At 35.3% G+C, this 72,089-nt stretch overlaps 3 protein-coding genes across 5 annotated transcripts in view; all 3 read right to left on the reverse strand.

The window, feature by feature from the left end:
- Window positions 1–5,140, reverse strand: part of LOC101955362 (natural killer cells antigen CD94) — an 8,614-nt gene extending 3,474 nt beyond the window's left edge. The window contains exons 1-5 of the mRNA XM_040281954.2: window positions 5,053–5,140; window positions 2,331–2,441; window positions 982–1,074; window positions 761–823; window positions 1–24 (exon numbers count right to left, since the gene is read on the reverse strand). The exon at window positions 1–24 is cut by the window's left edge and continues 128 nt beyond it. Of these exons, the coding sequence (XP_040137888.1) occupies window positions 1–24; window positions 761–823; window positions 982–1,074; window positions 2,331–2,337 (187 nt within the window). The 5' untranslated portion in view covers window positions 2,338–2,441; window positions 5,053–5,140. The remainder of the gene's footprint in view (window positions 25–760; window positions 824–981; window positions 1,075–2,330; window positions 2,442–5,052) is intronic.
- A 17,184-nt stretch (window positions 5,141–22,324) lies between these two features.
- On the reverse strand, window positions 22,325–42,712 carry LOC110597197 (killer cell lectin-like receptor subfamily E member 1). Of its 3 annotated transcripts, none has more exons than XM_078015248.1 (8): window positions 36,197–42,712; window positions 33,197–33,266; window positions 31,620–31,708; window positions 25,828–25,932; window positions 25,456–25,494; window positions 24,783–24,931; window positions 23,858–23,958; window positions 22,325–22,577 (listed from the first exon to the last, which is right to left on the reverse strand). In XM_078015248.1, exons 3-8 carry the CDS (start codon window positions 31,693–31,695, stop codon window positions 22,433–22,435), a joined length of 615 nt encoding a protein of 204 aa, XP_077871374.1. In that variant the 5' UTR covers window positions 31,696–31,708; window positions 33,197–33,266; window positions 36,197–42,712; the 3' UTR covers window positions 22,325–22,432. The 3 variants fall into 3 exon arrangements, with proteins under 3 accessions (XP_077871374.1, XP_077871375.1, XP_077871373.1); XM_078015249.1 differs by lacking the exon at window positions 36,197–42,712 and adding an exon at window positions 29,345–29,422 and having other exon boundaries at window positions 33,197–33,980; XM_078015247.1 differs by lacking the exons at window positions 31,620–31,708; window positions 33,197–33,266; window positions 36,197–42,712 and having other exon boundaries at window positions 25,828–29,338.
- A 15,337-nt stretch (window positions 42,713–58,049) lies between these two features.
- Gabarapl1 (GABA type A receptor associated protein like 1) lies at window positions 58,050–66,779 on the reverse strand. Its single transcript, XM_005341804.5, has 4 exons — window positions 66,423–66,779; window positions 61,775–61,853; window positions 60,670–60,788; window positions 58,050–59,410 (listed from the first exon to the last, which is right to left on the reverse strand). Exons 1-4 carry the CDS (start codon window positions 66,510–66,512, stop codon window positions 59,345–59,347), a joined length of 354 nt encoding a protein of 117 aa, XP_005341861.1. The 5' UTR covers window positions 66,513–66,779; the 3' UTR covers window positions 58,050–59,344.
- Between the last annotated feature and the right edge of the window lie 5,310 nt (window positions 66,780–72,089).

Raw genomic sequence — 72,089 nt, forward strand, 5'->3', positions numbered from 1 at the left:
CTGGGCAAGAGCAGCAGTCAGACACTAAGAAAAAAAAAATGAGATGACTCAGAAGATATAAATTTTTTTCAATGCTACTTATTCATTTAAAAATTGTGTGCCATTTATTATTGTTTTTCTACAAATATTCTTTGGGAATCTCCTATATAAACTATGGTTCAGAGAATATTAACACAAACTAACGAAACATTTTTTTTTCTATTTATAAGATATATAATGGTGCACTGCTAGGTTTGACCTGGAATGTCCCCAAAGACCCAGGGGCGAGAAACTTGGTTCCCTGCTTAGTGTCATCAGGAGGTGATACAGGTCCTAGTGGGAAGTTTTAGGTCACTGGGGGCATGCCACTGAAGGAGATAGTGGGCCCTGGCCTCTTCCCACTGTCTTGCCATGATGTGAATAGTTCCATTCCGCCACGTGACTCCACCATGATGTGGTAACCTGCTATAGGCCAAAAACAGCAGGGTCAACCAATTAGGTACTAACACCTCCAAAACTAGAAGCCAAAATAAGTTTTTCCTTTGTAGAAGTTGATTATTTTAGATATTTGTCACAGTTCTAGAAAGCCAACTGACTCATACACATTCAATGTAATTTAATCATTTTTACATTAGAGAACTATGAAATGTGACTATCCTACAGTCAACAGGCAAACTTGTGTCACTAACTGCAATATTTTTTCATGCATCTGTGTGTGAAAACAAGATACTGTCTCTTTAATTCTTTATCAGTCATAGAATTTGCAAAGAATGGAACCTACCTTCTTGGAGTTCTATCATAGATCCTGGAGAGAATGTTGTTTGGATAGTTTGTTTAGTATATGCTGTTAAAAAAACATTAAGGATTTACATAATCAGGTTTTTGGAATAATAATAGGTTTATGGAATAATCAAATATTACAAAGTAGTAAAATGAAGTATTTACTATTAAATGATGTAATTGCAATTTTGATCTTTATATAGACTTTCTAGAAAAACTTACAAATTTTCAGCAAAATTCCCAAAGTAGCCATCAACAAAAGGCATATTACTCCCAAGGCCCCAGAAATGAGTCTCCACAGAGTGATCTGAGAAACTGTAGAGAAAAAAATGTATATGATGATGATTTAAAGAACAAACACAGAAGCTGAGGTTCATAAGAGGAGAAGCCAATGAGATTGAATCCAAAGAGTTCTTCATTTGGTAACAGAGATATCTTGCCAATTGAAGATTAGAAAACGAAGACATTTTGTTCAAAATGCCACCAATACCAACATTTTTATGTATGTTATTCTTCAGTGAGATAATTCATGCATGTTCTTTTCTATGAGTTCTATCTCAGTAAAGTAGATTTCTCACTTACCTTTTACCTTGGCAAAGAAGTCAAAATATCTGCTGTAAGAAGAGATCAATAGGCAGCAAACTGATTGATGAGCTTATATAACAGACATTTACTGTTTTTCTTTCAACAAAATCACAAGATATATAATATAATTCCCATTAGATGGTGAGGAAAAAAAGTATTAAGGCTAGTAAGTACCCACCTTAAAAATCAAATCAAATTTTGTCTAGGTTCAAAGTCTTTTATTTGACATATTCTGTCATTGTCACAAGAATACTACTAGGGACTGTGCCCCTCCTTAATTTCAATGCAAGATCTTCTCTAATAAACAGGTTTCTGAAGGTACTATAGGTGAGATGACATGGGAGCATTCTGAAACTGTGTGATGAGAGATGGCACAACCATCTCTCATCACACAACTTGGGTTGGAGGCCCAAGTTCAACACAGCACACTGAATTATGACACATAAGTGACTTTTTTCTTTATGCTTTTAAAAAAATCTCATTCAAATTTTCTTTCTTTTGCTCTAAAACATTTCAACATTAGTAGATTCTGAATTAAATTAGTACACTCTCAAAGAGTGATATTGTCTATAACAACAGTACAATGTGTCAGTCTGTCTCATTTTTGAATGTCACAAGACAAATATTAAATTAAAAACTTTGAAGTACCATGTCATTAAAATCTGACATTCTCTATTTCAGTGCTATAAATTTGTTGTTTACCATTGAACCACTTACGTTCATGTTTTATTACAAATTTAGAGGTACCCTATCAGAAGCCACTTGAACTGTTGGAAAAGTTTACAAAAGATTTTGCTTCATAAAATCACACTTAACTTACAAAATGAAGAATCAGGAAAGTAAAGTGAATGCAAAACGACTAATAGATAGAAAGCCTAAACATCCTTTTTAAATTTTAAAGCACTGTTCTGAAATTAGCTAATCTATGAGATGCATTTTTCTGGTTGTTTTTTATGTTTTCAATTTTATGACAAGGCTGCGCATACCTGCCATTTGAAAAGATGTTCCCGGCTTGATGGAGAGAAGACACAATGTGTCTGCCTTAGCAGGAATGGTGTTGGATCATGAAGCTGAGCAGGAGGCTAAGGCTGGAGAAACTAAATATAAAAGAGAAAGAAAATTTATGTATTAAAATAATGTTCTTGAATCATCTATTGATGAGAAGCATAGGTATAGATAGTGATATGAATAAGAAGTGGTAAAAATCACAAGCTTCTAAGATGCTCTAGGCACCACAATACAGGAAATTCTCACTATGCTTTTGTAATGGAAACACTTGAACCAGAACACAAGAAGGTGAGAGAGAGTTTTTTTTTTCCAATGTTTGTGTCTTAAAAATTATTTGGAAAGTAGGGAAAAGTATGTGCAAACCAGTGATAAATTTATTTAGCATAATAAAGTTCCACACTGATCTTTCTCTTAATAATAATCTTTATTATTTACCTTATACTGTGCACAGTTTAAAGCATATAGTTTTAAACTTGATGTCTAAAAATTCTTCAAAATTAACTTCTAAAAAATGGCTAAATAATTAAGATACAAAATACAGCCAAATTTTAGTAATGGTTAATATGAGACCTAGTAGAGCTGAGTGACTTTTATTTATTTATTTATTTATTTTTGATTGGTTGTTCAAAACATGAGTGACTTGATCAAGGTCTCTGAAACTTGAAAGCCGGGCAGTCTTTCTCCAGAGCACACATGTGATATATTTTAAACCAAGCCCATCTCTTCGTATGTATGTATTTTGGAGACATTAATTTCATTTCTTTAGCACAGACTGGATAGTACTTCCATGTTTTATTCTGTTTCTGCCTCATTAACCCAGCCCAAAAGGTGGAACCAGAGTGGCTTCCCACTACTGCTTTATAAACACACAGGTATGTGCACGCATGCACACAAAAGCCCATGCCTGTGCTCCAACACTGCCTCAAGGTATTCTAAATCCACATGTCATCGCCTCATTCACATTAGGCTTAGATATTTCTTTCAACATGACTTGACCATTGTATATGACTAGTTGCTCTATAATTCTTATTTTTACTAACATGGATTATTATAATTATTTTTGTTATTCACATGATATATATACTTTAGTTCACTTTTTTGTCCTCAGAAGAGTAACCTTATTGGGTGCCGTAACATGTGCCTGTAATCCCAGTGGCTCCAGAGGCTGAGGCAGGAGGATTTCAAGTTCAAAACCAGGCTCAGCAATGGCGAGTTGCTAAGCAACTCAGTGAGACCCTGTCTCTAAATAAAATATAAAATAGGGCTGGGGATGTGGCTCGGTGGTCGAGTGCTCCTGAGTTCAATCCCTGGTACTCCACCCCCAAAAGAGTAACCTTATTCATGAGTAACCAATTATGAAACAGGTGTGGCAGAATAAGAGTCTCGCTCGAGAGCAGGGATTTGGGTCTAGGGAAACACCCACTACCATTCATCCCCACACAAAATAAGACTCCCACGTCAGCTTTTTGTGCTTTATATATATTTTTAAGCAATATAATTTGCTATACATTCATTTTATTATAAGAGATTTTCAACCCCAAAAGAAAAACAATACGAATGCCAAAATAAAGGCTGTGATTTGATTTCCATTTCCATGAAGTCAGAAGTTTAGCCATGAAGTTAAAAGTTTCATCTGTTTAATTTGCATTGTGTGCATATAGCTGATTTCACAGAACCACTAAAATTGCTAAAATATAAATCATTACCAGAGAACATAGTCACGAAAATTCCTCCATTCAGATTTTATGCACATCCTAATGGAAAGAAGTGATTTATAAATGATCCTTTAATCACTTGATCTCTAGTCTTTTTCAGAATGGGAGCAAGACAAAGCTGAACTAGCATAAAGTTGTCTGATTTTGCTCAATTTTTTTAATCTCATGTAAAATTGCCTTAACTACAAAATAGTTTAGAATTTTGCTTTCAGATTTTGATTTGAATGGTACCAATTTGTAACAGGACTGAAGTAGAGATCACACTAACCTTCAACACTAACAGAACCACCTTCAGAAAAGTTTCAGACCAATTGGTGATACTGTCTTTGTGAGACTCGTACTAGTGACTTTTTTTTTTTTTCCTTTTCATCTTAGTTCACTGACTCAGAAGTAAAAATCCGGTAAAGACCTGTTTGATTCAAGAACAATAGGCCCAAGACACAAATAAGACAACTGAGTACATACCAGTAAGCACACAGTTAATTCTTCCTAAATTGTCAGTCTTGGTTGATCCTTTGATTCCTTTTTGTATCTAGACAGTAAATTATTTCATGCCATGGGATCCCTACCACACATCTCTATTTGCAGCAGAATTTTTCATTGTCCTGCCCATATCCCTTGGAATATTTGGGGAACTCTGGAACAATAGGATCAGCATCTCTTTTTCTATGAAATGTTCTTTTCCCCTCCTAAGCCCACTGAAAGCCTTGCTGCTCTCACACATGGTAGTCTACAAGTGCTGAATAGTTATCACCAGGGTGAACCTCAATCAGTCAATCTCCAGATTTGTTATAGTCCAGACAACACTAGCCCTAAGCAAAGAAGTTTTGAACACTTTCTTTATCCCATTTCCCAGAATCCCTCAACAGTGTCAATTCCAGTTTCCTCCAAGTAGCTAGATGGAGAGTAAGAGAACATTTATTTTGTTCTGCCTTCCCCTTCCTGTACTAACAGTCTGTTTCCTACCTTTACTTGATATACATACCAAATAAACCTTGCACTCAAAACGTTTGTGAGTCGGTTGCAGAAAGATCCCAAACTGAAACTTCACAGAAAGTTCAGCTGCTCTAGAGCTAAATTTATTTTTGAAAAGTTATGTCTTCTTTTCAAAGATGCCTCTCCCTTTGCAGCTCCTCCCCTCCTCTGGTGTCCACTGCAAGTAACCACACCCTTCCTCCCCATAATTTCCAGTGCCCTTGTTTAAAGCAAAGGATGACTTCAATAACTCAAACATCTTTCAAACTCGAGCAAAGACCTGGCGAAAAGAAAGCAATGTCCATTTAATATATGATTGGTGAAATCTTTTCTCAACATTTTATAACTAAAATGTTGCACAACAGTCTAGCAGTCCATGTTTCAATAGATCCAAATGGGAATTTATTTTGGTCTTACTACTTCTAACAAATATGTGCATGCTCTCAGTGGAAAGAAAATTGCTGTCACCAGGCTGCTGTCTACTCTCCTTTTCAGAGGTAGGAAGGTCTTCCTGAGAAATAAAGAAAGGATCTTGACCTGGTAACAGCTTTTTGTAAACTTGCTAATGATAAGTTTGTTATCAAAAACTAGTAGATTTTTTCTTGGCAAAATCCTTATCTGTGACATATTTTTAGCAACATGTATTGCCTGTCTAAATTGTTTATTTTTTTAAAAAAAGTTAGTATTATAATCTATGAATTGATGGAACAAGGTTTCCTAGAAAATGACATAAAAGCTACAGAACCATCTGAGTGACCAAAGAGGATGTGTCATGACCAAAGCATCTATTTTCGTGTAAATAATAAAGCCATCCATTATGTTGTGATCTCATGTTATCTGTTAGTCTGGTCAGAGTGTTTCCTAAAGTGAAAAGCAAGGGCCAAAGTTAGCCCATTGGCAGACCAGACAACTTACTGCTCTGTCCTTACCTGACAATTACTGTATCCCTGAAATTATTAATAAAGTTGGACATTGGGTGAAATCTGTGGTGACTCTCATGAGTCTAATTTGACAATTCAGTCCTTTGTGTTATATTCTTGAGAACTGGTAAGTTGTAGCCATGTGGTTAGTGAGAAGTAATGCATACAATTGTGCATGTAAAATCAAACACCTCTGCCACTCATATGAACTCAAAGCAAAAGTTATCATTGCCCCTTCTCAAATCCATAGGAAATTTGTACTCTGGCACCTCTTAGTCTGGGTCTTTCTTTTCCCTCTCCTGTGCTGACATCTTTCCTGCGCTTGCACAAAGGAATTCTCCAGACCTGACATATAAATACTCAGCATTTTTTTTTTTTTTGCTTCTCTAAAATGCAGGAACTATGTGGGGTTGCATGTTTGAAAGGAGGAAATGTGTGACAACAGTGTTTCCCACCCTTAAGACTAAGAAAAACTCCCTGAAAATAAGGGAAAGAAGAATAAGCATAATGGTGTAACCGTGGAGGGGTGAGGAAGATAAAAGAGATCAGAGATGCAGGACTGTGTGCCACTGACATGAGGAAACCAGGCTGTGAGAAGAGAGGCCACGCTGGGAGATGCTCGTGTGCCACTCAAGCCAGTGCTTCCATTCGTGTAGTCATTATGGGAGTTGGGTAAATGTCTGAAAAAAAAAAATTCACCCTCTTTGCAGAGGACTACTAACACATTTCCTGCTTCCAGGGGATATTCTAATTGGGATTCTTTTTTTTTTTTATTCTGGAGATAATTTCTTTTCAAAAGAAATAACATTCATATAATTTAACATCTAGACACCCCTGTTTCTTGACATATTCAAGAATTGTTGTAAGCCTTAAGCAACCAAAACTGAAATAAGATAAATAAAAATTAAAAATTCAGGGGCTGAGGATGTGGCTCAAGCGGTAGCGCGCTTGCCTGGCATGCGTGCGGCCCGGGTTCGATCCTCAGCACCACATACCAACAAAGATGTTGTGTCCGCCGAGAAATAAAAAAATAAATATTAAAAATTCTCTCTCTCTCTCTCTCTCCTCTCTCCTCTCTCACTCTCTCTAAAAAAAAAATTAAAAAAAATAAAAATTCAGAATGAAGTATCCATTGTTTTGTTTAGACAAAAGAAGTATGAGATTCATCCTTGGATGCAAAAGTAATAAAATATCTTTATATACCTTCCCAGAGAAAGTGATTAGAACTAGAAAACAGAAAAGGAGTGCTACACCTGGGGGAAGGATCCAGGTGAGCACAAGTGGAAAACAGAACTGTTAATTTTCATCATAAGTCTTCTGTACTATGGGCTTCTAAAACATATGTATATGTTTACTTTATAAAAAAAAATAGACAAGCAGGACACAGTAGTGCATGCTTGAAATCCCAGTGACTCAGGAGACTGAGGCAGTTGGATTGCAAGTTCAAGGCCAGACCTAGCAATTTAGTGAGACCCTATCTTAAAATAAAAAATACAAAGGGCTGGGGATGTAATTCAGTGATAGAGTGTTGTACAATCCAATCCCCAGTATATTAAAAGACAGAGAGAGAGAGAGAGAGAGAGAGAGAGAGAGAGAGAGAGAGAGAGAGAGAGAATACAATTAAGCAAAAAATAAATCTTCAAGATGTCAAGATACATAGTTTTGAAATCACTTTAATGCTTTAAATGCTTTGAGAGATGGTATTTTCTAATCTACGCCTATCACCATGAAGTTGTTTTTTTTTTTTTTTCTGATTTGCACCTTGAATAATTCAAGGGCAAAAATGATTCTGGTTTAATAATTCCATTCCTTGGAATTCAAGAAAAAAAATGGAGATTTTCTAGTCTTGGCATATTGTGTAATGAGATGGCTAGATCAAATCATCTATGCCCTCAAATATATTATTAATGCTTTCTAAACTATTGTAGAATAGAGGACGGGAACTGAGAGAGAGGGAGGAGGGGAGGGCTCTGGGAAGTACTGGAGAATGAAGTCTACTAAAATATGTCCATGTATGAATATATCACATATATAATTATAATGCACTAATTAAAAAATAATAATAGGTGGGAGATTAGAGTAGAGCAAGCAGATTGGGAAGGGAGGAGAGAAAAGGAAAAATACTGGGGAATGAGTTTGATCAAATATGTCACGTACATGCACAAGTATGGCATAATGAATCCCACTATTATATGTAATTACAGTGAAGTACTAAAAATATACTATTACATGCAAAATAAAAATATTAGTCCAAATTTCTTAAGATATTTCTGTACCATTACCATTAACAGTGAGTTGTACAATATTCAGCATATAATATTTAGAGACAGAGCTTTCTGGTTTAATTGGAAGGAAAAAAGGGCAAGTTAGAATTGTGTTACAAAGCTGCTTTCCTAAGTTATTAATATTTCTCTGCCTGACATGCTTGGCAGTCAATACAATAGCACTAGGCTTTGCAAAAAGAAAATGCTTTTTCGTATGGTCATTAAAAAGACCAGAAGCTAGAAACTCAAATTTGCTTCCTCCTTTGTTTAGTAATGGGTGGGATTTATAGGAAGGGAGAGGGGAGAAGTTGCTTGTTAATTGGCTGGCAAGTTTTAGGGTTATTTTGTGCAGGCATAGATGGTCATCATGCCTCTTCACAGGTTGCATAATTGGAGGGCAGTTATGTTCTCTACAAGGGATTTTGTGTTTGTAACCTCAAAACGTCTTTGACCAGATGAGCTGGCTTCTTCAGTACCTGTCCATCCTTAAAAAGCTGTTTCCAAACAGTGCTTGAGTGGATTCTGAACTCTTTTCCTGAAAAGAAAACTTAAGAACTTTGTTATTTAAGGAACTTATTTCCAGATGTGTCCAGGCCTCAGCTGATTTAAGTACTTCAGGACATCACAATTTAAGGCAACTGTAGATTAGACCTTAATGTGTTCTGTTGTTTACGTGGTCGAAACAGCACAGATTCTGAGTGCAGCCCTAGCAAAACACCTTTCTTAAAAGGATGGACCAATTTCAATGTTTGTGTCTTTCATATTAATCCACATCTTCTATCAGTAATGTCAAAAGATACATCATTTTTAACAAAACATAAATTTTAATTATTATACAGCAAGATATTTTAATTGCCTGTTAAATAATACAATAAGATTGAAATCTTGTTTTACATTGAAACCAGGTTTTAAAATTATAATCGCCTATTTCATCTCTAATCACCTAAAGGCCAAAGCATTAACCTAATGTAATTTTAAGTGACACATCTCAAGGTATGAAAATTAATACACATGCTTCATTCATGATTAGGATAATTTCATTTTCATGTAAGCATAGGTGTCTATATTCTAATGTAAAAGTAGATCAGGTTTAGTAATTGTAAATTTCCTGAATTTCATTCACATTTATAAAAATCTGATTTTTATGATATTTATGCAATATGTTAAGGTTTATGAAGTCAGTTTTATAGTGAGTGATTTAAGTAAAAGTAATAATCAGATAACCTGTTAAAAAGTCCATTCAGTGTCCTCTATTTTGTACCATTGGTCTACCAGTATGTTTTGATGCCAATACCATGCTGTTTTTGTTGCTATTGCTCTGTAGTATCGTTTAAGGTCTGGTATAGTGATGCCACCTGCTTCAGTCTTCCTGATAAAGGATTGATTTAGCTACTCTGGTTCTCTTATTTTTCCAGATGAATTTCATGACTGCTTTTTCTATTTTTATAAGGAATGTCATTGGGATTTTGATCAAAATTGCATTGAATCTGTATAGTGCTTTTGGTAGTTTGGTCATTTTGATAATATCAATTCTGCTGCCCCAAGAACAAGGTAGATCTTTCATCTTCTAAGGTCCTCTTTGACTTCTTTCTTTAGGGTTCTGTAATTTTCATTATATAGATATTTCACCTCTTTTGTTAAGTTGATTTCCAAGTATTTTTTTAACGCTATTGTAAGTGGGGTTTTTTTCCCTTTATTTCCCTTTCTGAGGATTTGCCACTGATATATAAAAATGCATTTGATTTATGGGTGTTGATTTTTTATCCTGCTACTTTGCTGAATTCATTTACTAGTTCTAGAAGTTTTCTGGTGGAATTTTTAGGGTGTTCTAGTATAGAATCCACAAAATTACTATTATCTTATATTAGATAAAAGTGCTAAAACATTCATTGAAGAAAAAATAGCCTGTTAAAATGGTGCTGGGAAAACTGGAAATTCATATGCAATAAAACAAAATTAAACCCCGATCACTCACCATGCACAAAACTCAATTCAAAATGGATTAAGGACCTAGGAATAAAACCAGAGACTCTGCATCTAATAGAAGAAAAACTAGGTCCTAATCTCCATTATGTGGTATTAGGCCCAACTTTCTTAATAAGACTCCTTTGGTGCAAGAATTAAAATCAAGAATCAATAAATGGGATGGATTCAAACTAAAAAGTTTCTTCTCAGCAAAAGAAACAATCTGTGAGGTGAATAGAGAGCCTACATCTTGGGAGCAAATCTTTATCCCTCACACATCAGATAGAGCACTAATCTCTAGGGTATATAAAAAACTCAAAAAGCTAAGCACCAAAAAAACCTCCCAAAACCCAATCAATAAATGGGCCAAGGACCTGAACAGACACTTCTCAGAAGATGATATACAATCAATCAACAAATATATTAAAAAAAGTTTATCATTGCTAGCAACTAGAGAAATGCAAATCAAAACTACTCTAAGATTTTATCTCACTTCAGTCAGAATGGCAGCTATTATGAAGACAAACAACAAAAAGTGTTGGTGAAGATGTGGGGGAAAAAGTACATTCATAGACTGCTGGTGGGACTGCAAATTGGTGCTGCCAATATGGAAAGCAGTATGGAGATTTCTTGGAAAATTGGGAATGGAACCACCATTTGACCCAGCTATCCCTCTCCTGGGTCTATACCCAAAGGACTTAAAAACATCATACTATAGGGACACAGCCACATCAATGTTTATAGCAGCACAATTCACAATAGCTAAACTGTGGAACCAACCTAGATGCCCTTCAATAGATGAATGGATTTAAAAAGTGGCATATATACACAATGAAATATTACCCAGCAATAAAAGAGAATAAAATCATGGCAGTTGCAGGTAAATGAATGGAATTAGAGAAGATAATGCTAAGTGAAGTTAGCCAGTCCCCCAAAAAACAAATGCCAAATGTTTTCTCTGATACAAGGAGGCTGATTCATAGTAAGGTAGGGAGTGGGGGGCGTGGGAGGAATAGACAAAATCTAGATAGGGCAGAGGGGTGGGAGGGGAAGTGAGGGGTTATGGAGTTAGAAATGATGATGGAATGTGACGAATATTATTATCTAAAGTACATGGATGAAGACACAAATTAGTATTAATATACTTTGTATAGAACCAGAGATATAAAAGATTGTGCTATATTTGTGTAATAAGAATTGTAATGCATCCCGCTGTCATACACAAATAAAAAAATTAAGAAAAAGAAAAAAAGTCCATTCAGTGACTAAATAATCAAATTCAAAGTGTTTATCTTAATTTTGAAGTATTTTTCATGAATTCCCAAAGAAGATTGTGGTACACTTAGTTTGAGAACATACTGACTCATATCTACTCTCTAGCTGAAATAGACTAGAATGTGGAGAATCACAGAGGGTTTAGTTCTCAATCAAAAGTTTTGTTTTAGTAATTAGGAGGTAACCCATGGATCTGTTCCCCATGTACTCTTTACCAGAACAGGGTCACAGAGAGGGGGAGACAACATCAGATTGGAATGAAGAAAGAACTCATGTGGAATTGAACTTTGATCATGATCTTAGAGAATAAATAAGACTTGGAAATACAGATGTGATTATTATGAAATGAATTACAGGTAACTGTCCCGTCTGATTTGAAGACCTAAGAGAGAGAAAAAATTCAACAAACTACAATCTTTCTTTTTACCATTTTGAAGGACAGATATATATGTTATATACATATTCATATATATAAACACATAAATCAATCATTTAACTGTCATAATTTCAGAAACAGAACACTTTAAGAGCTCCCCAGAAATCTCATTTAACCTTTCAATGACTACCCTCTTTGTATTTCCAGACATCAGCACCATCTTAGCCTCTAGTGCTGCAGTTTAGTTTGCCTGCTTTTGAAATGTATGGAACTAGAACAATATAATGTGAACTCCTTTGTGGCTAGATTATTTTGCTTTGGTTCTTGTGATTCATCCAAGAACTCCATTCTGTCACATTGATCTTGTGTAAGAATAGATAGAAACCACTTTAGTCAATGGATAGTAAAAACTGATTAGCTTAAATCATGTGGGCCCCTGTTTGTGCACTGGAGTGAGGCCAACTTCATGCAAAACAAAATGGGTTAGCAAGATTATCTAAAGAAAATTTTGAAGCACTGAACTTCTGTGAGGCTAAACTTCAGCAAATTGGTAATGACTGTTCATACATTTTTGTGTCTGTTTTGTTTTGTTTTTCTTTAGTATTTTTTTTTCTAAGAATTAGTCTTTCTGAATAAGTCTTTCACTGATCTACATGTACAGTTACTATGAAGCATAGTAACTGGGAAAAGATGAGAATGAGGAGTACACGTGTGAGTATATTGTGTTGAGAAGTCTTCGCATCTAGATTCAGCAAGTAGAAGTTATATAACAATGACCTCCATGAGCTTTGATCCAGAAATAGCATCCACCATCTCTGATGTAGAGTAAATCTTATATTAAATAATATAACAGAATTTGACCTCAGTGAGAAAACTAGCCAGGAAATTCTAACATAAGAAGCAAAGGAAAATGAGGATAGCTATTGCTAATACCAAGGAAATAACAGTACATCTGTTAACTGGTTTTTTTGTTTTTTGTTTTTTGTTTTTTTTTTACTTCTATGTTGAAATGAATATAGAGTGAGAAAAAGTTGTGACAAAGTCTAGGGTGCTGTCTGTACTATGTACATGTGTAAATGGGGTGAAAAATTGTTACCGATTATTTTGTCACTTTGAATTATGTTTAGTATAGAAAAGAGGATAAATATTAAAACTCTTATTTACCAATTTTCATATTAATGATTTGGTGCAATAGGGGAGAAATTATAAACACTTGTTTGGTTCAGTATAGGATGATTTTTAACATATTACATTCCACTTCCAGTGCTTGTGTTACATTTTATTTCAATATATTTGTGTGTGTATGCAGATGTGTACATATGTACACATACATATATAAACACATGTATGTGTCTCTTAATGAAATATTTGATGTTCATATAATTTACTGATAAAGAAATTAATACATGAGGAATTTCATGTTTAATACTTTCTTTTTTAAACTAGATTTTTATGTTTATACAAAGCAGTTGGGTTCATCCTTACAAACTCAGACACGCATGGAAATTGATATCAATTTCCAATACTTTCTTAAATGAAAAAAAGATCATACAAATATACCTAGAAATCGGGCTGGGGATGTGGCTCAAGTGGTGGCGCGCTTGCCTGGCATGCGTGTGGCCCAGGTTCGATCCTCAGCACCACATACAAACAAAGATGTTGTGTCCGCCCAAAACCAAAAAATAAATATTAAAAATTCTCTCTCTCTCTCTCTCTCTCTCTTAAAAAAAAACAAATATACCTAGAAATAGGAAATTATTTATACGCCTTTTAATATTATTCTTAGAGTTAAATATTTTGACATCATTTTAAATTAAATAGTCCATTTCATATTGGTCATTCAGTTTCAGCCCCAAACATTTAGAGAATCAGCTAGGAGCATGCTGCATGTATGGGTCTTTCTCTGGCTTCTCTAGGAATAGAAATGACCACTGTAGCCCCAGTTTAAGTAAAGAGATATTTATCAGGGTAGAAATGCTGATTTTCTGTTCTTAGGCAACGCCATGTTTTAATTCAGTCTCTGATATGTTCACCAATGGCTTTGCAGTTATACTTTGGGTTTGGATACTACCTTGTCTTTATGATTATGTTATCATTTTACAGTTTCAATATTAACTAATAGTTATGAATTCACTCAAAGATATTGACCAGAGACATTACAAAAGGAATAATTTCCCTTCTGCGACTATGTTAAGTTAAAAGTACCAAGAGACCCACTTCCCACCAGAGAAAATAAACAGATTAAAACAAACAAACAAAAAAAACAAGTGAAACCAAAGCAGCAACCAAATTTGCATCTATCTCTGGAATAGCTTTCTCAGAGTCAAATGAAAGAAATAACAAGGTGCAAGTTTGTATACATGTAGATCTCTCTGAGCACTAGATGCTGCCTAATATCTTTTTTACAAAGTAGTGATGTCTACACATAAGTGTCCAAATAATGGTGACACAATTGGCCAGATATATTTTGAAAACATATTGGTTCCTTGATTGCTCAGGAAATTACTAGGAAGGGATTTATAAAGCTGAGTGGAGAAAACATCACTTTTTTCAACAGCTCTTACTTTCAGGGCTAACATACATCTTTTTTTTCTAAATAACAGGTTAGCGGGCCACATGGGACTCAGCAAAGTTTAAGAACCCCAGGAAAAAGCTGCAGAGTTCAGCTGTGGCTGAGGCTTGTCACCTCCTGTGTAGTTGCTGATAGCTTCTCTGTGGTGAGCCTGTGGGTAGGCCTTTGGGTTCTCAAACTGAAATAGCACACCAAAGTTGTCAGATTGGTCTGTTCTTGAACTCTAGAGTTCAAGCACTGTGACTAAGTATCTGTGAAATGAATGACACTGAGCCCCTTTCTTGGCTTTTAGGAAAAAATGTGTGCATTGCAGAGCTCCATAGTCATCTGCTGATGAAATGGGCAAGAAACAGCGACATAAGAAGTAAAAAAGATTCCGTAAGAATAATAAGACACACCAGCACCCAAATAGGAAATTCAGTATCCGATCAGTGAAAACCTGTCATCTAAAGAGAACACCTTTTAACTTTTTGCAATGTCAATGAGTGTTAAAAATTTTGCACATTTCCAAGCTTCAGTAGCCTGAAGCAAAAATGAGAAAAATTTTATATGAAAGACTGTTGTTAAGATTTTAAAATTTACCTTCTAATGCTTTAATAGTGAAATGTTCTACACTTGTTACTGTTAACAACTTTTGTGTTTACTCTCTGCTGGGCTTAGTGTTAGATTATTTTGCAAGACTTATATAATGTTTAGAAACCCTAGAATATTGATAGTTTTATTTCTTGAATTTCATAGTTGAAGATAGGAGATAAACTCAAAGTCAACTGAGCTGGGAATGGCTGAGCTGAGTCTCACTAAATTTTGTCTTCCTCTTCTAAATCAAAAAGTAGAGACTCATTTACATAATTGTAAGAAAATTATATTTTATTTTTCCTTAATAATCCTGGACATTTTTGATCTTCATTTAAATTTAAACATGTAAATAACTATAGATATGTGGAATATGTTTATTATGATATTTGCACATATATGTGCATATATAAGCATCTACATAAACTGAAGTATGTTGTCTAGTTTTTCTCACTGAAGAAAAATCAAGATTTAAGCAGATAAACTAATTAGTGACAAAAATTTGCATAACCTAGTAGTGGTATTTAAAGTCCTAGTAAGCTTTAAGATATATGCTTTATTTTCTGTTTTCCAGTTTCATGCCTCTGTCTCCTAAGAAATATAATTTAATTTTAAAAAGGATCTGTCTAAATATGCCAGTGTCTATTACTGAAATTTACGATACTTCAGGATATAAAAATTCACTGAGGAAGATATCAGCCACAGGAGTGTATGATTCTTTTTTTTTTTTCCTTGAACACAGACACTTGGGTATTTTTCTTTCTTTCTTTCTTTCTTTCTTTCTTTCTTTCTTTCTTTCTTTCTTTCTATCACACCTTTCTATTTTAGTTTTGAAAATTAAATTTTTTATTCTAATTTGTTATGTATGACAGCAGAGTGCATTATAATTCATATTACATATGGTCCTTTATAGAATTTATTTAGACTTATTTGAAGTTAGGTTTCATGGTTAGAGAAAAAATTCTATCTTGTTCCTTCTTTTTTTAAAGTATTTTTTGGTGTGTGAGTGTGTGTGTGCATGTATATGTGCCAGGAGAGATAAGAACTCTAACCAGAAAGATATAAATGTGAGAAATAAGCATTATAACTGATTGTAGCAGCTAAAGTTTATTTACTATTCACTATATGTGGCTATCTTCTTTACAATGGTCCAAGCAGACACTAAGGGAAAAATGATGTGAATACATATTATTTTTTGGTTAAATATCTCTAATATTAGTTTTATATAATTACAGCACAATTTTATTAAGAACCTAATAAAGCTGCATACAACATGCTCAAGTTCAGAGATAAAAGATGTAGTTTAAGTCAGCTTCTTGAGAGGAAGTGGGAAATATTAGTCATGTCTTGGTTGAGAAAACCTTTCCTGATGGTATTAAGACACTTGCTATTTTTACCTTGCTATTTTAGAATAGTCAAAAAATTTTTCTCATATATGCTAAATTTTATAGCACATTTTAATAAAATTTTTTCCCTATTATAAAACCCTTCAGAGTCCTGAAAACTGAAAGAGAAAGAAATAGCCTGCACCTTGTTTACTTTATCCAAGTGCTTGAAATGAGGGTTAATTCTCTTACTATTTCCAGTGGTTGACGTGAAGTGAAAGTAATGTTGGGTGTTGTTATTCACTATGGAAAATTGTATGAATATTAATTAACATGTGGAGGCATCTCCGAAGAGTGTTACATTTTTGCAATTTACTAGTCATATCTTTAAAATGATATGCTAAATGTTTTGAAACCACCTTTAGAGATCATTTGAATGATTTTCTCTTTTCTTCAATACTGTATTAACAGAATAATATTTTCCCTTACAATAAAATGATAAGATTTTCATTGATATAAAGCAGAAGCATATTTAATGGGAAAATAAAGGGCTGATATTAGAATCATTTAACTCAACATTTTTAAAATCAAGTTTTAAGAAATATTGTATAATTAGATTATTAAAATGTTTAGCATTAACACTTGTTCTAAAAATATTTCAGGCTATTATAGATTTCTTTAGTTAGAAAAAATTACTGGGTATTTGCTAAGTGACTGACATTCTTCTGGATACTACAGATACAAAAGAAAGAAATATATTTATTTTATTACATGGACAATAAAAACATACAAAAAAAAGTTTAAAAAGTTTATTGGATAGAAAGAAAGCACTGGAAATGTAAAACAAAAGTGATCCAGGGGTGAGGTGTGACAGACAATAAAATTTTAAATCATGAATGAGGAAAAAATAACTGAGCAAAGCACATGCGAATAGACAAATGGGCAAGCCATAGAGGTTGGGGAGAAACACTAAATCTTCCATGGAACCCACATTAAGGTGCAAGTATTCATTTAGCTCATGTTTTCTGGAATATACCTAAAATTGTTACTAAGAAATTTATAATCTAATCCCAGAAGTGCTTCCTTATAAAATATGGCTATATACCAAGAATGACCAAGATTTTACCAAGAATCCTAAATTAGATGTATCTATCATACTTATATTATTCTTAAAGTTTATGTGCCTTTATAAGAAAACAGTTCTTTGGACCTTATAAATTTCTTATGAATATAAACCAAAGGAATAAAAACTTTATTGTCAGCTCCTGTCTATGGTGATGCTGGTGACAAAAATTTACATCTGACATTAAGATATGGAAAATCACATCTTTCTGTGGAAAGATATTTGTACATAAAATGCCAATTTGGCCTCTATTTGCTAAAGAGACTATTGGAATAAATACTTCTGATATTTTGTGTGCTTATTGTGTCACAAAACACTTACTGCCACATCGATGTTCATAGCGGCACAATTCACAATTGCTAGACTGTGGAACCAACCCAGATGCCCTTCAATAGATGAATGGATTAAAAAAATGTGGCATTTGTACACCATGGAATATTACGCAGCACTAAAAAATGACAAAATCATGGATTTTGCAGGGAAATGGATGGCACTAGAGCAGATTATGCTTAGTGAAGCTAGCCAATCCCTAAAAAACAAATACCAAATGTCTTCTTTGATATAATGAGAATAACCAGGATCAGAGCAGGGAGGAAGAGCAGGAAGGAAAGATCAACATTAAACAGATACAATAGGTGGGAGGGAAAGAGAGAAAAAAGGGAAATTGCATGGGAATGGAGGGAGACGTTCATTGTTATACTAAATCACACATAAGAGGTTGCGAGGGGAATGGGTAAATAAACAAGGAGAGAAGTGAAATACAGTAGATGGGGTAGAGAGACAAGATGGGAGGGGAGGGGAGGGGGGATAGTAGATGATAGGAAAGGGAGCAGAATACAACAGTTACTAATAGGGCATTATGTAAAAATGTGGATATGTAACAGATGTGATTCTGCAATCTGTATTTGGGGTAAAAATGGGAGTTCATAACCAACTTGAATCTAATGTATGAAACATGATATGTCAAAAGCTTTGTAATGTTTTGAACAACCAATAAAAAAAAATAAAAAAAAAAAACAAAAAAAACTATCTATAGGTATTACTGTGGAGTGACATCTAGAAGATATTGGAAATAAAGAAAACAAGAAGAAGGAAAAAAAACACACTGAGGGCAAATTCTCTCATGATTTGCATAATATTTTTGCAATTTATCAGTAAGAAGTATGAACATAGAGTGAGGAAATTGAGTGATTTGCATTTATGCATGTTACTTATTTAATGAACACCAATAAATACATATTGTCTACCATGCATGCAATTATAAAGAATTCTCTTTTAATAGCTACTAATCTTATCCTATCCATCTAAACCAATGGCTCTCTAATCTAACTTCAAACACGTGCCCTGTACTGGACATTCATTACTTTAGGTGTAAGTCTTTCCAAGGCTTTTTTTAAAGTTTTTTTTTAATTTGTTTTAATTAGTTACCCATGACAGTACAATGACCTTGACATATCATACATTTGAAATAGATGGGATATAATACCTCATTTTTCTGATTATACAGGTTGCAGAATCACATTGGTCATGCATTCACATATATACACACAGTATTAATAATGTCTGTTTCATTCTACTATCCTTCCTATCCCCCAACCTCTCCCCTCCCCTCCCTTCACTTCTCTTTATCTAATCTAGGGTAACACTATTCTTTTTTTTTCCCCTCACATCTGCACTCATGTATTTTGTGTAACAATGAGGGTCTCCTTCCACCATCCATGCAATTCCCTTTCTCCCTTCCTTTCCCTCCCTCCCTTCTTTCCCATGTAGAGGTAATCTTCCTTCCATGCTCTTCCTCCCTATCCCATTTTGAGACACTCCCCCTTATATCAGAGAAGACATTTGGCATTTGTTTTTTTTGGGATTGGCTAACTTCACTTAGCATAATCTGCTCTAATGCCATCCATTTCCCTGCAAATGCCATGATCTTATTATTTTTTAGTGCTAATATTCCATTGTGTATATATGCCACATTTTTTAATCCATTCATCCATTGAAGGGAATCTAGGTTGGCTTCACAGTCTAGCTATTGTGAATTGTGCTGCTATAAACATTGATGTGCTTGTGTCCCTGTAATATGCTGTTTTTAGGTCTTTTGGGTATAGTCCAAGAAGAGGAATAGCTGGGTCAAATGGTGGTTCCATTCCCAGCTTTCCAAGGAATCTCCATACTGCTTTCCAAATTGACTGCACCAATTTGCAGTCCCACCAGAAGTGTATGAGTGTATCTTTTCCCCCCACAACTACCTTATATTAGACAAAGATGCTACAAGCATACCATGGAGAAAGGATAGCATCTTCAACAAATGGTGCTGGGAGAACTGGAAATCCATATACAACAAAATGAAATTGAATCCCTTTCTCTCACCATGCACAAAAGTCAACTCAAAATGGATCAAGGACCTAGGAATCAAACCAGAGATTCTGTGTCTAACAGAAGAAAAAGTTGGCCCTAATCTTCATCACGTGGGGTTAGGCTCCAAGTTCCTTAATAAGACACCTATAGCACAAGAATTAAAACCAAGAATCAACAAGTGGGATGAATTCAAACTAAAAAGTTTTTTCTCAGCAAGAGAAATAATATCTGAGGTGAATAGGGAGCCTACATCCTGGGAACAAATTTTTACCCCTCACACATCAGATAGAGCACTAATCTCTAGGGTATACAAAGAACTCAAAAAGCTAAACACCAAAATAATAATAATAATAATAATAATAATAATAATAATAATAACCCAATCAACAAATGGGCCAAGGACCTGAACAGACACTTCTCAGAAGAGGATATACAATCAATCAACAAATATACAAAAAAATGCTCATCATCTCTAGCAATCAGAGAAATACAAATTAAAACTACTCTAAGATACCATCTCACTCCAAGGCTTTTAATCATTACAAAACCTAGCTATATTTATTATAAAGCAAAACTTTACACAGTTATGGTAGGCCTAGCATCTAAAACAAGCATACTCAAATTAAGAAATTGCTGCAACCTCTTTTGTGCAACAAAATTGAATTTCTATCACTAAAGCTCCATGTGTCTAGAAAAGGGGAAGACAAAAGGAAAATATACATACATACTATTGAACACTGACTCTGCCACAGTGCTTGTCTGGTGGTTATCTATCTCTGTTAGGCCTGCCAGAAAAAGTATCATGATAGCCAGGATTTGATCCTTCTTATTTTCTCTTATATTCATAATCTTCAAATTGTGTCTAAGCTCCAGTGACTTTCAAAGTAATTATTTTTTAAAGAATGAATATATGAATGTATTAAATGAAGGGATAAATTAATAAATGAGCATACATATGTAGATATACACATATATACATACTTATGGAACAGAGACCATTGTTTATTAGTTACAGTAAGTGGAGAGATTAGGGGAAATCTCTGGATTCTGATATGATCCTGGCCTACTGTTCCTGTGAGACCACAGTCACCAGCTCAGTATACTCCACGTGTATAATAGGTGTGGCTGACACATCACCCTGTACACAACAGAATATTTCCAAACACAGAGTCACTGCCACTTGAAGTAAAAGTTCACACTACACTAGCTTTGATGTGACTGTATAATCTTGGGGACAAAGTAGAGGGTAGTGGGCAGAAGGAATATCATGTTTGACAAACAAGGTGCCACTGCAAATGATATTGGGCATCAAAGCATTGTACCTGACCAAGGAGCAGAGGATGTAGCTCAGAGAGAAAAGAAGGGGACCAAAAGTAAAGTTCACAAGTATGGATGTGGCCAATCACTATGGCTTTAGCTGTAATATTTGTGTTACCATTCCAGCAAGTGTGACCACAGGAGACACCACCAAAAATCATAACCATGATGATATTTATCCACCAAAAGAATAAGAAAGAAGAAGAAAAGTCAAAGAAAAATAACATGAGGGCCATAAAGCATTGATTGGATGGTAAATACTAGAATTATTTTCCATGAGATCCTTTTTACCTGGGATTTTCTTGAGTGCTGCCATATCTAGTAAATTAGGTATGGTGAAGGGGAAATAGCTAATACTTTGCACTAAGCCTAGCTACAGTATCTGATTCTTGTGTCTTGATCACATTATTTCTATTGAAGTAGAATAGATGCACTAGTAAAATACATATTTTTCCTGTTAATATCATTTTACCAGTCTTATGGATTAACAAAGAAGGATGGTTACTATGTCAGTATGTATAGAAGCCACAGAAGTTTAGAGAAATGAAGAAAATATAAGTGCCAAATTGTTATCCTTATTATTTTAGTAACTCTAAAACCATCAAAATGATTAAATTGAAGTAAATAATTGTTTATTTCATATCTTTTAAAGATGCTTATCTAACAGAACAATTTAAAGAAATAGAAATTTTACAACTGGGATTTTAACCAAAGCCTTCTGTATCACTCAAATTTGTGCTTGTGTCTCTAGTTATCTCCATGTGCCTAGAGATATCTAAAAAGATTGTTGTTCTAATTGGACATTTATATTGTAATAAGATGAAAAACGAATCTGCAAACTTTATGAAACCATTCTATTTCTTTTGTAATCATACAGTTTTTCTTTCCATATAAAATCTTTGCTATTGCTTAACACTAAATTTTAATAATTTTATAGGCCATGCATCATGCATGTATGTACACACACACACACACACACACACACGATGTACAATGATAGTGACAATCATATAACTATATATAACATAGGATCTTTACTATTCAACATTCTAAGCTTATCTCAGGGGCCTTATCTCACTGTTTAATTCAGAAATCATTTATTATAAGTTTCATAAAATGAATATTCTCCTAAATATTATCAGTGTTATTTCATGAAAAGTCATGTAAATAAAAGTATCTGCTCAAAAAAATTATAGTATACTTTAGCCACACTGGAATGTATTTGTATAGATATCATTTTTATTATATCAAAGATATAAATTTACATTATTTTATCTATAAAGCTTGGCAGTGCTGTCAGGACATGGGATTAAAAAAAGTAACTTTCATCTCTCCGATGACATTGTAGGATAAATAAGGTGCTTCTTACAAATGTAGCCTTGTTTCTCTTTACATCGTTCAGAAATATAAGTTTCTTTTGATTTGTAAGATAGACAGGTTTGTTGCAATTGAGGTCCAGGAAGCCGAAACCTAAAACAGAAGAAATATCACAGTTACAATGGAATTCTATACAATCTCAAAAGGAATATACAACTTTTGTTTTATGCAAATTTTAAAATTATGATTTTTTATGTAATTTAACAAAATTTAATTTCTGTCAGTGGCATAAACAAGTAAAATTTTAGTAAATTGAAAAGTTGATAGATTATAGAGGAACAGGCCCAGGAGTGGGCTATCTCCTCCCTGGCTCCAGAGAAAGGGAAACTACCTCAGTTTAGAAGGGAAGGGCCATCTCCTCAACTACATCAGTCTAGGATACCACCATGGAGGGTCAAGGGTTCACGGCCACCATTCTGGTGGGGCCAAGGGATAGAATACTGCTCTGAACCAAAAAGAATTATTCTTGAATCTTAAAATTTAATGGACTTTTCCCTAATAAATTTCAGAATTACTTGGGATTCATTATGGCCCCTTTATTCTATCTGATTTTTCCTTTTGGAATGGAAATATTTGTCCTATTTTTGTCCCACCCTTATGTCCTAAGATACAATAAATTATTTGGTTTCTTAAATTCTCAGCAGGAGAGGAATTTTGCCACAGAATGAGTCATGTATCAGCTCTGATTTTGATGAGAGTTAGATGAGATTGTAGACTTAAAGTTGATGCTGAAATGATTTAAGACCTTTGGAGTTGTTGAGAATGTATTTTGCATATGAGAAAGATGGAAAGTTTGGGGAGTCAGAGGGCAATATATTATGGATTGAACTGCATTTCCCCAAAACTCAAATGTTCAGATCCTCAGAAAGTTTGGAGATAGGGTCTTTGAATGGGTGATGTAAAATGAAATAATTATGATGAGCCCAAATTCAATATGACTGGTGTCATAAGAGAAGGAAACCTGGGCATAGTGCAAAGATATAGGGAGAAGATGGCTATCTGAAAGTCAAGGAAGAGAGACCTCAGAAGAAATCAACCTGCTGACATCTTGATGTCAGCCTCTGAGAGAATATGTGTCCTCGTTTATACCACCCAGTCTATGGTACTTGGTTATGGAAGCACTAGAAAACGAATGTGGTTTATAAGAAAGATTCTCAGGGAGAGCAGATTAAGGAATTAAATGTTAGTTACTTCTAGAATATACAATTCTGTATATAAGATTGGTTTCAAATCACTATTTCTTTCCTCTGTTCCTCAAATGTCCTTGAAATTAAGGCCCAAGTATCCTTCATTAATGTTCTTTTTGATAAATGCAGTTCCTTGAGGCAAACATTATACTTAAAGTAAGCCCTTTATGTCAGGTAGATACTTACAAATAAGGGGGCAGAGCTGAATCATTTTCCCATACCCACTGATGGAAATTTTCATTATAGTAGGCTCCAATCCAAAAGAAAGAGTTCAAAGAGAAGAAATTCTGGTGGTAAAAAAAAAAATACATAAATTATTATTTTTTCATCAACTGCATGAAAGAACCTTTTAAAAAATTCACCATCATATGTATATTTATTCAATTCCTCCAGCCCACAAAATCATTAATGTATCCTGTGGTACAAGACTATTTTAGATGCTGATGAGTAGCAGTGAAAAACACAACATCCTCATTTTATGGGAGATACAGAGAATAAATAAAATTTTTTTTGAGTAAAAATAATAGTGTTGGTTTGAAGAAGAAAGGAGTGAGCTTTTTAAAAGAACAAAACCATCACAGATTTCTTAGAGATTAATTTTACCCCCATCATCTACCTCTTTGGGTGCATAATAAAAAGGATCTTCTCTATTAGGAAAACTGACACAATGGAACCTTTACTTCAATGCTGATGCACATTTAGGACCCATTATCTATCTTCTCACATAGTGTTCCAGATTCGGATGTACTGGTCACACAATGGTATTAGATTTGGAGCTAGAAAGGCTATACCCTATTAGTGCTGGGATATACCAGGTTCTTTTTCTTTGATTGAGATATTCCTTATAATATCTGGCTCTCTCTGGATTTATTATTTATATTTTTTTATAAAGATAATATCAAATATTATTTAAAAATATTTTTCTCTTTTTTTACCCAACACATAGACCTATATTTTGCATGTGAAAATGGAAACAAAAGATAAATGAGTATTATCCTTCAGCTATTGGTCTAGTGCTGAATTTGGGCAAATGTTAAAGATTCCTCAGTTCAATCTAGTTAATCAATCTCATATATCTCTGATATTATTATGACACTTGGTAAAAACTCACCATCTCATCTCTGTTTATCTTTAGGAGGCTGGAATTTAGAGATAAGCAGACATTTTGACTCTGCCTCCAAGATAACTGCTCCTTGGAGAAGTAATAACAACTGCATCGGAACCAGACCCAATTCTTTGGACAAGGATGACAGCAAGGTCCTAGGCAAAGATTCTTTGTCATTGCACTGAGAAGATACACAAACTCTGATTTTGTTTATTATTTGTTAAAAACACACCTTATAAATATACACTTTATGATAGCATAGGAATCTTACGTAAAGATGATAAAAATAGCTGAACCATTAGTTTTCTTACCTCTATGTTATTATAGCATTTAGAGACTGAAATACCTTCATGTTATATCGCCAGATTAATTTTTTTTGGCTGAAAGTTTGACCTTTCAACATAAATTCTGCCTTTTCAAAATTTTGTTCTTATGTTATTTAATTTTATGACCCTATAAACTTATGAGATCTCACAAGAATTTCTCAAATGAATTTATTTGAAAGTTACATAAACCTCTATCTCATAAAGTTGTTTGGGGGACTATATTTTATAACTTCTGTAAGTACATATTGTAGTACCTTGTATAAAGGCTCTATGTTTATGGAACTAATACAAATAATAAAAGTATTTTCTTCTTAAATCAGTATAAGAAGTCAAGCTATAAAATCGTTGCCTACCTTTTTGTTGCATTGAGGAAGATGTTCTTTCAGAAAATGCTACAAAAATAGTCAATATCATAATTAGATCTTCTTTTAAATTAATACATCAAAATGAAATAATAAAAGTCTATATTCTATAAGCATAAGTCAGAAATTTTAAAGAAAATTTAAAGGTAAGTTTTTTGTTTCCTTCCCTCCCTTGATGCTGGGAATTGAGCCTAAGGAAGGCCTGGCACATCCCAGGAAAATGCTCTACCACTGAACTACCACCCCAGTCAAGGTAGAATTTTGATGAGGTAAAATTGTGAACCTAGTTTCTGCTTATCATAGTATATGAAAGAAATGATGCTTCCAAGGGAAGACAATTTAGAGGACTCTCTGGTTACTCACAGTTTGCAGTAAGAAAAGACACTGCAATGGTTGCAACCATCAGGAGAAGGAACATGACACCAAGCACACAAGAAATAAGCCTCCACGGAAAAGGTGAGCAACCCCCTAGAAGAAACAAAATCAGATGCAGACTCTTGATATAAAAACAGTGCTGAGCAATTGGTGAAGGCGACCCCCCTCTCGCTGTATTGACAAGGTCATAGTGAAAATAAGTGCTGGCAAAGCCACTCTCCCACTGTCTTGACAAGGCCACAGTGAGGATGAATGCTGGCAAAGCCATGCTGGTTGGTGGGAAACCAAAACCATGAGACCCTTTTTTATGTAACTGGGACTTTTCATTTTCATGCTCATGTTCTTGACAGGAAGCATGAGTATGGTAAATGCCAAACCAAATTAAATTTCAGATGGTTAGAACATAACAGGTGGTTCATGCCTTGAAGGCTGTTCTACTACCCCTCAGCATGTCAAGGACAAAGTAGAAAGCTGCTCTACTATCTCAGCACATTGAGGACAAAATTGATAATGGACAGCAATCATTCTCTGAAAGGTCACAAGAATTTTAGGCACCACATTGATTAATATCAACTAGAACCCAAGCCCATATTTCCAGCCTTTTAGAAAACCTAATCATTATACAAAACTCACCATATGTAGTTTCATTCTTGATTAAGGAAAATTATGTTATACACTTAGGAAAGTCAAGACATATAAGGATACATTCTTTTCATTTCTATAAACCCTCTTTTACTTCACATAGGGATTTATGATGAGCACACTTAATATTGGTGGAAAGTGGACTGATGTTTAGAACTTATTTTTTATTGAGAAAGATTATAAAGATATAAAACTTGTGCACCTTGACTGAGAAACAAAGAAACTCTTTGAGAAAGTAGCTCAGCCAGTTTTATGAGAATAAATTTAGGAATTAATTAAAGTAGCTTTATAAGACATAGTTTTAGAATAATGTTAGAAATATTATTCTATTTAGATTCTTGGGTTTAGAATTCTTAAGTTTTTAGCTGTATGGGTTTCTGATATGTTTTAAGAATGGCTTATAAACTTTAGGATATTTTAAGTGTAAGACTTAAGGGGACTTTTTAGATGGGAATTTTAGATTAGAAATAAAAGTGCAGGTGTACTTTAAAACTTAAAGGTTAATGATAGGTTAGGAGACTTAGAGTCTGGTTATGTAGTTTGGCATTAGTTAATAGTGTATCTTGGGAAAATCTAAAAAAATGTAAATTAGTGATGCATTTTATTAATGATTGATAACTAAAAAGTCACATCCTGGAAAACTGTAAATTGATGTTACATTTTTCTATACCCCTAATTATGGTCAAGGAAACGTTATGTCTTGGCAAAGTTTTGAAATTGTATAATCAATGACGTATTCTGAATCTATAATGATGGGAAAAATTGTGATAAAAGATGACCCAGAGAAAGCTGCATTAGAGCTCTCTCTCTCTGGAGATTGTTCCAACGAAACGACTCCTGTCTCATCTTTTTGCCGACGCCACTCAACCTTCAGGACTCCCTGGACCCTGCTAGGGCTGGACACCAGCAATCAATCAATAAAAGAAATATAAATATCATAACAAAATATGAGCGAATAATTCACAATTTATATAATGAAATAATGGAAGCAAAAAAATTAATGGCAGAGTACACTCCTTAATTCATAAATTCTAGCTCCAAATACTCCTCTTTATTATTTCTCTCCACCTAAGAAAAGGAAAAAAAAAACAACTGAGCAAGAAAACTTTATGAAACCAAAATGAGAAATGATTCATTTAAGCACTGAGTTCTTTCCTATACAAAAAGTAAAAGTGGTTCTTGATTTTAATTCTTGATGGACTCAAACTAAAAAGTTTCTACTTAGCAAAAGAAACAATCTGTGAGGTGAATAGAGAACCTACATCTTGGGAGCAAATCTTTACCCCTCACACATCAGATAGAGAACTCATCTCTAGGATATTTAAAGAACTCAAAAAGCTAAGCACACACATACACACACACACACACACACACACACATTAAAAAAAAAACAAATAACCCAATCAATAAATGAGCCAAGGACCTGAACAGACACTTCTCAGAAGATGATATACAATCAGTCAACAAATATATGAAAAAATGTTCATCATCGCTAACAATTAGAAAAATTGCAAAACCACTCTAAGATTTCATCTCACTCCAGTCAGAATGGCTATTATGAAGACAAACAACACTAAGTGTTGGAGAGGATGTAGGGGAAAAGGTACACTCATACACTGCTGCTGGGACTGCAAATTGGTGCAGCCAATATGGAAAGTAGTATGGAAGATTCCTTGGAAAATTGGGAATGGAACCACCATTTGACCCACTATCCCTCTCCTGGCTCTATACCCAAAGGACTTAAAAACAGCATACTACAGGGACACAGCCACTTCAATGTTTATAGCAGCACAATTCACAATAGCTAAACTGTGGAACCAACCTAGATGCCCTTCAATAGATGAATGGATAAAAAAATGTGGCATATATACACAATGGAATATTACTCAGCACTAAAAGAGAATAAAATCATGGCATTTTCAGGTAAATGGATGGCATTGGAAAAGATAATGCTAAGTGAAGTTAGCCAATCCCAAAAAAACAAATGCCAAATGTTTTCTTTGATATAGGGAGTCTGATTCATAGTGGGATATGGAGAGGGAGCATGGGAGGAATAGACGAACTCTAGATAGGGAAAAGGGGGTGGAGGGAAAGGCAGGGGGCATAGGGTTATAAATGATGGTGGAATGTGATGATCATTATTATCCAAAGTACATGTATACGAACATGAATTGGTGTGAATATACTTTGTATACAACCAGAGATATGAAAAATTATGCTCTATATGTGTAATAAGAATTGTAAGGCATTCTGCTGTCATATATTAAAAAATTAAAAAAATTAAAAAAGTAAAAGTGGCTACATTCTAAATTAGGAAGTTGAATAAGTACCACTTATTTATTTTTTCCTTCCACACTTCCTCCTTTCCTTAACTCAGTGAACATATATGAAAGTGTACAATGTGTTACGAAGGATAATACCCAGGAACAGGGACACAAGTATGAGATGCAGCCTCCACTGAGTACTCATTTTCTACAACATTTGCTAAGTTAACACTTAAGAACTGAATTCTAGTATCCCTCTTCCTGCACCTGTATTGCAAATAACTGATGAAAGATGTTGAACAGCTAGTGCTCATTCACATCTAAAATCTGCACCTTCACCTTGATTCTTCAATGCATTTGACAATTATTTTATCTTTTGTCATATTCTCCTATTTTTTTTTGTCACTTTAATTCTTTTTTCAGAGATTCACCATTATGCCATCTGTCCCTATGGGAAATGAACAAAGATCAAAAGACTTAAAAAATGGAGTTTCTATGTAGGTAAAGTGTCAAAAGCTTGTTTCATTTTCCTTGAGATTTTCCTGGGTTGATAATCTCTGTAGATTTTAAACTACTGGAATTTCTATTGAATCACTTACTTCACTTTCTTCTCTGTCATGGAAGAAAACAAGATCTTAAAGGTACTCCTCACCAAGAACATCCCCATCTTTGGAGAACTAAGCATGAAACAAAGTAGGACTTTAGATGAAGGAAGCATCTTGGCATACAAGTTTAACCAAACTAGCTAGATATTTATGACTTGGCATGATTATTTTTTTTACCAAATTATTTAGGATGGAAAATTGAAAGCATTCTTTCCTGGCATCTCCTTAAGGCTGCATCTCCTATGTGTTTCCATCAGGACTCAGAGCAGCCATGCAAGGACCACATACTTAAGCATTCAAATTTAGGAATTTGAGAAATGGCCCTTAATCTTGCCACAAGGTAGAAACACAGCAACCTGATCTGTGATACATAAAAATAATTTAATAAAAAGCCAGATAAAAAACAATTTATATAACAAATTTTATAACTAGAAAAATTACTATAAACATGTCAGCTATTCTCAAATTATATGAGTAAATAAAACACAATATTAAAAAATGAAACAGAATTTTTGGAACTTGATTTAGTAGTCTGGAGTAGTTTGGAAAATAGGCAAGTAAAAATAATAGAATTCTGAAACTTAATTAAAGGTCTCATTCTACTTTTGATTAACAGCAAATAGACTTAATTAGCAAGATTGATTTTTAAAGTGAGAGAATTGAAAAAGATGTCCCCGAGATAGACCCTATTATTTAAAAGTGTTAAAATATAATAAAGGACTCTCCCTCCCTCCCTCTCTCTTTCTCTCTCTCTCTCTCTCTCTCTCTCTCTCTCTCATACACACACACACACACACACACACACACACACACACACACACAAATGCCTCCATGAGTTACTAAGAAAAAAACTTGCAACTAATAATCATAGCTTTCCAAGACAGCTATACAAAATTTATACTTTATTTTCTTTCTTTTTCTTAATGAATATATGAAGTTTAGAAGACACAAAATTTGACTCTATCACAAGCATATAATTGTACAACTACAATTCTATTCTAAACAGAAAATTATCAGCATCCATAGGGTCAAAATGTAACCATTATCCTTATTTCCATTGCCACTAAATAATTTTGCTTGATTTGAACTTGATGTAAATAAAGTCATACAGTACATGAAAAAGTTTTGTATATGAAAAGTTTCTTTATGTGGAAAGTAACATATACAGAATATTAAATTATACACTCCAAATCCTTATAAGCAGAAAACAGTATCATAGGGGACTTCTAAAATGTTTACTCTACTTTTAGCATTTTCTTTAATAAACATGTATTATTCAATCAACAAATAACTATAAATTATGCTTTTTTCCCTTAAAAGCTAAACACTTTGAATTTTATTACCAAAAACTCACACAAAACGTGTGTATGTTTTTGTAAAAAATAATCCAAGGAAATCTTGGCAACCTAATTTTGATAGCCACAAAAAATTGGCTTCTACTATTTCAAAAGCTTGCCAGCTTACTTCTAATCCTTCATATCTTTCCCTGATCATTAGGTCTGAAAAACATAAGCTGGCTGCAATCAGATGCAGAGTTCCAGAAACAAGACTTAAATGCAACTTCCCATTACATTAGCTGCATTAAATCTTAAATAGGGGTTAATTTTGTTGTTGCTATATGCAATTTGCGATCCAAATTTGAAATAAATATGTGTGTCTTTTATTTGTTTCAGGAATATGGAACAATCAAGTATCAGCTGTATATCACCCTCTGACACAGAAGTCAATCCAGTCCAATTATATGTTGACTTCTTGCACAATAAAATTCTTAGGCCTCAAAACAACTTTCTTAAGTTCAGCCTCTCAAGCAGCTGTGCCCCATAATTTTTTCCACACTTTGACACCTTAAAGTCTGTAGCAAGAGAATTTCCAACTTCTTTGACTTATTCAAATGTTATCCTTCCATTTATGTCTAAAGGAACTCTCACCTAAGCAATGAAATGTCTAAACTATACAGACTACCTTTCAATTTATTTATAATATTGACCATTTGGCCTTTGTCATAATCTACATTGTCAATACTCAATATTTTATTTGCATTTCCTAATTAGATTTGGAAAAAAATTTTGCTATATTTTTGTATCTCCCCAATACATTACACAGATTACTACATAATTTTCATTCTGTATATGTTTATTAAATATAATATTTTACCTTTGTTAATGATATTGCTTGCCATGTTATTGTGTTTTTTAAATAAAGTTTATGGTCTTTTACCTTTTTCAAATTACCTTTGGCAATTTGTTCAAACTTAATTTAGTCTTCATACCTTTTTTCATTGTGTGTTTCTGCTGATAATTCTCATTCAGCATAGTAAAAGTTGTAGGCTCCTCATTCATTTTCATATAGGAAAAAAAACTGTGAAATAAAGAATGCAAATATTGATATGTCACTCTGTAATTTGGAAAGGTATCCTATAATAAAAACAGGGGGAAATATTTTTTAATATTTGTGTTGAAGAATAGAGATGCCTGTTACTTTTTATAGATAAAATTAATGCCATTAACAAAGGATTGAAAACACAATTATAGATCTGCAATGATTTTATTTCCAAAAATTCTAAGCCTATCCCTCTCTAACATCATTGTAATTAAATAAAATAAAAGCATTAATTTTATTATTTGTACTCCCTAGTAAACATTTCACAATTTATGATTAAAGCATGAGGTTAATATTTGCATTTCATAATTAATAAATATGGGACAAAGCATCTTTCTTTCATATTATTTTAGGATTTATTTTTATGTGTTGATTTTTATAGTTATTTATGTATATATTATTTTTTTAGTTTTCTTTTTTGTTGTTTTTATTTATTTTTTAAATACACCACAATAGTGGAATGCATTACACTCCTTATTACACATATACAGCAAAATTTTTTGTAACTCTGTATATAAAGTATGTTCATACCAAATTATGCCATTATACATGTATTCTTTTTTTTTGCATTACAATTCTTAATACAGATAAATGCCCAGAAATGAAATTCACAGGTTGTGGAATAACTACATGTTTAGTCTTTTTAAAAATTTTTTTTTATTAGTGCGTTACAATTAAACATACTAGAGAGATTCATTATGCCATTCATACATGCACATCATGACATATACCCTATTGATGTATACAGTCTGTTGATTTACTAGTTTATTTCTTTATTTTATAAAAAAATCTTTATTTTGAATAAGTAAATAAGGAATTTAATTATAAAAAAGTAATTAAGACAGACTAAATACCAAAACATATAAGTTTCAAAGTTTGAAGAATTTTTGGTTATAAATATTTATTAAAATTGGTTTTCGGCATCAAAACTGGCAAAGCACTGATCAGGACAAAGTCTATTATTTGTCAGACTTTAAAATACCTTACTTGCCAGGTGTGATGGTACACGCTTGTTATCTCAGCAGCTTGGGAGGCTGAGGCAGAAAGATCATGAGTTCAAAGCCAGCCTCAGCAATTTAGGGAGGCCCTAAGAAACTTTGACCCTGCCTCTAAATAAAATATTTTAAAAAGAGCTGGAGATATGAATGGCTCAGTGGTTACAAAAAAGAAATAATAATGATAATAATAATAATAATAATAATAATAATAATAATAATAATAATAATATCTGACTCAACTTTCCAAGCTTTTACTAAGAAAAACTACTAGACATGCAGCAAAGATTGGGAAAAAAAGAGTCAAAGAAAGCAAAACTTTGATAACTTAAAGCCAGAAAATAAACTGCAGCTTTTAAAGTTAAAATGTCTAAAAACATACAGAGTCTCCCCTAAAAATTTCCTAGTGATTGTTTGTTTTAAAAGTTGAAGGAGGGAAAATTATGAATGAAGTAGAAAAGGTTAAACGTACCTGAAATGAGGAGGAAAATTCAGAAACTTGAACTAAAAATTTAATATGTGGGAAAGTGAGGAGGCAGGGCCTGGTAAATTAGAGCAGAAATAGAAACTGTCAATCCCAGTAGAAAAAAACGTGCTTGTTGGGTCACATTTGATAGTTAACGACAGGAACTTCACAACCACAATATAGGTAAGAGCACTGCTTGGAAGACAAGCAAAGTAATGTATTTCATTTCAAGCCATGATAAGCATAGAGAAATTAATTTCTTATGATTGGAGAGTCTGGTGTCTTTTCAATTACAGTAACCAGAGTAAGTCTATTCACTTCAATAATCTACAAAACAGCAAATTAATTCGCTGCAACTTTCAGGAATAATATTTGTTTACTGAAAAACAGGTATGTTGTCTTTGCAGAATTAAGGACAAATACATCATTAATAAACCATTATTTTTTTGTATTTTGAAAGAGAGATTATAAGAAGATGTATGTGGCTCAATCATAGAAACATATTGCTGACTTGTGCTTTCTTTCTTACTGATGCACACTTCATATTCTCATTTTTATTTTTCTCTGTTATAATGGTTTTGAAAAAAACTCACATTTGTCCAGTGTATTATATACTTTCCTTCTAAAAATATGAATGGTATTATTTGTATACATACATATAAACTTATAAAAATGACCCAATAAATAAATTAAATGTGATTATACATCTAGAGATATATTAGGTATATAAAGAAAACCAAAGAAAAGAACACTTTTATTATTAATGACATTCAGAAACAGTACAAATAGTTATGAGAAGTAAGAAAGGTAATCACCATTCTTAGAATAGTTTCATAATGTTCTAATATGCAGAGGCTCTTTGGGCCATATGTAGTTTTCTTAAAATAGCAAAATAAATTAAAAAATCTGTTGTTTGGAAGTGTTTTGTTTATTTTGATCAAAACTCGTACACTGTTGCCTTTTAAACTATTACCAAAATCTCAAGTCATAAGAATTAATAATCTTTCTCCACATCTTATTTCTATGAATACAATGGTGGTAAGGATCAAGAGGTACTATATTTAAAATCAGGTTTATGGGGTACTAGAGATCCCAAATACAAACTTTTTACCATATTAAATAAGGTGTTGATGATAGTAACTTAATGAAACATGGCACTTGTAACTGTGAGTTCAGTTAAAGCTCTTTCAATGATCCTTTCTTTATAAGACTTTCCCCCAGTGTGTTAGCTTTTCTTTACTGTATCAAAATACTTGAGAAAAATAATCTTGCAAAGAAGAAAGTTTTTCTTTGTTTTTTTTTTGTTGTTTTTTTTTTTTTACATTTTTCAGACGTTTCAGTCCATGGCTGATTGGCCCATTACTTTGGGGGCTGAGGTGAGAAGGTACATCATGATGAGAAAGAGGCATTTAATGGAGCAAAAATATATTAACCTCCTGGTGATAGGCAGGGAGAGAAAAGGACTGGAGTCCTTCTATCTCCTTTGAGGGCATACTACCAAGACCTAACACTTCTCATAAGACCCCACTTCTTGAAGTCTCCACTACCAGCCAATTATACCAAGCCAGGGATCAGATCTTTAATACACAGGCCTTTGGAGACATTCAGTAATATAAACTAAAGCACCTGATATAGACCTAAGACCATTTACATTACCCTAATAAATAATTCATTTCAATGCATTATCTGTTTTTGAGACTAATTTGCACTAATATGCCTCAACATATAATGGAAGTTAATAATCAGAAGGATATTACAAAAACAAAGTAAAAATACAGACTGTTTCAAAATTAACTGATATATTAATAATCAAACTTTATATATGTCAAAAGGCAAGTTTGAGATAAAGTAACTCGGGAGCAAATATTCCTTTCTCTTTATCTAGTTACAGACCCCAGATGCACAAACCGAGACAGTAAAATTACTGCTTTGAGACATAATATTTGTGCATCTTAATGTACATTTTCTTTTTTGAACCGGGGATTAAACCCAGGGGCACTGGATCATTGAGCCACATCCTCAGCCCCATTTTGTATTTTATTTAGAGACAGGGTCTCACTGAGTTTCTTAGTACCTTGCTAAATTGCTGAGGCTGGCTTTGAACTCACAATTCTCCTATCTCAGCCTCCGGAGCCCCTGGGATCAAGGCATGCACTATTGCGCTGGGCCTTAGCATACATTTTGGTAACTCAATACATGTACAAAATATATAATAATCAAATTAAGATAATAAGCACTTCCATCTCTTCAAACATTAAACATTTTCATGTGTTGGGAATTTCACACTTTTCTAGTCATTTGGAAGTATAGATTATTTAAATCAATAGGTGCCCTTCTATGTTACAGAAAAACAGAATTCCTTCTCTCTGTGTTGTGGTGCCCCTTTTTGAACTTCATTCCCTCCACAATCCCCCCGCTCTTCATTTCCTGGACTCTATGAACAGTTTTATTCCATTCGTCTACGTGATTCTTTTCGGTTTTCACAAATGAGAATATGTGGTATTTGTCTTTCCACGTGTCTTATTTCATTTAACATAATGACCTTCGGTTCCATCCATCTGCTGCAATTGACAGGGCAGGATCTTTAATGGAAATGGTATGAATTTCTGAAAGGCTCTGAAGGCCTTTAGTTTGTCAGATGTTTGTAAGCAAAACAACCCAGGGGAGCTTTGTCTTTTGCTCATCCTTTCCTAGTTTCCAACCCTATTCATAAGCGTACTCTCCCCAAAAAGAGAAATCAAAAAGTTACCATCACCATCTTAAGATTCAATAAGACTTGAGAGAGAACTTGAGATGTAAATGCTTCTTATTAGGTTGACAGCCTAATGCACCAGAACAGGTATAAAGACAGGAATACAGGACAATTTAATTCCTGAGGAATCTTAGCATGGTAGACAAGATATATATATATATATATATATATATATATATATATATATATATATATATATATATATCATCAAAGTTCATCTGCCTTACAGCAAACAGAAGGATGACACTACTCACTTCCTTAAAGTTGAGATCCACAAAGCCAGAGTGATAGCATCTCCTTTGTACTGAGACAAGACAAAACTACAAAGGGAGCAGTTAAGAAACATATTACAAGCTGCCTTGACCTTCTTCCATCCCTGGGCTTGACAAGTTCCAACTAAATGGACTTTTCTTGCATGAAAGGTATAACCACAGCCCTCAGGTCATCTTCACTGCAAATGTGTGGTGAATGTGAGAAGAAACTTGTTTTGCTTTGTAAAAAGTCAAGTGTGAAATAATTTCACACTTTTTTTTTGTCAAGATTTGTCAAGGTTGCTTCTCAACAAATTTTTAAAAAATTAATGAATTGCCCAAGATTTTGTACACTGCTTCTAAAGAATTCCTATCTTTAATTTTGTTGGAGGCATTTTGATATTATGGCTAAAAGCACATATTTGATATCACATTAAGTCAGTATATTAGTTCAACTGTGCCATTTATAATTTTTGCATTCTTAGTCCAGCTTAACTCTATGATTTATTTCTTAATCTGTAAAACTAAAGAGAATAAAAGTATTCTCATCAAAGAATTCTTCTAGAGATTAAATGAGAAAACATGTTAACTACTATTATTGGGCTTTTGTTTCTAATTCAAAACATTTTTTTAAATTTTTTGGTTTAGTTTTGTAATTTTTTTCTTTCAGAAAATATCTCATGAAGTAAAGTCCTCATGATATAGCAGATTCAGGACTTCCTCAATTGTGTAATACAAGGGATAATACCAACTCCCCTTTCCTATCTTAATGCCTAATTTAAAATCTTTCCCAATTTTATGCTGATGCCAATGGTCCCATACTTGAAAACACATGCACTTTGTTCATGGCTAGATAAAGTATATTTTGTCAGTCATGTATACTTTATTATATATGATATAATTGTAGATGCAAATGAAACTCAAAAATGGTATTTTCAGGTGTGAAAGAGTTAAAATCTATTGTAATAGATAATGATGTTCCAACTAAGCACATGGTTCAAATGAAAAAAAATGTACAACCATCAATAAGAAAGTATATTTAAATATAATTTCATACGAAACACATATTAAAAAATCTGAAGTTTATAAATGTCAGTAAACAACATGTACTGTCATCAGAATTGTTTTGACACAATACTGCCCTCTGTGCCATTAAGAACAATGGCCACATAATATTTCTTAGAAAAGTATCCCCTAATGTCTCTAACTTCTGATGCTCATTAGTGAAATTCTATGCTGGATATTATTTGCTCTGTGAAAGTTCTATAGACGTTGTCTTTGAAAGTCTTGTAGAAAAAGAAAAGATTGTAGAAATTTTAGGAGAAAATAAAGGATTAGAAAATTCTATTCCATTTTCTAATGATACTAAAATCATCTATTGGCTTCAACATGAAGGACCAACAATGTACACTACCATTATTACTACTCTGCATTGTCATTGTCACCAGTCAGAATCAAAGTCAGAAATAAGCAGATCTCAACTGCCTCTTAGCCAACAGTAATGGTAAGACTCCGTATATTTTAAGATGTATCCTGATATCATACATGTTAAAATGTGAAAACAACATACCTTGGATTCATTGAAACAGATAAAAGAAAGAAAATGTGAAGGTGAAACAAAGAATAAAAAAAGAATAATAAATAAGTATTATAAATCTAAAAAATATGCAAAATACTACATTAAGTCTGTCCAAGAAAGTTTTAGGTATTAGGTTTAAAAAGTATCATAAATTCTTAAATATACAAAGGGAGAGATGGTTAGTGTTAAAATAAATATGTGTTCCTTATGGGACAGAAAACATGGCAAGAGAGAAACTAGGAAATTTTTAAGGCACATAAAAAAGCATAATAAAACTCCCTGAACTATTTTTGTTGCAGTGAAAATTAACATGTTTAAACATACATCAAAATCTATATTTTTGGCTCCATGAGGACAGATAGAACACAGGTAAGCACATGTACAGAATCTACTGATGGAATAATCAATGTACATGCAATGCATTCATAATTGTTTACATAGATAAATTCAAACAGAGAGTTATAATACTACTGGAATAATTGAGGTAAAAAGAAATTATATTTTCATGTAATTATGCATATTGCTTTCTGTTTATTTACCTGGTTTGGGGTAAACCTCTTAGGCAGTTAGCTCTTCCAATTGCTGGCTAGGTGAAACTGAGTACATTAGTTGACAATCCTCAGTGGCCTTACTTGTAAATGTAGGCAGTGATAAGATTTACTCACTGCATTATAAAAATGGTTATATGAACTAATTAGTCCAAGTGCTTAACAAAAATTCTGCCACACAGTAAGCATCAAGGACGATTAATATCACCATGTTATAGTTAAATGAAGTTAAAACTGAATTTTACTCTGTCAAAGGAGTATGGGTTCCTTCAGTTAAATTGAGTTTCATGGTTAATGAGACCTTTTCTCATTTTATTTCTGACTATATCTGGTTTTGGTTTCTAGACCTTGATATGTCATAAACTGATTGACGGTAGGTGAATAAGGGTATTGGTTACAAATGGGTGGTTTGACTGTTCTTGAGCCTAATATGTAACTACAGATTTGATTACTGATCTCTAGTTCTCTGTCATAAATTGTCCCCTGATCTTTGTTCAGACATTTACTTGTCTCCTTTTGTCTCTTTCCTTTGATGTTTAAGTTTCAATAGCAGAATCAAAGACCACAGAGTTTTATGATGTAGAAATTTTCTCTTACATTCCCTTGCTAGGAGCTTCAGAACCATTTTGCTGGTCCTTAATAAAGTTGCCCAAACTTTAGCCAACAAAGAGTGACCTATTTGCTACAAGTCTTTGGCTATTTCAGAATAAGAAACCCAAGACGTCAACAACTCACCATAGAACAATGGTTTCCAACCACATACGCAGGCAACCACAGCAGTAGCTCCTTGAAGGTCTGCCGACGTATTAACACCTTATTTTACTCCCACATACATTTATTAATTAGTCATATATACACTAAAAGTGATGCAAAATCATTGTATTTTGAAATCGTATTGTTTTTATTCTTCTCTACTATGGGGAATAAAGACCTCTTTCAGTGAGAATACCTGGCAAGATTAATATTCCATATTATGACATCTTTAATTCACACACCCCTTTCTCCTAGTTAGAGCCTCATTTTGTAAAATTATCAGTCAGTGTCTAACATTGATGGAAAATAATAATATCCAGATTTTTCTTGTTTCATATCTTCTCTTGTGGTTGGTTGTTTTCACATTTTAAACTGACAAAAAAATGTTATATATATTTTAGGGTTTCAATATGGTGTTTTGTTATACATACACATACACACGTACCATGAAATGATTAAATCATGATAATTAACATATTCAACGTCTTCATACTCATTTCTGGTTCAATAGATCTCTAAACATTTTCTACAGATAAAATCTGAAATTTTATGCTCTTTGACCATAACCTTCTCATTTCCTACCACTCACAGTCCCTGGCAACAATCATTCTACCTTCATTCTATGAGTTCAACTTGTCTAGGTTCCACAGATAAAATAACGTCATGCAGTATCTGTCTTTCTGTGCTTTGCTTATTTCACTTAGCATAATGTTTTCCAGGTTTGTCCATATTGTCATAAGTAACAGATTTTCCTTTTTCTAAAGATGAATATTATTCCATTGTGTGTGTATGTGTGTGTGTGTTTATATATATGTGTGTGTGTGTGTATACATATAAAATGAGGTATTTAACTAGAAGGGGTATGTGAATTACACACACACACACACACACACACGCACACACACATATCGCATTTTCTTTTTCTATCAATCTGTTGATGGACACTTAGATTGCTTCCAGATCTTAGCTATTGTGAATAATTCTGCAAAAAAAAGACATACAGATGACCAACAGGTATATGAAAAAATGTTCATCATTTTTTCATCAATCATCAGGAGTATGCAAATTGAAACCACATGAAATATAACCACACCTGTTAGAATGCTATTATCCAAAAGATAAAATATGTTGATGGGGATGTGAAGAAAAGGAAGAACTTTTACACTGTTGGAAAGAATATAAATTAGCATAGTCACTGTGGAAAACAGTATGAAAAACTAAAAATAGACTTATCATACAATGCAACAAGCTCACTTTTGGGTATGTATCTAAGGGATTGAAATCAATATCTCACAAAGATTTCTGCATTGCGTTCTTTTGCTTTTGGATTTTGCAAACAACCCATTATCAAGCAGATAGTGGTGAATAATTGTTTTGAATTGGAGAGGGGGGAGGAAAAATTTAATATGTTTTCTTGTTTATGTCCAAACTGGAGTTAAATCAAGTATGTGCACACAGTTAGACACCCTAGTCCAGAATAGAGCTCTAACAGTATCAGAAGAAGTTGTTTTATTAAAGAGTCTTCCAACTGGACCCTGAATCTTCTTTGAAAATGGTTTGAGTAATGTATTTTGGTTAATATTTCTGAATGATTTGGTTATTGTTACGTGAAAAATAAAATTAAAAACTTATCCCAAACTAGTATGATGAAATTATCATGGTATTGAGAGTCCAAGTACAAGTACAAATATCAGGATCAGCATTTTAGAGAACAAATCAAATGCAGAGTTGAATAAGAAATTAAAATTGGTGTGTATATCCCATTTTTCTCTTCATTTATTTTTGTTGGAGAGTCCACCTGTGATGATTTTCTTCTAAAGCATATTATTATGGTGAAACCAAGCCCCTTCCCCCAATACAAAAAAAAAAAAGAAAGAAATGAAAAGAAAAAAAAGGCACTGAGAAAAACACAAAATGTTTTAAGAAAGATAAGATGCAGCAAAGGGATTCAACCAAGAGTGGAAAAAAATAATACCAAAAGTGATATTTCTTATGCATTTCAAAGTACCAAGCACTTTCCATATACTATTATATTTAATTCCCACAACCACCTCATAGCATCAGGGATCTAATTGTCCCATTTGTCAGGAAGTAACTAATCACAGACAGTATTCCTATTTTGCTCAAAGTTCTAGTTTGTAAACAGAGGAGTTTTAGGATAGGCATGTTGGCCTTGGAAACTCAGTATATCACAACTTCTAAATTGGACAAAGGCCATCAAAGAAGAGGTGGGGCCCAGTTGGAAGACTTTACTAAAACAACCTCTTTTGACACTATGTTAGAGCTCTATTCTGGATCAGGGTATCTAACTGCATGCACATACTGGATTTACTATCATCAAGCCCTTAACACTTATTTTCTAGGATGGATGGATAATACATGAAGACACATATAGCATGTTGTTTACATTACTACAGGGTTCCATAACTTCAGAGAGAGCAAAATAATTCTCTTGAAATTGGCAACATTAAAATCAAAGATTTATTACTGAAGACAGTAATAACTAAAAAGGAACAGAAAGGATAGATCAAGTATTGACAATAGAGCTCATTATCACACAATCAAATAAGAAACAGGGTTGCCCATCGAGCAAGTTATAACGTTAGGTCCTTTGGCCTGGACAAAGCTATTCTTCTGCCGTCTTCATGGTATCTGGGCTTCTTAGAACCCATGTTCCTAGAGATGAATTAGGTTTGTCTGCTTTATAATATATTTTCCTACTTTTGATATGTTGAGTGACCCTTGAATCCCTTCTCTCTCCTTGGCTATTGACCCACAAGAAGCCTAGTAGTATAATATTAAATATCTTTGCATCTTTTTCATTAAACTAAGCTGAAACAGTTTAAGTGACTAACTAAAACAAGATAAAAACAGAAATCTTAGATGAAATTTATTCTCTTTAGTCAGGACTTACAGAAGTGTTGAGCCTCTTGAACAACTTCATAATAATTAGGTGAGCAACTCAAATTCATTACAAATGGACTGGAGAAACCTAGATATCAGAGACCATGAACATAACCTTCATTCCACCTACTGTTGATTTTTGTTAGATCAGATTTACACAACTCTACATGGAAGAATGACTACAATACATGGTATGGGTAAAAAAATCTAATTTAGACCCACTTCAGTTGGCTTTGTCTCATTTCAGGAACTAAGTTTCAATGCATCACTTTATTGAGCTAATGTACACCAGATTATTTCAGACAGTATGTTTCTGGTTCTATGATGGGTTTCATATATATAAATCATTATGTCAGTGATATTTTCTCTTATGATTCTGATTATCTCTTACTAACCATATCAAATTTATTTCTCATTGAGATTCATATTAAATCATCTCTTTGATTCTAAGAATATGAACATCTGCTTATTTCTCAGTTTACTTACAGAATATATTTTTCAGAGTGTTCTTTCTAAGAGTGTATCATCACACACACAGATACTTTTTGTGTGTCTACCAGCCTAGAATCTGATATATAGGAGGTGAGTAATAAATATTTGTTTAGTGATGAAATTATTGAATGAGTAAAAAATAGAAATGATCTTGGGCTTCATGGAAACTATGTCTAATAAAAGAAATTACAAAATCTAAGTAAAAAAGCAACAAAAACAATACTAACTCCAATTCATGTTATAAATTAAATGAAAGTTTTTGAGATTCAGAGTAAGAATGAAAGGAACCAATGATCTCTAACTGGGTGATTAGAGATTATAACATTTAAATTAAGACAAGGTATGAGAATGAGCTGGCCTTAGAGAGCTAATGAAGGAATAATTCAGCAGAACATGCAAGCATGTACACAGCTCTTAGAACAAAGCTTGATGTAGATCCATTTAAGACCCGTGTGGTTCAAGATTAATTAGTGAGAGGGCAATTGATATATGATCCATGAGGTTATATAAAATAACAGATAGATATTTAAAAATTTTTAACTATCTTTTTTTTTTTTGAACCCAAGTTAACCACCACATCATCAGCTGTTTTTTAAAATATTTTATTTAGAGACAGGGTCTTACTGAGTTGCTTAGGGTAGTTGATTCTTTTTAAATCATCCTTAAAAATCTTAAGCTCCAAATAAAAAAAGTAGTATGGTATGCTTGAGAAAAGATGTTCCAGAAATATTCCTTTTCCTTCTCCCTATCTTTTCCTCCTCCATCTACCTTAGTACAAGGAAGTTCTTCATTAATTTATAACAACCTATAGACTAAGAGAATGAAAGCAAAATCAATTCTGTGAACAGGGACATTTAAAGGAATTTATCATTGATACCTGCTTCTCAGATAGCAGCGAGAGTCTATCAACAAAACTTTATGTGAGTTGTTTGTGCCAACTCACCTTTTATAGAGGCAAATACTCTGCATGGTGTAAACAACCAAAATACAGCAAAAAAACAAGTCTTTCTTTATCCCTCTCCCCACTTTTTTCCCTAACTTAAGCAAAACAAATGAGGGGATAAATCATGTTTATTATTTTCTTTTATAAATGCTTTCATTTCCTTCAGTAATTTCCCTTTTGGTTTCTGCATCACTTAATTTTTTAACAAGAGTACATGCACATGTTTGACCAAGGAGTGTTCAGATTTCATCTAAATGCTGAGAAACTAGAAAGGCTAACGATTAAAAAGTGTGTAATGTGTCTCCCTCCTTTGGGTGAAAAATTTTTTAAAGTTGACAATTAATAAGATGATCTCACATATTTTTTTCTATTGGTAGGATTCTGTGGTTTTTGTTTACAGAAAAGCACACAGAATTATGAATGACAGAATGATCTAAAAGAGGAAATGACAGAGCCAATGACAAATGAGGCTGGAGGAGGTTCTAAATGGATCTGGCCTGCCCTCTAGTGGCCAAGGTACAGTTATCAGAATTGTTTTGGAAATCTAGCCTCCAACTGCAGAGCGGGAGGGAAGAGTAGGGGCTGGGGAGCTGCCTTGCAAGTTAGCTTATCAAAGTTGCTCAGGCAGATGGAAATACAAAACATATGATAGAAGATAGGTGGCTTGCTTTCTTCTAGATGGACAAAGAATCCAAACGCTTATTGCCTCCATTCCTCTGTAGCAGATATAGAATTCACCAACTAGATTCTGAAGCATTGTAAGAAGAGATGGTGAAGAAAATGTATCTGCCATGGATTACTATACATCTATTACTTAGAATTAAAATAAGGCAAACTCATATGGTGAGCTTTATATCAGTCAAGGTTCATTAAGTTATATATAATTAATCCAATCGGATTCATTTATTTTATTTAATATGAAAGTGTGTGTGTGTGTGTGTGTGTGTGTGTGTGTGTGTGTGTGTGTGTGTGATAGTGGAGGGGAGGAGACAAGAGATTATGAAAATTAGCTTGAGAAATTATGGAGGCTAACAAAATCCTACTATCTGCTGCCTGCAAGGAGAGGAATCAGGAAAGCCAGTGAAGTCAGTCAGTCCACATCCAAGACTTGAGAACCAATGACGTTGACAGTGTAAATCCTGGATCTCAAAGTCCCCAGAGCCATGAGCTTCAGTGTCCAGTGTTTGAGGGCAGGAGATGCTGATTAAGAAGAGAGTCTCTGCCAGGTTGTTTTGTCAGGGCTCTCAGTGGATTGGATGATGCTCACTCTGGTGAGAGTGGATCTTCTTTACTCGGTCTAATGACTGAAATGATAACCTCTTCTAGAAACATCCTCAAACACATTCAGAAATAATATTTTACCAGCTCTCTGGGCCTCCCCATAGCCCAGTCAAGTTTACACATGAAATTAACCATCACATACTTCTATTTCCACAACCATCACCCATCCATTTGAATTGTTCAAAATCCTACTTACATAGATCAGTTGGGGACCTGGAAAGGTAAAGGTGACCAGATCCTCCCCAGAGTATTAGTGGTTTGACTGTGTGTGTGTGTGTGTGTGAGAGAGAGAGAGAGAGAGAGAGAAGAGAGAGAGAGAGTGTGTGTGTGTGTGTGTGTGTGTGTGTGTGAGAGAGAGAGAGAGAGAGAGAGAGAGAGAGAGAGAGAGAGAGAGAGAGAGAGAGAGAGAGATACTTGGTATTGAACTCTGGGCCTTGTACATGCTAAGTAGGCATTCTATCACCAAGCCATACCCTCAGCTGCATCAGTGGTTTTTAGAAGCTTGTCATTGGTGGTAATGTGCAGCCAGGACGGGAAAACACTATATAACTAACCTTGTTCAGTAGGGCACATGGATTTTAATTGAATGTGGCTATAAAGACAAAGATTGTTTTGTTTGAGAATAAACAAACAAAACCTTTGATAACAGCAGTTATACGCAGATTGTAACAAATCAATATTATTTAACTTCCAAAATGGTTAGAAGATTAAAAGAAGCCTAAAGGATCATCTTAAAACTTTCCCTTGTATAGGTATGTCCCAATAAATCTGTTCTACAAAAATATAACCCAAATGACAGTCCCATGGTCTTCCTTTTTAGTCCTACATGAATTGTACTGTAGACTTGTTTTTTATATTCATTGTGAATTTCTCTCATTCTTTGGCAAGTAGAAATCTGTTTCCCCACGCTCTCAAGTATTCATCTGCCTACATAATACCTTGTTTAAAATCCTGTTTTCTCTTTACCCCTTTGAGAGTTACATTAGTAAATCTGAGTGATGATCAGCAATCTCCCCTGATTAACAAGCAGTCCAGGCAAATCTGACGTATGTAGCCTCAGACACATGAAGCATCTCAAGAGAAACACTGTTTAATCATATTATACTTGATGACTCACTGAGGCTTATGGTGGTGGGATGTTTCAGAGAAGGAATTTTCCAATATCTGTTTTCTACTATCATGGTTTTCAGAGTGTGGCCTCTGGACTTACAGTGTCTGCATTACCTGGGAACTTTGTCGACATGCAAATTCTCAGCCCTATTCTGGACCTATGGGGTGAAAAGAAATGGAGGGTAGACTCGGCAAAAGTAGTTCAAACTACTTCTCAGAAGATTTTTTCTTTAGATTTCCTTTCATTTTTTAATTTAAATGTATTTTTAACTGAAATATCCAAATACATATCAATGTGATGTTTCAATCCATGGATACATTGTGTAGTGTCTAAATCAGGTTAAACATATCTATATGCTCACAAATTCCTCATTTCTCTATGGTGAAAACATTCAAAATGCTTTATTTTAGATTTTTCAGATATATGGTATATTATTATCTATAGTCACTATACTGTACAGTAAAATAGCACAACAGAACTCCTTACTCCTTCCTAACTGTAACTTAGCACTCATTGATAACTTCTCTCATCTTTCCAACCCTCCAACTCTCCCCAGACTCAGGTCACCACCATTCTACTTTTAACTTACATGCCAAATGAGTGAGATTGTGTGATATTTTTCTGTGCCTAGCTTATTTTCTTGTTGATCCTGACACACTCTTAATTTGAGAATTGCTAGACTGCTTGAAGAACCACCCCATCCTCATTGATGAGCTTTTGATATAGCTTCTCCTTGGATTTTTTTTCCTTGATACTCCTAATACATGCTTTTAGGAGGAAACTAAATCCCATCATTATGAATCAAATCAAAGAGGAAGAGGGTGAAAGCAGTAAGGAGGAGTTGATCAAAGATTACTAAATTACAGTTAGATAGGAGGAAGAAATTCTGTTGTACTATTGCACAGTAGGGTAATTATAGATAACAATTATGTACTATATATCTTACAAGGCTAGAAGAGAGGATTTTGAATGTTTACACCATAAAGCATGAGCATTGGATTTAAAGTACAAGATTTGGATGAGAATCTAGCTCTGCCAATAACTAGGAATGAAATCATATTATATCAATGTTTTTACCCTCTGCAATGGTTTGGATCTCAAATGTCCCCCAAAGCCTCATGTGTGAAGCCTTGGTTTTCAGCCTGTGGCACTACTGGGAGGTAGTGAAAGCTTTAGGAGGTGAAAGCTTTAGTGGGAGAAAGTGAGTCATTGGGGGTTGTACCCTTGAAAGTAATATTAGGACCTTGGCCCTTTTCTCTTGCTCTCTTTGCTTTTCAACTACCATGAGGTGAACAGTCTTCCTTTGTTACACACTTCAGCTGCCATGGTGTACTGTGCCACCACACACCCACAGCAACCAGGCCAAGTGACCATGAACTGAAATCTCTGAAACTGTGAACCTAAATAATCCTTTCATCCTTATAAGCTGATTATCTCAGAAAAGCTAAAACATTCTCTAAGCCTATTTCCTCACTGGACATTAAAAAGGAAAAATACTTCATTCAGTTCTGTTTTGTTCTCTGCTTGAAGCTTTACTATTATGTCATTTGCTCAATCCTACACAGCTGCAGTTAGCATGAGAAAGGCAGATGTTTGGCTAACCCTGATCTACTGTCCACACACACCCTTTGAAAATGTTTCCTTATTAGGAGAGAGAGAGAGAGAGAGAGAGAGAGAGAGAGAAAGAGAAAGAGAGGGAGAGAGAGAATAAGGATGAGTGTGTTGTAAGGATCACAGAGAAACTAAATTTAAAAGGATTTGTAAAACATAAGCATTATGTTTGTACTTATCCATATAGTGGTCAAGTAGGTTGGCTGGAATCAGAACAAATCAATTTGCAGCTGAGAGAAGTCAATGGTTAATTTAAAACAATGATTTGATAACTCAAGAGTTGTCCCCTAACTCAGGTCTGTCTCCAAGGTGATCTGGGATGGAACAAGGTGCTGGTCTGCTTGTCCAAGAACAAGTATAGGCTCTGTCCACAGATAAGCCCAAGGAGACATTTTCTGTTTTACCAGAGGGATGGGCTTGAACAACCAATATTTACAGAGGACAGTTTTCAGTTTTTCAAATGAGTATAGTTGATGAGAATACTGCAACTATTTTCAGGAACTTAAAAAAAAAAAAAAGCCAGATCCACCTCTCTGCCTCCACTGGCTGCCTCTTCAGTGGAATGTCCCGCTGCATTGTCAATGGCATGGAACTAGGCAGGGCACCATGCCTTGCAGGAAAGGAAATCATGGTGCTGTATCCAGCTGGAGAGCAGCTGTATTGACAGCAGCCATGGAGACATGCTTGTGGGTGTGCCTCCCCAGTTAAGGCCAAGTACCATTTTCTTCAATGTTCTAGAAGAAACTATAGATCAAGACAAGCTTCTGCCTATACTCTTGCAATTACTCCATTTTTTCCCCTCCTCTTGGACTTGTGCTGATGTTGCTCATATCAGATAAATAAGTGCATTTCTAATTTTATGTTTCAAGAAGAGAAATGAGTAAAACCTGAACATAAAACCATGCAATGTATTCATGGTATTTTTATTGTTCATATTTGTTCATTTGAGGGACAAGTTAATGAAATATAATAAGCATAGTAGGCATTTATGAAGAAATGTGCATGAAGTCAATGTAGTGTGTGGGTAATATTCTTTACACAAACTAGTAAAATTTAAAACTAGTTATTATGCCTTTAGACTTTTTATATTAAGATATGAAAAAATATTAGACATACCTAAGCATTATTAAACATTCAGATTCTTTTCTAAAATTCTGAAGCTAATACATTTGCATTTACTTTTTTAAAAAAGGAGGGGAGTGATTTTGCAGAATAAAAACTTGCATTTGGATATGACATTCCCTAAGGTTCAAAAATCTTCGTCCATTATCCTATTACTCATAAATTTATATTAGTAGTTATAGTGAGCTGAATAGCAGCTTCCCAAAATTCAGGTCCACCTAGTTCTTTGATATGTGAATTTTTTCAGAAATATGGTTTTTGAAGATGTGAATAGTTAAGTTCAGATCTTATTGGACTATGATGAGTTTCAAATCCATTGTCTTGGGTCCTCATAAGAAAGCCAGGTGGTGACAGAATGTAGAATGACATGTGACAAAGAGGGCAGAGACTGGCACTCCATTCCATCACTTGGAATGAAGCCCACAGAATGCCATGTCTGTCAACAGCCACTAGAAGCCTCCAGGAAGCAAGGAAGGCCCTTCCGTAGAACCTTCAAGGGGAACATGGCCCCACCAAGAATTTGATTTTGGCTTTCTAGTCTTCAGAACTGTGAGAAAAATATGTATTTTTTCTCCCAGTTTGTGGTAATTTGTTACAGCAACCCTAGATACAAAGGAAAACTGGGAGATTAAAAATACATCAAAGCAGGGGCTGGGGTTGTGGCTCAGCGGTGGAGCATTTGCCTAGCACGTGAAGGCCTTGGGTTCGATCCTCAGCACCACATAAAAATAAATAATAAATAAAATAAAGTATTAAATATACATCAAAGCAATGGAAAAAGAAAAATACTTTCATGTCAATAACAGAACACAGTTTTTGAAAATTCATCCTGAAGAGAAGCCTCGAGTGAATGATACTGAAACAGATTCTCCTAACAAATGAACCCACTGCCCAGTACTCAAACACTGCAGAGTTCTTTCATTTGATTTAAATTCATTAAACTCATGATAGATGCCAAATATTGTGTTGGGCAACGAAGGAAAAATAGTTTACAAATCCACTGTGGAACTTTCCTTCATAAATTAAGATTCTATTGAGAGGAAAAGACAGAAAAAAATGCCCTATGTAATATGTGTTGAACTATTTAAATGTTCCATGAAGAAAGAAACTTGTATACAAGTATGGCACAGAGGAAGCTAACCTAGATGGAAAGTTTCAGAGGACCCTTCAAGAAAAGAATGGATAAACTGAAATTGGGAGAATGTTACCATATAAAATTAGTATAATGTTACCATATAAACAGTCAGAGGGATATCTATTATATATTCTAGATAAATCTTTGGAAAATCTTGAGGTTTCTGGGAGGAAAAAACAAAACAAAACACCAAAACTCAGTTGCCTCTATTTGAGAGGCACCAAATCCACACCAAAAGGAGCAAAGACAGATTGTACTACGAAACATCAAGGACACAACTTATCATTTTACATCCTGGATTTGACAATTTACTTGACTTTGAAGGCTTAATTTTGCTTCCCCAAATGCCTTACCTACCTACTAGCTAGAGAATTTTTAGATTTGTAAGCAGGATATGAAAACAGCCCACACTCCTTTGGTTTTAATTATTGCACAGCTGTTTTAAATTCAGAAAAAATGTATTAAGAGCCAGGCACTAGTGGGACACAAAAATGAATTATTCATAATCCCGATTTTAAGGAACTCCATGTAACAGAGGACGCATATCTAAAGGAAGAGCATTTAAGGAATAATACATAATATAACAATATGTAAGATACAAACTCTTGCAAAACAGGCATTATTTTTGCTTTATAAATGAGGAAAACAAATTTGTAGGGTTAACTAACTGGAATATTGATTTAGAGCTCCGTGTAGAGAAGGGAAATCCAGTCTCCATTTTATATGTCGGCCTAAGAAATCCATTGTAATTGGAGAAAACAACTTCTGAATCAACTCTTAAGATTCTTTAGAACTTTTAATGATTCTGTCTACTACCTTCATATTTAGTTATTTGTGTAGGTTCCTGTGGTAGGTTTAGAAAAAAAATGTCTTTTAAAAATGACTCATATAATTGTGTTCACTAAGTGTAAAAGATGCCAATAATTAACTTTCAAAAAAAAGGTTGAAATTAAAACTGGAAATATTATGCAAATCACTTACCCATTGTCTCAAGTTTCTTATAAGAAGAAAGAAAGGCTCAAGATACAGATTTAAAGTACTAACTTCATTTAATGTCCACCATTTTAGGCCACTTTGACTTAACCAAAGTGGAAAAAGAGGGCAGAGAAAGGAAGTAGGCTTATTCATAAAAATAACTGTCTCTTACAAGTCTTGGAATAAACTAACCATGGGATTTTTTTTTTTAAGAGAGAGAGAGAGAGAGAGAGAGAGAGAGAGAGAGAGAGAGAATTTTTTTAATATTTATTTGTTTAGTTTTCGGTAGACACAACATCTTTGTTTGTATGTGGTGCTGAGGATTGAACCCAGGTCGTACGCATGCCAGGCGAGCGCTCTACTGCTTCAGCCAATCCCCAGCCCCTAACCATGGGAATTTAAGATTAATGCCATTTTATTATGTAATTACTACACATTGATTTATTTATAATTACATCACAATGACAAAAACACTTTAAATTCTTTTCACAGTATTTTTCCCATGTAACTTTTGTTATGGCTTGGATCTTAAATTTCATCTCCCAAAGTTTAATATATTAAAGGCTTGATCACCTTGGAACCTTTAGGAGGTGGGGCCTAGTGGAAGGAAGTTAAGTCATTGGAGACCTGCCCTTAAAAGGGTTATTGGGACCCCTGGATCCTTCCTCTCTTTCTCTTTGTTTCCTGGCTGCTGTGAGATGAGCAGCCTTCTCTGTCCTGTGCTTCTTCCATGAATATATTGTGCTGCTACAAACCTCAAGCAATGTGGCCAAGCAACCATGGACTGAACTCTCTGAAACCATGAGCCAAAATAAACCTCTTCTCTTTTAAGTTAATTTATCTTAGATATTTTGTCACAGCAAAAGAAAGCTGACTAACTTACTAAAAACCATTTCACCATGATAAAGGATTCCCAGTTGCTTGGTTAAACAATTAATGTTTAATGGAGAATAGTTTAGATTAAGTTTCAAAGCTGAGGTGCTAATACTCTAAAAGTAAGTAAATCTTACTTCTTGGTATATTCATCCATATACTTAGTCACTCATTCCTTTGCTTTGAGGCACTCTGGGGCTTGAAGACAAATAGAAATAGTCCTAGTCCTTGCAGGACCAAAAATGCAATTTGAGAAGTAATGTAGGTTCAAAACAAAAGAGGCAATCCAACAAATAGTCAATACAATATATGGTTGCCTTAATGAAAATACTGATATAGGATACAGTGACTGTAAAAAGAATTACATTGCAATTTTCAAGAGACTATTGGAGATGTTAGGTACTGGTTTATGTATACATTAAAAAAATCTATTATGCTTTTTATCCATATACATAAAACTCTGAACCAGGCAACTGGCCACCTAGAATAAAGAGATTTTCCAGCTCAACGTGCAGTGAGTTGTGGTTGTGTTACTAAGTTCTAGTTAGTAGGGGTAAGTTAAACTCATCTTAGATGCTTCAGAGAAACTTCCTTAAGAAAAGCTGATCTATCCTCCTATTATACCCACTGATCAAAGCAGAAATGTTGCCTGTGACTGCAACAATGAAGGTCAACCCCAACTGGTGGGGAACACAAAATAGGGACAGCCTGTGTCTGAGGAGACAGCTTTCATTCCAAACCTAGGCTTTTATATAGCACATAATAAACTATCATTTACAACTACTATGTCATTTGTAGTCATTCCTAACTTTCATACATGAGGTGCTCTTGGAGAGAGCCCACCAGGCAGGTCAGACAGAGAAGAATAATCAATATTGAGAGCAAGGTGAGTGATGGGCTGGTGGTGTAAAATAACCTGGCTTGTTTGTAAGAGTAAGCAGAAGCAACTTTAGAAGAGAGGGGACCATCCCAAAGAAAAACTGAAACATTTAAAGCTTCAGTATTTCTATCAAAACCTCATATGGACTCAAAGGCCCTAATTTGTTTTGACCATGGTGAGGACCCATGCATGAAATTCAGTGAGACTTGAGTTCAAATCTAACTATATATATTCAACATGAGTTAATTATCTTCTTTTGGAAAAACTAATTGATCTCCCTCCTCCTGGAGTCACAATAAATTATAATATTCACCCTTGTTTATTGTCAAAGATTATTTATCTAGCATAGTGACTTGTATATACAACTTAGGTCTGAGTAGCCAGCCTCCTCATAAAAAAAAAAAAATGAGTACAAGTGGTATTGGAAAATCTAATTGGCCATCTCTTTCCTTCAATATTCTTTAATATTATAAAACTGTCCCTTTCAAAAAGGCATCCTCATGAATCCAGAGCTGCTGGTTGGCAGAAACCTCTCCTTCCTATTTTCAGTCAAGTGTTTGGTAACAGCTAGTTAGGAAATGGCAAGAAATGTCTTTCACTCTCTGCTTTCTTTGCTAGTCATAGTTAGCAAATCTTATAGGGCCCCTATTTCTTTTCTGTTTTATTTATATATAATTTTTACTACTGGAAATCAAACCCAGGGCTTTGTACTTGTTAGGCCAGTGCTCTACCACTGAGCTACATACTCAGACCTTTTTATTTTTTTATTTTGACACAGGGTTTTGCCAAATTGTCCAAGCTGACCTTGAACTTGTTTGTAATCCTACTGCCTCAGGCTGAGTCACTGGGATTAAAGGCATGTGCCACATTTTCTTAAAATCCAAGAAAGCAAAATAAGACACAGATCTTGCCTTCTTAACTAGCTGTTCCTCAAGACTAAAATGAGCACAGAAAGGGAGCAGCTCTGGATTCAAGAGGAGCCTGAGCTGAGGTACTCTCTTTGGAAGGCACCATTTTACAGTCTCTTCTGCTCTGTAAAAACCTAAATAAATAGAAGTTGTTTATATTGTTAGTGTGTGTACAGCATTATATTTGTCCAGGCATTTTATATTATGTAGCTCAAAATATCAAAATGTTTTTTAAAAAGTATGATATTGATTCCAGCCTAATAAGGCTAAAACAAGTTGTCTGTTCTGTCCCACATCTAGATTTCACCTATATGGAAAAGAAGACCCACAGTACCATCTTTGAGAATAGGGGGCAGCTACTGACATCAAAAGAATCAGTTATAAAGGGAATAATCTAACAGAAAGGAAAAGAGTCATTGCTGCTGTTTCACATCAAGTCTGAAAACTTTTGAGATGTCCAGGTTAACATATTCTGCTTCATTTTCCCTGGCTCAAGCTGCAGCCTACATCTGCTATTAACAGTGAATAAGAAAAGTAAAAACTTGGGAGAGGACTCCTGCTAGGCAGCCTAAGTTATTGCCATTTTAATTTAAAGTGAATTTATTTTATTCTTAATATGTAATAATGTGGTTAGTGGCTTACAAAGGATTTATTTAATAGCCCCCAAAACTGAATAATTACATATTTGTGCATTTCTGGGTAATGTAATTACTCAATGTATTCAACAGAAAAACTACTCTGAATTTCATTTGTACAGGTGATAAATTGGTCCATCCACAGAGCAAGTCAAATGGCAGAACTGGAATTCAACCTGTTTCCTGTCCTCTTTTTAGTAAGCATTGCTGGGTTCCCAAAGTTCTCTGAATGACCTATTCGTATTTTGTGCATTTCTGGATAATTAAGTTCTCAACTGAATTAGCTGTTATCAGTCCTATTGAAAACTTTTTTTGTACACCAACTATATGCCAGGCACTGCTGACCACTTTGTATAAGTCAGTCAATAGAAAGTTTCTGCCTTCTTAAATATTACTATCTAGAGAGCAGACAGATGATAAGCAAGAAAATTAGGTTAGATGATCAGTGCTGAGAAAAAAAGACAAAAAGTACAGTAATAAAGGCTGGGAGGGCTGGGAATGGCTGGGTATACTGAAATATTACAGAAGTACTTGGGAGTAGACCTCCTTGAGTGACACCTGAGCTGAGACCTGAAGGAGGTTGGGAATTAGCTAATGTAGGCACCTAAAATATGACTGTTTCTTTTATTCTTTGAATACCATGTGCATATTGCTTAAATCAGGCAATAAGCAATCACTATTGTTTTGCTGAATGATGTGAGCAAAACAATAGTGATTGCTTATTGTTTTGAGCCTACTAGGAGATGAATTCAGAATTACTTTATGCAAATTTTGGGAGCTAAGTACTCTAAACAGATTTCCTAAGGATCTTAAATACATTGTTGTTAGAATAGATGATACCAGCCTGCTGAATGTACAGAATGACTTAAGTCTCGTCAGTCACTGTAGAAAATTATGTACACCTGCACCCATGTTGAAATGTGTTCCATGACTTCCTGAAGGTGATCACTTCCTGCTATGACACCTGGAAAATGATCAGCCATGTGTGTTTACAAAGTACCAAAGTGTCCATAACTGTAATAATGAAAGAAAAAAAGGAATATGAGCTATGGTCTGTATCACAATAGGCAAATAAGCTTACATCAATGGTCTCAAGAGCTTTTGGGACAAGGACTACTTATCTTTTTTTCTTCCCCATATACTAAAATAACTGAGAAAAACAAATTTTGGATCTCTGTCATCCCCAGGGATGTTCCACCACAGGCTGCAGTTGACCAAAACAGTATGTAAACCTTGCACTGTTATAATATTCAGGAAAATGAAGGGATAGGATGGGCAGTTGGGCAGCAGGTATGATCTAAAAATACTTGATATACTCAGAGCTGAATTGAGGAGACCACCTTGACTCATCAAGGGAAAAATAGAACAGTTCCTGAAAATACTTGGTAGATTCATAGATCTAAAAATAATAAAAGAAAGTGAATGCCTGGGGCTTATTTAATCTGTCAAAGTAAAAATAGCCCAAAACAAAACAAACAAACAAACAAAAAAAAACCCAGCTAGAAAGAGTTGATTAAAATTTAGTATAAAAGAGTACTTGCCTAGCAGATGCAAGACTCTGGCTGGAGAAAGTCTGTGTGTATTGTGAACACACACACACTCATCTGTTATTACATGAAATCAATTACCAACCATGTTATTTACAAGAATGCCTTAACGTTTTCATTGGTACAGCTGACTTGATGCTGTATCTATGGACAAGAGTTGTAAACAACTTCAAAATCAAACTATACCTATCATATTTAATGGGTTAATGACACAAATAGTGCATAAAGTTGTAACCTTAAAAGTGTAAAATTCCCAAGGCAGCTGGCAGTAACTGACAGCTGTGTCTAAAGGACCACTGCAGTGCTCAGGGAACTTCAACAAATAACCTTGGGAGGTAGTATTCACATTAAACAGGGACTGTTTCCAGTGTAACAGGCCATGAACTTGTCTGCCTAGTTACCACTGGACATAGTTAATCATTATTTGTTTTGTTCTTTGGCAATCTTAACACTGATTGCACAATATAATCTACAAACCTTAAATGATGCACAAAGTTTGGAAGAAAACAATTCAGCACTGGGACAAGGGGTAATTGTATAAAGTAGAATAAAAGAAATAGGGTTTCACAAGTGGAATTGTTTTTTTCTAGTCTCCACACAGAGTTAAATCTGGATGACACAGGTACCGTTTGTCTTTTCATAGAAGGGACAGCTTCATCTTCTGCATTAAGTAAAAGGAGAGAGTAAGTCTGTTTTGATTATTTGTGAACTTAACAATGAAAAAAGGAACCAGTACCAAGTCTATCAGGACAACATATGAAAATCATCTTCTCTTGGCAAACTTGGATATATGTTATGCACATACAGTTGAGAAGTTTCTACTAAAGTATATGGGAAGAGCTAAAGGCTGACTCATCTCTGAGGATGACGTCCTATTGGCCTCCAAAAAATGAATGACAACTTTTTTGAAATACCATTTTAACTTTATTCCCAGATAGAAGCACTGGAGTAAGTCAATTCATCTAACATGGAACATGGAGTACAGAGTCCAAGTTAATGGAAGGACACTTTCTCAACTATTTTTAATTCATGAGAAGCCTCACAATGGCCTGAGAAGACTAAGAAGTGTTAAAAGCTAGACCAGAAGGAAGCAAGGGAGTAGTGCTGATAAACACTACATTCAGTTAAAAGATCAAATGCCAATGAAAGCATAGAAGTATTCAGCTTGGCTTTGCCTCTGAACTTGGCTGTAAAATTATATATCTGTAAATCAGAGAGCAGGTCTAATAGTATGTAATATGCCCCAATTCAGGATACAATTTTCCCACCTGGATAATAGAGGTGAGTAGGACTAAAATAAGCAAAGGCCTCCTGGGAGAGACAGAGCCTCTAAATTCATTGTAACCCTTTGGTTCATCCATAGCCTGCAATCTCTAGTACCACAGGAATGTTTCAGATATGTAGGGAGGGTGGAATCCACCATGTTTTCTTTATAACATTCATCCAATCTCATTCATCAATAGTGGATAAGTCTGTTAGTTTCAAAATATAGACTATGTGTCTCAATAACTCAAATATTAGCTTTCTTCAGCTTTATTATAGAATAGCACCCTGATATTTTTGTTAATAATGATGTATCCATTTTCAATGCTTTGATTGAAATTCCTTCAGAGCTTTTCATTTTCTGAAAAATTATGTGGTGCCTTCGGGGTTTGAGCTGCTTCTTTTCCTCTCCATCCTGACTTAACTTTCCCAAGCAATATATTCAGCATGGCTTGGTGGGTGGTATAATCCTGCCATGGCTCTTCTATTAATTCCTACTTCCTTTTTGGTAACTTTGTTATATTCCTTAAAATTCTACAGAGGAAGATAACATCTGGGGACACAGATGCCAAGAGATCAACGAAAGTTAGAATTGGGTTTCAGGTTCTTTGAACGGAGTTTCTACTCATTTTGCAGTTGTTTGTTCTCTCATACAACTTGCATCCCCATAGTACACCCACAGATCCACATACTAGTTTCTCAATGAACAAAAGACTCTGAGATGGTCAGAAGATACCAACTGTTCTGATGCCAGAAGCCATACTTATTGCTATCTGTTGTTCTGGGAGATAGTGGCCTTATATGGTCCAAACTGTAGTGGAAAACAATAAAGTGTGGTTGGAACTTCCAGCAGAGCCTGGTGCAGAGAGCAAACTTCAGTGTGCAGCAGAATCATGAGGAAATTGTTCAAAATTAGACACCTATGCTGTGATTCTGAGTCAGCTAAATCTGGGACGAGGCCCAGACATCTTCATTTGTAATTAGGACAACCCTATCCCATCCCAATACTCTGATGCAGGCAGTCTTTCAACTCAGCTTACAGAAAAACAGTGACACAGCACTTATCTGCAGAGGAGAAAATTGTGTACACATCACCACGGCACCAGGCATACTGCCTCACATAACACTCACCCTCAGATAGCAACTACCTGGTCAGTAGAGAGCTAAGTAAACATGCACCTGACCCTATGTGAGTATTCACTAACAGTCACCCCCACTCAAAGTTTTTTTTCAAAGAACAAACGCTCTCTATTCAAACGCATACCCAATAAAGGCAACATTTCTGAATTCAAGGTATATTTTTAAGATAAGCAATTATTTTATTTCCTTGGCCTGACAGCAGTGACTTCATTATACAAGAACCTGTAGCTGACAGAATAGACAACACAAATTTCCCAACAGGAAGAATCCTTATCATCAGCAGAGATGAAATGAAATGTTACGTCTGAGTGCAATTCCTGCTCCCCAGGCCCCACCCCACAGAACCCCAAAATAGAAAAAAAAAAATCAATAAAATCCCCACAAATTACTAAGCCATCCCTCCAGAACTCTTCTAATTAGCAGCTGCAGTGGATGAAAACTGAAGGAGGGAAGCAGCTGACCATCACATAGCATTCTAGTGCCTGTGAGACTGAAGGGACAGCAGCAGGGGAGCAAGAATTCTGGATGAATGGGAGGTGAAGATAATCTATCTTTCCTCTATCTGCCCCCTCCATATGGAAGACACCTCTTTCCCAGTACATGGAAAATACTAATGAAATGCTAAAAGACTGTCTTTAGCTTGTAACTAGAAATGCCTGAGGCTCATGAAATTCCAAGATAGGTGTGGTATAAGGGGTACCAGAGAAAGAGCAAACTAGTCAGAGATGCTCAATGCTCATTCAATTCCAGTTTAAAGCATTCAAAGCTACTTCATAATCATAACCACCTTCATGCCTGCCCTATATTTTCCAAAGGTGAAAGAGCTCCATCTAAGTATCTGTGTAGATATCTACTGCCACCACCAGGGTGATACTGTGACATCTGTGTGTGAGATGAGGATGGGAGTGTGGGGTGGAAGTGGAAAAATAGGAGAGATCAGGGGCTACAAATCTTCCATTATAGTGGATAATTTTGGTCCCCAGGTATGGTCCACTACCACAAGTCCTAAAGCATTCATGTTTCCCTTTCCCTACCCATCTTGTGTAAATGTCAAAAAAAAAAAAAAAAAAAAAAAAGAAATTTCTGCCCAAAGAGATGGAGCTGTTGCTGGACTGCATTCATTTTGGGCCTCAACCTGCCCACCTCCTGAACCTCCTATAAAATTGCACAAAAATTCTCAGCACTGCTGTGAAATTATGTCATCCCCATTCCTCTGTCAATGTCAATTCAACAGCTCTGTTCTGACATACTTTCTCCTTGGGCCGAAGAAACAGCAAAAAACATCAATTGAGCATGTGAAAATATGACAGTGTGTGTAGTGTAATGTTTCCCGATGTCTTCACCTTCTGTTTCCTCCACGGTGGGAGCCTTCCCTCTCTTTCCCCAAGCCCCACTTGCACCCCTCCCCTACCCCCAAGTCCAGGTGCTCCCATCTGCTGGGCTTCTGCCACTCACTTCCCATAGACACTCTCATCACTGTAGGCCACATACAGAAAATAGTCTTCCTCATGGTTGTCCTAGGGGAAAAGATAAGATGACAGTTTAGAAAACATCCACGTTCATCATCCTTAGAATTCCGAGCCTCACACAACCTTATAAATTAAGTATGAAAGTTATCATTAACTCCTATTAAAAACAGGAAAAGGGCAGGGCATACAGCACAGTGGTTGAGCCCTTTCCTGGCATGTGGGAGGCCCTGGGTTCCAAACCCAGCACTGAAAAAAACAACAGGAGTAAAAGAAAAAGTCAACAACAAAGACAGAGACACCAGTTAGTTAGAATTCAACTGTGAGCTCTACTTCACAAACAAAAAAGTCTTGATGGAGAAAAGAATACACACAGGTCACAGGATATGAAGATGATGATCCTTAAAAAGCTAATTCTAGTAAAAAGAACGAAGATACCAAATGTGGAATATATTTTCAGAGGGAACATATGCTAGGGAATAAAGGTTAGGCAAGTGTTTATTAAATGTTCATATAACTAACAGAGCACATGAGAAGGAAGTCTGTGTGAAACCCTTCAAGGAATAATATAGTTACAATCTTGGGTTGTATCCCCAGTATGATAATGTCCTTTACTGTAGTTTTTCTTAAAACTAGATTCTGACCATTTGCCATTAAATCAACCAAATCACATATAACACTAAATTTATCTGTTAAGGCAAGTGAATAAATTTAAAGACTTTAGTCTTAATTTTAAATTTTATTTTATCTGTGTCAGATAATGATAAATCTCCTCCATGGTCTTAGTTTAAGAAGAAAATCTTCCCTATGTGGTTGTCCTAAGAAACTCTTCACAGAGTTTATATGGAAATAAACTGTGAAGATTCCGCTTCAGTTTGAGGATTTTAGCTTCAGAGTTTGTTTGCCCAATATGTTGGTAAATGGGAATAACATAATAAACTGGGGTTGAAATACATAGTTCTCTCACAAATGATATTTTATCAACAAGAATAACAGGAATTGTGAAGGGTAGACACTTTTCAAGTTTTTTCTATCAGGAGCAATTTACTGCTGCTTCAATAAAGGTGATCCAGATTAAAACACTATGGTCAAGAAAGACAGAGAAGAATTCAAAAGGATTATATCTAGTAGGGTGCTCAATCACTGAAGGACAAGTGGTCTCTCATCTGCAGAGCCTTACACTGCCATGTGTAAGAGGATCCTGATAAATAACACCTCCTGCTCTACTTCTCAGGTGTGTTATCAACATACACTGGAACAAAAGCTAGCGGATGCCAGACTGTTCTTATTGTTTTGACTAGAACCATTACCTCATACAGCTGGCCCATGGTAGCACTAGTAGGAGGGATAGTGTTGTTGACAAAGAAGAATAAGGCGTCCTCAGGTCTCAGGTGGATCCTCTTCCGGATTAAGAAGTAGAACTGGCCAACTGAATAAAGGAAAAGGAAAAAAGGGGCAAGAAGAAAACAAAGGATTAGTAGAAAGATAAGTACCAGAAAAAAATTTCTATTTTAATTTTCTAGAGTTAAGTATCACCTTTATATATCACCTGAACAGAGCGAAATACTTTCCAAGAGCTTTAGTAACAGAAAGTGAAACTTAAAGAGCCTATGTAGACCCTGGCACGCCACAGTGGAATTATTTCTCATTGCTCAATTGCAGACCTAATGCTAGTATTTCCCCTCAGTCTGAGGGAATACTGTGCATATATAGACCAAAACCTTCTCATTATGATCTAAAACTGACTTGAAATCCCTTTCCATCCCCACTTGCAACTTTAGACAAAGTAATGATAGAGTTCCACTGGACTCTGGTAATCACAGCACAGACATTCAGTGTTAGGACAATGAATGGGTTCAATAACTAACCTCTTCCAGAAAATGCTGAAAGTTCTAGAAGGTCAATTTGAATGTATTAATTCTAGATTAAACGTACCTATGGAAATATCTCCAGTGTTATCTTGGATGCAGTGGGTATTCCATTAAGTCTCATGATAGAGAGTGAATATATTCATATGATTCCAAAAACAATTTATAAAACCTGTATAAAATTACCATTAGGTGATAAGGTATTTATTTAGTTCAGAATTTCCTAAAATTTAATACTATCAAGAAATGGGCTGATTTTCTTTTGGGAATGAATTGCTATTACAATAACGAGGCTTAATTTTAAAAGCAGTCTAAATGATGAATGTATGATCTCTTCTTTAAAGTTTTTTGCTTGGCTGTAACTAAATCAAACAAGACATGGTGATGGGGAATGGTATAGGGAACTGGAGATGACCGAACTATTATGTCATTTTTGAATCAGATAACTCTGAAAATCCCACATGCTTTCTTCATCTCTCATGCATGTGATAAGGATCAAGAATATTTTGTAATGAAATGAAGGGTCAGGGGAGGGAAAGAGTATTACCAGTGAGGTCAGAGGGCACTAGGTACTTCCTCTTGTCCAGATCAGGCACCCTGGCTTTCGGAGCCTTCTCCACAATGACCTAGATGGAGAGTAGGGAAGTGGAAATGAAAAACTACAGAACCCAACATGGTGTTTTTCCTTCCACATCCACAGTTGTAATGATAGAAGTGAGACTGTCTAGGCCTAATCAACTTTTTAATCCCCCAACACAAACATGTATTTGATTTTAAATAATTATGAGTTATCTGTAAGGGACACTAAAAGACACTGGTATTTAATTAGAGAATGAAGATTTTCTGGGTTTTCTCAGATGGTTCTAATCACTTCTTAGTTTTATTCTTTTTTAAAAATGCCATTTATTAATGGTACAGTGCTACAGTTTGGAACTTAAATGTCTTCTAAAGGCTCATGTGTTAAAGACCTGTTCTCTATTGTGGCTCTACTGGGAGATGCCAAAAGCTTTAAAAAGGTGGGGCCTAAGTAGGACTGTTCAAGTGATAGGAGTGGTCCTAAAAGGGGACTATGGAATCCTTATCTCTTTTACACTCCAGCCATGAGGGGCATGGTTTTGCTTCACCATAAATCCTGTGCTGCCACAGGACCAAAACAATGGGGCCAACTGACCATGGTTTAAAATCTCTGAAACCATAGGCCAAAATAAACATTTTCTCTTTTAAGTTGATTACTTCAAATATTTGTTTTAATAACAGAAGTTATTAACACAAACAGGTTATGTTTAAATATCATACTTTGCCAAAATTTTTAAGAATGACTGCAAAGAAATGTTCAAGACACTATTAAAGGAAAAAAAGTAAATAATGAATGACACGTTATAACAGAATGTCAATACATTAAATCATTAGGCAATATTGATTATATTAGGAGGCTTTTCAATGTCTACGTTAAAGTATTTCTATAATACTTATATCTTCAACTTTTATGAAGATCATATTTTTTTTCCCTGAGACAAAAAACAAAGATATTTAAATATCAAACTATTTTATACACTTAAACTTATAAAATACAAAAATATCTGATATAAAATCACTAATTCCAGATTTTTTAGTTTAGGAAATATGATCATTCCAGATATAAAATATGGAACGTATGAAAAATTTAAATGAAGCAGAAACAAATACTGAACAAGGTATTCCTGGTACCTGAATGATTTTCAATAGGTCATTCAACCTCTTTGAGCCTCAGCATTCTATTGAGTAAAAGACAGCTTCCAAGTTCATGGTATTGATATGATATAAACTTAAGTAAGTCATAATTTTTATGTAGAAATGCTTTGTAAAGTATAAAGAACTCACTAAACATAAATTTTAGTTTGAATATAGGGGCTGAAATCTCTTAAAAGGAATAAATGAAAGCAGTAAAAAACTTATTTTGTGTTTATAGAGAAAACGATTCCACACCAAGAAGAGCATATTTGGGGGCATAATCATCTTTGAATTTAAAAAAGAAAATTGGAAGGGTGGGGGTGTAGGTCAGTGGTAGAGCATATGCTTAGCTTGCATTGGGCCTTGGGTTCAAAGCCCAGTACCAAAAAGGTAAATACATAAAAAAACAAATAAATAAAAATAAAAACTAGGGTATACAGATATGAGCTAGAAATTAAAAAGAAAAAGAAGAGGGGCTGGGGTTGTGGCTCAGTGGTAGAGTGCTTGTCTCGCACGCACGGGACCCTGGGTTCGATCCTCAGCACCACATAAAAAAATAAATGAGTGAAATAAAGGTAGTGTGAATAAATATTTAAAAAAAAATAAAGACTTCAAAGACAAACTACCAAAGGCCCAATAATAAGGATGGACAGGAGACAGCACAGTTTATAAAAAAATCAAAGCATAACAGATGGAGCCTAACATTGTGCTCTGAGATCTGGCAGAGCTCCTCACAAGCTCCTCACAGGAGCTCTGAGACCTGGCAGCTCCTATCAAGAAAAAAAAATGGAAACCACAAAGGGAGGAGATAGGACAAGAGCAACAAAGCTGATTATAATGACAACTAGGGGCATGAGCGGGGGAGGGTGTTGGGAGAGAGGAAGAAACAGGAAGAGGAAGAGTAAGTAAGGCCTTAGTTGATCAGAAAATATTTAAGTTTCTAGAAAATCAATTCTATTCCTCACAGTGACAGATCCTGAACCAGATGTTTTGACACTTTGGGTCTCAGTTTTCCTCATCTGTAAAATGTGGATAACTCTCCATAGTACTAATAACAAATTTTTAAATATTAATAGATAACCTGTTCCTAATAGTGTCCTGCTGCTGCAGGTTTTCAATATATTGTGGCTATTAAGATCCCATGAATTCCTCCCATCCTAATGCACAAGCACACCTACTGTTGGGGCTAAGTTCAGGTTGTATGAGCAACCAAGAGTGGGGTTTTAGAAGAGTGTTTAACATTCTATTCTGCACACTGGACACTTCAGCAAAGGAGGATTAAGGATTCTGCCTAAAGACACAGCAAATTCCTGTTACAGAATTAAAAGCAAATATCTGGAGCTGGAGGTATAGTTGAAAGGTGGATTGTGTACATTGTGTACATCCCATACACAAGGCCCTGGGTTTAGTCCCAGCGTGCATGCACACACAACATACATATCTCTACCCTTAGTAGAGCTCTTTTTCCTGCGTCACAAGTAGAGGGTCTGAGCAGGTCATGAGCAGTTGAGAGGCTCATGGCTAGTTAAAGCATAACTGGAGGGACCATGAGATCTTAGCAGTGGTCTTACTTATAAAGTATCATAGAAGCACAAGAGGTAACAGCAAACCATTCTCAGGTAAATAGGGAGGATTGGAATAGTTAAAATACCCTGGGTGAATGCAGATGAATGAAATTTGAAGAGCTTTGTTTTGAGAAAATATATGGGAATTTTAAGTAGAGTTACAAACAGGTACATGTCAAGAGTTTGTGATTTATGCAAAGCTACTATAAGAATAGAACTTGTCCTTAGCAAGTCCGAAGAATAAAAGAGAGTCATTTTGCTTAAGTGTCCTTACTGGCACCAGGCTATGCTATAAACTCCTGAGGTTAATAACAGTTTATGTATTTTCAGTACTCCAAAGTGTAAGGCATACAGAGCACGTTTAACTAATTCTGGTTAATAAAACTGCATTAGAAATTTTAAAATGATACAGCATGGAGGTTAAGGGCTCCCAAAGCATGACAGTCAAGATTGGAATTCCTGCTTCTACCACAGGCCAGCAATGCCAAACTTTTAATAAATAATTGCATTTTCCTGTGTTTCAGATTCTTCACCTGTAGAATACGGATTATAATGGTGTGAGAATTAAATGAATATGAAGATAGCAATCAGATACTGCAAGGCATGTGGTATTAATAAAAATTTGCTGTAATTGTGAACTATTATTCAAAATGGGACTGTTATTACTGAATTGAGAAAAACCTTTAAAATAGTTATCCAAGTTCCAGAGAACAAGTAAGTAATTTGTGAAGGATCATGTATCAGGTAAGGGTTACCTCCCCACAGTTTCTGCAGAAAACCCTTATGTGTGTAATTCCTGGAGAACAGCGGAGCCCTAATGTCCCCTCCTCCTTATAGAAAAAGGAGTGCAAGACATCCTCTGGTAGCTAAAAGGCCAATAAAGTTAGAAAAGATTGTACAGGATTCCCAAAGAGTACCTAACTAACAGTCAAGAAAAAAAAAATCAAGATAATTCCTTTAAATTATGGGTAATACTAATTCTAATGCCCCTGCTTGAAGATACAGAGCAGAACCTTAAGGTCTCTACTCCACCATCAACCAAATCCAGTAGCCCTAGATCCCTCTACCACACTTGCAATTTGGCTGCGCAGCCTACATTAGGGGAAAAAAAAAAAAAAAAAACAGGGAAGTGGGAGGGGGGGAGGAAAGGGAAAAGCGCCCGGATGCTGAAAGACACCTAATATTTCTTCTTTCTTCCTCACCGCCTGCACTAGTTTTGACCACTTAATCGGGGCCCAAATCTAAGAAGAAAATGCCTCACTCCTACCACTGGTTCTGGGTAGTTTGACCACACTCAGTATTGGGCGAAGGCCTGCGGTCGCTGCACCTGGCGTTGGAGCCAAGAATGGTGAGGCTAGCCGGCTGTTATGCGGAGAACGTGACCTTGTTTTCTGGGCCTGTCTGGTGGCGCTCCCCTGCCCCCATTCCTAAGCGAATACAAGAAAGAATCTGGGCGTCTGAATCTTTTCTTCTTCCATGCCCCAAAATATTAAGACCAAAATTAACCTAGGAAACCATCCAACGCAGAAATCGATGGGAGCAAACCCCACTGCATCAGTAATTTTCGTGCGTTCTTAAAGGTAGCGGATCTGCCCCCAAATGAGTCACTCTCGCACAAACCGGCCCAATTTGGTGCACATCTCAACCTACACATGTGCTGAATATGCTGAGTCACTCGACGCTTAGGCTCCGCTCTCAAGATGCGGACACCTTTAAAGATGGGTACCGGTCCTGGGGATGCGGACTTAAGAAGGTCCTCAGTGAGAACGTCCAGGGACCCTTGTAATATGAAGGGCGGTGATTCTGGGACCTCCCTCCCTCGGAGACCCTCCGGTGTCTGGGGGCAGCCATCACGACTTCCTCCTCCGCGCCCCCGCCCAGCCCCTCTCCCCTCCTCCTCCCCGCGCCCGGCGTACTCACAGGGACCCTGTCCGGATATTTCTTCCGGATCTTTTCTCCTTCCTTTTTCCGATATTCAAAGGGATGGTCCTCCTTATACTGGAACTTCATAATGGACCGCAGGATTTCTAAGATCCCGGGACAGGGCCTGCCTTCCTCGCCGGCGATTGCGTCTGTCGCGTCTTGCTATCTTCTGCCAATGTCACTGTCCTCAGAATCGCTCCAGAAACGGCCCCCGTCGCAGTACTATCTGGCCCAGCGTTTGTCAGGGGATTTCGGGTCTCCTTGGCCTGGAGGTGGGGGCGCTGGCCAAGTAGAGAAATCCTGGAGGCTTTCCCGAAGAGCAGAGAACACAAAAACACAGGGGCGGCGCGTCGGTGCCGTGACGTCACAGCGCACCGCCCTCTGCCCCGCCCCCAGCGTCCTGGGCACCCCGGGATAGGGGTAGACCGGGTTAGTTTCTATTTCAGTTGTATTCTGTGTGTGTCTAAACTTTTCCTAAATAGACTCTACTGAAAGCAAGACTAAGTTATATTTGGTTTTGAATTGGTGCTGTGACATTAAAGATCATTTTAAAAGCAAAAGCACATTCTAAAAATGTCTTCTCCCCTCTCCTTCGCGTTTCTTGGTTGGGGCCCAAAACAAACACACAGGACACTAACCCTGGTTGGGATTCGAAGTAGAGGGAAAAGCGACCGGGCCTCCTGGGATCCTCTGGTAGAGACGCCTCGTGCTTGCATTTTGACCTTTGCTGGCTCGATCGCACTCGCCTTGGCATCCCAAAATGCTAGGCTGGCCTCCGTGATCCCGCCCTCCCCACATTGGCGTCATTTTGTTTGGATTGGTGCTGCAATTTGTTCGTAGAACAGCAACATAAACAGAGCGTGACTCAGGAATTTGAAAGGGTGTGCAAAGCAAAGGGCATGAAGGGTGATGAAGGTTCAGAGAAGGAAAGGATTTTAGTGACTACTACTGTGGTAACCGTGCACGTTCAAATGTAGACATGATTCGCTTTCCCCTGTTTACCTAGAAGTTAGGCTTATCTTCTGGAAATGAAAACATCGAGTCTTTTAGATGATTAACTGTGGTGCCCAAATTTTCTTTTCCTCTCCTGCAACAATTCATTAAAAAAAAAAATAGTTTTACTGGTTACATGACCTCCTGCGGATTGAGAACGCAGCTGGCATGCTGATGAAAGACTCCAGGTGGTGGGGCAGGTGAGGGAGGTAAGGCATTTCTCTGGAACTCCGTTTCCCTCCTAGAACCAAAGGACTAAGGCCTTTGCACCTGGTCCTATTGGCAGTGATTCCTGGAATCTGTAAGAGGAGGGCAGCAGCAGAAATGGTAAAGATACAGAGTAGAAGGGTTGCTTTGCCATTTGCAATTCAGGTGGGTTTTGAAAAATATTGGACAACAGCAGCACCTCTCCTCTTTGATCAGTGTCTCAGTGTCTGTTTTAGAAAATAAAGCCACAAAATAAAAGAAACTTTCATTATTGAAACTCTGGAAAATGAATTGCAAAGTTACCCTTCTTAATGTATTATTCTCCGTGGCATCTCTGAGCCTTTTTTAATACATGAAAAATTATTAATTATTGTATCACATTATGTGTTTATAATTTTTAGACCTTTTTTTCAAATTGTAAATAGTTGCATTCTTAGTTACTGACTTTAACTTTGACCCATAGAGAGCTAAATCTTCCAGAGGAGAACTTTACAACAAATTGAATTCAATTATGGTAGAGATTTAAAATTTAAGAGCATTGGAAAGGTTACCCGTAACCTTTAGTTTAAAGATACTTCAGCACAAAACAGTTTATAGTATGAAAAATAATTTAGAAATGAAATTTTGATTAATCTTTCTGACACAAGACTTTTCCAATACTAATACTTTATATTAGAATACAAAATCTATTTCCAAAGTGTGCATTTTATCTTTTTTCTCAGTTTGGCATTTAAAATATTATACAGAAGCTAGTTTACTTATGTAAATTAATACATTCAGGCAAAATATTTTAAAATTCCTTTTTCAACCAGACAAAATGCTATTTTAAAAAACTCATTTTCAAATTTTTTTTTTGTAATAGTCTTTTTATGTTTTTAATAGTGGAAAATTTTTCCAATCTTTTATGAATATTTTTAAATAGATAATTTCAAAGATTAGTTTGATGAATACCAATGTTACCCACTATTTTGATTTTTTTCATATGATAGTAAATTATAAATATTATGACACTTTGTTACCACTGTTTACCAGTTGAGGAGTCCTTACTTCCCTGATGCTGAAGTAAAACTCCAGAGAAGCATGTGGAGGCAAGTTTAGAATGGGAAGTAAAAGCTTTATTAAAGGACAGTAGAAAAGACTTCTCCCTGGAAGAAGAAGGGGACCCAAGAAGTGGAATCCATGGAAGGGCGATGTCTTTCCCCTTTTATAGCTAATGTCTTTTTCAGCTTTCCCGAATTCCTGTCCTTAGTTCTGTTATCTTGCAGTGATGGAATATAGGTGGGAAGGCCCAAAAGGTGGGGGACCAGTGGGTTGAAAGAGTAATCTGGGCAGGCAGGACTTTTGGATTAGCATCTCCGAATTTGCTGGGAGCTGCTTCATTAACTTTTCCTTGGGATGGGCTCTGGGCCCTGGGGACATTTTCAGTTCCCCTTTTCCTGGACTCCATTCTCAATATGGCCTTCATTTTTAATTTTTTTTCCATATTAGACCTGATTTACCTAACTACACTAACTACCTATCTTTAAATATGTCTTCAACTTCACCCCCAAAATTCAGTATATTTCTCCTACAAATGTGAACATACTACTACATAATCATAACATTACTATTACACCTAAAAAATTATCAATATCTCCCCAAATTATTTAATGTTTTATAAAGTTTATAATCATTTCTCCTCAGTTGCCCCTAAATGCTTTTTATTTCCTCAGTCAAGCACTAGAATGTGAAAACAGCTAGAATTCACCACATAGATAAGTCTGATTTCTTTTATTTGGAATTTTATACTATTCCCAGTATTTTATATTATCATGTGTAAACATGAATAAAACCAGAATTTTGGTGGATTTGATCTCTAAAGAGGAATATAATAGATAAAGATTCAGTTACTTGTAATCATGTGCCAAAAGTAAGTAAAAGTAAGCTTTTACTTCCCATTGCTATACTTGGAATTTAAACAAAGAATTTCTTTATTTAAATTGAATTTTTAAATAGGCTATTGTGTACAAAACAAGAATCAAATATCAGGATGAGACTGGTTCTTGCCTGTAGGACTGTACAGGGGTGGACCTTTGTTAATAATTTGTGCCTGTTTTGCTATATTCCCAACTGCCATTACATTACTTTAGTCTTCATTGTTTCTGATTTGACATATAGTTCTGGTTATCTATTGCTATATAATGAACCCTTCAAATTAGTGTCTTAAAATAGTATCTCTTTTGCTCACACATCTGGAGTTATGGGTCTCAGTCATGCAATTCTCTTGGGTTCTTTAGTTAGATAAAAACGAGATAGGGTTTCTTTGAAGGTTTTTTTCACCAGCACTTCTCGTAACTGGCCTAGGAAGATTAAACAGAAGGAGCTGCTTGATCACCTCTCTCTATATATGTTCTTACCATAGGGCCTTTCACATAGTGGCCCTACACTAGCCATTTTTCTTTCATGGCAGTTACCACCTTTGTGAATAAATTTCCCAAGAAATAACACATGGCCCTGTGTAACCTGATCTTTTTAGCTACTACTATGGTTTGGATATTGAATATCCTCCCAAATCCCTGTATTAAAGACTTAGATACCAGCCTGTGGCACTGGTAACTAAGGTAGTGAAACCTTTAGGAGGTGAGGCTTAGTGGAAGGTCTTCAATCACTGGAGACAAGCCCTGGAAGCAAACTGCAAGCGTTGTCTCTTGCACTCTCTCTTTGCTTTCTAGCCACTATGATATGAGCAGCCTGATGTTGTCGATCACCATCTGGCCATGGACTAAAACCTCTAAAACCATAAGTCAAAAATATCTGAGTTCTTTATCTCAGATATTTTGTTATAGTAATGGGAAGATGACTACTGTAATTCCTTAGTGACACTTTTGCCTTATTTTATTCTAAGAGGTAATGACATAGTTTGGCCCATATTCAAAAGAAGGGACTATAGACTCTACCTCTAAATAGGGAAATGTTAAAGAATCCATGGACATGCTTTAAAACCACCATTTTAACAAGAATTTGTTTCTAATTCGTTGATTAGAAATGATGTCCTCATCACTTCTAGACAAGAAACAGATTGTTAATGCCAATAAATGTAATAAAGCCATATTTTCATCTGTCATTTCTGCTCATATCATTCAATGGTCATTAGTTCTCTGTACAGTTTGGAGGAAGTTCAAATGCCTCAGGAGACAGAGGATTTACGATCTGGCTACTATTTATCTCTCTACATATACATTTTCCCAACCCTTTTAACACCATTAATATAACCCTTTCATGAGTTCAGGACCAACCATATTTAAACTTTAGCAACAACAGACATTTATCACAGTCTGGAGACTAGGAAGTTCAAGATCAAGACACCAACAGATTCATTGTCTATTGAGGCCTATTTCTTCAGGAACAGTCATCTCACTCGAACCTCACAGGCATAAGGAAAGGATGATGGGTCTCTCCCAGACTTCTATAAGACCTCTAATCCCATTTATAAGGGTTCTGCCCTCATGAGGAAATCATCTCCCAAAGACCCCCATCTCCTATTATCATCATCTTGGGATGGTGGGATTTTGAAATACAAATCAGGAGAGACAAACATTCAGATGATAGAAGATGATATGAGATCAGAGACTTACAGTGATATTATGTTTTAGGTTCATGCAGTCATCAGAGAAGGGAGATAAAAAAGATGACAGAGAAACAAGATATATCACCAGTGATAGATAAATACAGAGTTTGAGGGAATGCAATAGTATTCAGGTCCCTGGTTTCAGACGGTCTCCCCTTAGACTGCATACTCTTTGATGGCTTATCAAGAATTAGCTTTGCATTTTGGCTGGAAAAACTCTGTCCTTTCCAGGTCTGGCTAATTCTTAGAGATAGCAAAAGTTTCAGCCAGGAGTTTCCTTTGATCTTCCCTTGACAGGCAAACTGACCAACCTAGTACCATACCTCCCCTATCTGGACTAAGAGGCAACATTCCTCTAACTTAACCATTCCAGGGCCACATACCAGACAAGTAGGGACCACTCCTATAGTTTAGAACACACGAAAATTATTTAAACTAGCCAGTCCTAAACTGTTTTCTTTGCCCTGCCTTGTCTTTCCCAGAGAATCTCCAGTGTAAGTTCTGGTTGAATCCTTCCTTTGCTCCTGTCTTCTACCTCCTAACCATTCTGGTGTCTTCTCCTTGTGGTAGTGTATGGTATGCCATGCCTTTTGTGTCTAGCACTTCTGAGTATAGTCAACTTTGTTTTCCTGAGCTTCTCCTCTGTCTCTTCTCATAGCTGCATGTGACTGACAGTCTTTTAAGGGAATACAAAACAGCACATTATATTAAAATTATATCCTCAGCTCAGTGGATGACTCAAAGTAAAGACTCAAGCAGTGCAATTTGATGTAGTTAAGAAAGCAAAGGGTAAACTTCCGATTTAAGATTAGTGTATGAGAAAGATATATTTTGCTTTCTTGTCTCCTGAAACTTCA

Source organism: Ictidomys tridecemlineatus, chromosome 6 (genome assembly GCF_052094955.1).
Source record: "Ictidomys tridecemlineatus isolate mIctTri1 chromosome 6, mIctTri1.hap1, whole genome shotgun sequence".
Classification (NCBI taxonomy): Eukaryota; Metazoa; Chordata; class Mammalia; order Rodentia; family Sciuridae; genus Ictidomys; species Ictidomys tridecemlineatus.

Bases quoted from the DNA above. Each gene is read 5' to 3' on its own strand.
- Gabarapl1 (XM_005341804.5), bottom strand. From the start codon at position 66,512: ATGAAGTTCCAGTATAAGGAGGACCATCCCTTTGAATATCGGAAAAAG. The intron at 60,789-61,774 runs GTAATACTCTTT...TCCTTTATTCAG, and splicing joins AGTGCCCTCTGACCTCACTG to TTGGCCAGTTCTACTTCTTA. The intron at 59,411-60,669 runs GTAATGGTTCTA...CTTTTCCCCTAG, and splicing joins CCATGGGCCAGCTGTATGAG to GACAACCATGAGGAAGACTA.
- LOC110597197 (XM_078015247.1), bottom strand. From the start codon at position 26,107: ATGGCTTTGCCAGCATTCATCCTCACTGTGGCCTTGTCAAGACAGTGG. The intron at 25,495-25,827 runs GTGAGTAACCAG...CTATTTTTGTAG, and splicing joins GTCTTTTCTTACTGCAAACT to CATTTTCTGAAAGAACATCT. The intron at 23,959-24,782 runs GTGAGTTTTTAC...TTTTACCACCAG, and splicing joins AGATAAACAGAGATGAGATG to AATTTCTTCTCTTTGAACTC.